General features: G+C 38.4%; 1 protein-coding gene and 1 pseudogene across 1 annotated transcript; one reads left to right on the top strand and one right to left on the bottom strand.

The window, feature by feature from the left end:
* Positions 1-34,893: 34,893 nt before the first annotated feature.
* LOC143686760 (immunoglobulin-binding protein 1-like) lies at positions 34,894-41,193 on the bottom strand (annotated as a pseudogene).
* ALKAL1 (ALK and LTK ligand 1) lies at positions 41,192-65,552 on the top strand. Its single transcript, XM_077163195.1, has 4 exons — positions 41,192-41,405; positions 62,704-62,757; positions 64,410-64,490; positions 65,488-65,552. The coding sequence occupies exons 1-4, from the start codon at positions 41,192-41,194 to the stop codon at positions 65,550-65,552; spliced, it is 414 nt and encodes a 137-aa protein (XP_077019310.1).
* Positions 65,553-72,089: the final 6,537 nt, after the last annotated feature.

Raw genomic sequence — 72,089 nt, 5'->3', positions numbered from 1 at the left:
TGTTGTGGCTTTGGGCGCTTTCTGTATCGTTTCTACTCCCCTAGTACCTGTCCTGGAGAAGAAACTAAGATCCGCGCATCTTACTAAGCCGCCATCTTCCAGGAAGTCTCTCTACTATTTCTTTTTGGTTCCTTTTGAAAATTTCTGGCACTTCTTTGGGATTCTCATATTGTTCATTTCTTTTTCTTGTGACATCTTTTAGTGTTTTCTTTGTGCTTTCCTTTCTCTCCTCGAGCATACCGAAGGTCATATTTTTAAAGTGTTTGTCAGTTTGTCCAACATCTGATATTCTTCATTGATGGTTTCTGGTTTTTTTCTTGCTCCTTTGGATTGGCCATCATTTCTTATTTCTTGGGTTGGCTTGCAATCTTTTGTGATGTACCGTATATTTTAATATTTTAAAGTGTTAACTCTGGGTTTTAATTCCTGAGCTGTTGGTTCCTTCAATCTGTGTCGAGGTAGTGATATGACAGAGATTTCCTTGAGTACTAGGAGCTTACAAATACAAACAAACCAGTGCGAAAAAAATGGTTTTCCACAGTCTTTGCAAATTGATGCTGCAGTGGCTGGTGCTCTCCTTCAGAGTTTAGCCCCCCTATGAAAATGGTCAGCTGTGGCAAATGGGAAGTGCAGGTATTTATCATCTTTTCTCAATTTGTGTCTTGTCCTCGGTCTTTGCTTGCTCCTAGCCTTAGGTATTTCCTTATTTATAGGAGTTTGACTGCTCTTTCTACTCCCTTCTTCCTCTTTATGATTTAAATCCTTTGTCCCAGGGTGCTTTGACTTAGTTGTTTCTCATAGTGCTATTGCTTTAGCTGTTTGGCAAGCTGCTTCTGCTTGCAGGGCAAGTTCTGGTAGGGCAAAGCAGAGATGCATTTCCTGATTTAATCTTTCAACTTTCTACTCTATAGAATAGCACTAACATACAAACATCCCAATAGGTACACAGGAGTTACTTTGCTCCCTGCTGAACATGGTCAGGGACACACAATGGCAGTGCAGGCTGGTTCTCCATCTCACTGGAGAAGAGTTGAGGGAGGGCCGGTAAGAGTACCATAAGCTTCTTGTACCATTTTTTTTTTGTATGCTGCATGACAGGGTCATATTTCATTATTTTTCCACATGAGTATCCCGTTATTACAGGACTATTTGTTGAATTGATTTTTGCTCATTTGTTTTTGGGGAAGTGCATGGGCTGGGAATCAAACCCAGGTCTCCTGCATGGCAGGCAAGAATTCAACCATGGAACCACCCTTCCAACCCTCTCCTACCTTTTTTTTTTTTGCATAGGCAAGCTCCAGGAATTGAACCCAGGTCTCACTGAGTCATTGTTACCAGCCCCTTCTCCTACCATTTTTAAAGCTGCATCTTCTTGATTCTGCTCTCTCCCAGTTAACTGCCATCATTTAATTGGTTTCTGTAGTTTTGAAGAAGATGATTCTGCAGTTCTTTTCTAGTTGCTCAGTGATGCTATGGAGGAATGGCACCCAACAGCATCATATGTCACCATTTTGGTCAACTGGAAACCAGTTTAATATTTTCTTGTCTTCTTCTCCTTTTTCCAGGTTTCTTCCTTCCTTCTTTCCATTCCTTCCTCTCTCCTTCTCTTGATTTCTTGCTTTCCTCTACTATATTTAATTTTTTTTGTCACTAGTTAAGCTTGGGGTTAGGGGAGTCTTATCCACCCTGCTCATCTTTATACATTTCTTCCTGGAGATAGACTTGAGTCAGCATCATAAGGCTTAGTAGTCTCAACCATGGCAATGATTGCTTTTTGTATAGAGTTTAAGGGCCTTGGGCTTAAGTTGGGTTTGAATTAACCCTTTTGCTGCACCATAGTGGTACCATTGCTGTTTTGCCCTATAATACTGAAGGTTAGAATTTTTGCTGTAGCACAAGCTTAGGCAAGAGTGACGCAGCAGAAGATTGCTGGTCAAGCAACCCAGAGGTTGATGAATGGAACTCATAATCTGTTATGAATATGCTAACCATATGCTGTTTACTATTTCCACCACACAGATTTCCTTTTTTTTTTCTTTTTAATCTGTACAAATTCCCACTGAATGTTTAAAGTCATGGTTCCCAGTTTCTGTCCATTCAATCACTTGTGCAGAACTTCTGAATGGTTGCAGGAGAATGTTTGGTAACCCAGTGATGGAGCTTTTCTTCTGGGAAGGCCATTCTCCCTGGGTGGTGGCTTATGCCGGTTTGAAAGAATTATGTACCCTAGAAAAACTATATTTTAATCTCGATCCAATCTTGTGAGGACAGCTGTTTCTTTTAATCTGGATTCAACATTGTAGGTTGAAATCTTTTTGATTAGATTATCTCCATGGAGATGTGGCAAGCCCAATTGTGAGTGTGATCTTTGATTAGATGGAGATATGATTTCACCCATTCCAGGTGGGTCTTGATTAGTTTACTGGAATTCTCTAAAAGTGGAAACATTTTGGAGATCACCAGAAATGACAGAAACAACAGGGCCAATAGAAACTTCAGAGCAGAGTTGACACAGATGCCAACACTTGGAGAACAGAGACATGAATGTTTGGAGATGCTTGGAACCCAGCAGACATTGCCATGAGATGTTAAGCAAGCCAGAACCTGGACAAGGGAAGCCAAGAAATGAAACAAGCACTGGAGAAGCAAAGTGAGGAACCCCTATAGGAACAGAGGCTGAAGGTAATGGAGCAAAGAATTGACAGATGCCAACCAGGTGATTACCCAACTGACAGAGGTTTTCCTGACCTATCACCCTTTCTTGAGTGAAGGAAACCTATTGTTGGTTCCTTAGTTTGGACAATTTTATAGGCTTAGAATTGTAAACTTGTAACTTATTAAATACACCTTTTAAAAAGCCATTCCAGTTCTGGTATATCGCATTCTGGCAGCTTGCAAACTAACATAAGGTTATAAAGCCCAGTGATTGAAAGATGAGCCCCTTGGTGTGCTGGTAAGTACCAGTGCTGAGCAAAACCTGTGCACATTTGCTAGGGGTTTTGCTCTGGGAGAGAGTTGAGTATGAAACACTCCTTTCCGTTTTATTTTCTCATCAGTGCCTGGGCCATAGGCCACCATGGGTGTGCATCTCAATACATTTGGGGTCAGGAGAGTGTGTGACAACAATTAAGGAAGCAGCAGCATAGGAGATGAATAAGATTGTTTCCCTTTCCTGAACAATTTCTCTTGGTAGGCAATTGGAGGGCCATGCTTAATTCTCCTGGCATTGGTAGTCTCCTTCCTTTCCACAAAACTCACAAAAGGTCACAAAAGCTCACAAAAGGAGCATTTCATACTCAACCAACCTAAGTCCAACTATTATTTATGCAATCACAAATAATGTCTATATGGCTTCTCCAAGTAGCCAGGGATGGTCCCCAGGCTAGATGTGGTAACCAGAGAGTTCAAATGTGATCCTTGGTAAGGGGGACTCAAGTGCCAACTGATTAAAATATGCTATTGCTGTCTTTTGCAGGCAGGAGCCTCAAAGAGTACCTACCAAACAGAGACTGAACCAGTCATTGGTGGGTCTATCCCAGGCAGTCTTTGCCATATCATGACATCAACTAGCTAAGAGCAATTAGTTAAAGCTGATCAAATGTCTTTGGTCATGGTTGGGCTATCCTGTTCATGATGCAAATTATTTTAATCACCTCCACTTTACTACATTGGTGATATTAAGTTTCCTGCCCTACAGTTCTGGGGATGGCTGAACACATGACACCTAACATTGGACAAATGAGATTGACTATAGTTTGCTAGTCACATACACTGATAGCCTGGAGAAGAGAATAATGCATGTGTCACAGAGCCACATGGGGTTGCACTCAGGAACAGAGTGAACAAAAGAGAGGCTGTGGCAGGCCAGTTCTGTAGAAACAAGCAGTTGTGGTACTCTGGTTCCTGTGACTGGCTTGTTTGAAAGTTCTGTGGGCCAGAATAAGTAGGCAGCATACCTGGTTCCCATGACAAGGAGACTTGTTTGGCTAGGAGACTTTATCTGTAAGAGCAGAGTGGACAGGAGAATTCATGGTTAGATCATTTGAGCTGGTTCTAGTTTTCCTAGATGTCAAAGCACACATAATATTGGGATTTAATTTTAGGCTTTACACCACATCTTCTCTTTGTAGCTCCTAATTCAGCCTCCACTCTTGTCTCTCGGGTCTCTGCCCTGCTGACCTGCATGACTTGTGTACTTTCTGGTTTCCAATGGGGAACAAGTGTTGGACACATGTCACAGTGTGCTGCATTTCTGGGTCCCTCCCCTTGCTCCCTTAGGCTAGAGGAAGTAACGGTACCTCCTTGTTAGTAGCCCGGGACATTGTTCTATCACTTGTAGTTTCTCTCCACTCTCTCTATAGCTTTGCAAATAGTCCAATTCTTAAACTCTCCTCAAATTATTCTCATTTTCTCAGGGCTCAATTACTACTCACATGTTTCTACTAAGACCCCAGCTATTACTCTAGTATACTGGTTCTCAAGCTAGCATGTGTCAGCACCCTATTTTGGATGTGCCAAATCCCAGGGCTTGTTAAACCACAGATGGTATTTAATAAGTCCCCAGGCTGAGGCTTGGAGAACCATTTTAAGAACCATTTCCCTAGTTTTTATATCCTCTGGGAAATAGCAACTCCTTTACTTTTCTAGGGAAGGTAATTGATGGGCACAGAATTGAAAAGAATGAAAATTTAAAACAATTGCCTCATACATCTGGAAAAATGGAGGAAAAGCAAGAACTGATAAGAGTATAAACCTTTACTATAAAAGTAATATCCAATCAAACCAGAAGGAACAGATGTCTTAAATGAAAATCCTTGGCTCTCTGCAATGAGTATACCCGGTGGATACTCCCCAAATTCCTGTTCAATGTGATAAAAAGAAGGAAGAAATTTCTTAGCAATAATATGGCAAAAGAGACTTGAAACTTTATTTTCATCCCTCTATATAGATTTAATTCCCCAAAATAAAAATTGCAGGTGAGAGAGGGGAAGTCTAAGGAAGGAATTCTTGTGTGAAATATGCAAGACGTGAGAGGCTGAAACAGAGACATGAACATGGAGGAAAGGCATCTGGCATTGGACTGCGTCTGTGGAGGGCAGCTCAGAGATGCCTCAGAATGATACTGAGCAGCTGAGAGGAAAAAGACTGTCAATAGGATAGAAAATAACTCATTACCTCATAAAGCTGTCAAAAATCCTTTTGGACCATTGGACTTAAGTCATCATATTAACCACTGTCAGGACTTTTACAAGGAGATTAGTAGATAAACAAGTTCACTTTTTATCCTTAAAGGGTGTAAGCTTGTTTTTGTTTTATATTTAAGACTGTTTAATGAGACAGAAGAGAGAAATTTAGACAAACTTTACAGTGGGCTTAACATCCTCAGCAATACGCAAGGACTGGACATTTTCTCACCGATGGCTTTTTTCAGCTCCACCACTGATCTCACTCAGAAAAAATTCATTAATTTTATTTTTTGCCTGGAGTCCATTCATAAGAAACAAACCGTCATATGAATGGTTTATTCAATGCAATAAATATTTCTATCTAGATAAATTATATCCTCAAAAGGTATTATAAATGAAAATTGTTTTTGCTGCTGAATAAAGTAAAATGCCGCGTCCTCTTTTTCCTCCCCAGTTTGACAAGGTTCCCTGGAAGGAAGGGCGGTGGCAAGGCCTTCAACGCCCCCAAAGAGGACGAGGCATAAAATGGTGTAATAGAAAAATACTGGGATTAACGACACTAATTGTGTGTTTCTTGTTGCTGGTTGTGCTCCAAGCATTATATCAAAACGAATCAGAAAGCAAAAGAATTGGAAAAAATGATACAAATTGTACAAATTGCAAAACTTTATTAATGACTGTTTGGGAAAAATTAGGTTGGGATACCCCCATTAAGCAAGTCATGCTGCAGATGCAGCAGGCAGAAGTGCTTTTAGAACAAGTCACAGAAAAGTGCCCCATAGAGAGTAAACAATTACAATTAAAAAACCCTGCATTGAGCCATCCTAGAAATTTACTTCCCACCACGCAAGGACCACCTAATGTGAAATATAAAATTGGAGACAAATGGTGGGAACCCCCTAAAGGAGCTAATGTCAATGGGGAAAGATTCCCTGACCCATTACCATACACAGGAGTTTACAATGAAGATAGCCATAGAATTGTAAATGTCAACGGTAGGCATGTTAGATTTAACTCTTTATCATTTATAGAAAAACTTAGAAGAGCAAGCCCCCCTTGGTGTCTTTTTGGGGCCTAAAACAAAACGAGATCTTTTACAACAGTTAGTAAAATCACAGTTAAAATGGAGTTTAACATGCTGCCCCTGGTTCAGGGAACCTGTCCAAAAACTTCAAGAAGAAATAAAAGAATTAGAAAAACTGATACCTATCACCACCCAATCTCCCCCACCACGGCACCGGTCCATTACTATGAAACAATAAAAAATCTAAATAAACAATGTAACCTTTTAATCAAAACAAGCTAACCTTTAACCAGATTAAAATAGGTCTTGACATATAGCCTCACCTGTAGAATAATAGAAACAGAAAGTCTAAACTCAAAAAACTGCAAACACAATGTCTGCGGTTTAAGCCAATATCTTGCTGCTATTGAAATCTTGTGTAAATGTTCCTAAGAAAATCAGAACGTGTACTTTCGCTTTGCTTCCCTGAACCTGTAACTTTACCTAAAATGTAAGCCATGACACAGCCATGATCCTGTGATACCTGTTTTCTTGCCAAGAATAAGGGTATAAAATCAGTTAAACAAAAATAAATCTAAGCAACTCTTCTCAGAAAGTTGGGGATGGAAGAGTCCAAAATCTGTAGGACAGGCAGGTTGTGGCAGCTCTGATGAAAAGTTTCGAGAAACTCCACAGGAGAGAGTGACTGGCTGAATAAGGAGTGAAAAAGTCAATCTTCTTCCTTAAACATCTTTAACTGATTGGATCAAATCCAACTGATCGGATTCTCTTGTTTGTGGAAGACACACCCTTAGTTGATCGTGGATGTAATCAGTCACAGGTGCAATCAACTGACTGATGATTTAATAAACCAGTCTTCCAGGCTCTATTTTTTAAAAAATTTATTTATTAATTAAAAAAATTAACAAACCAAATCAAACATCAACATATATAATCAGTAATTCACAATACCATCACTTAGTTGAATATTCATCATTTCTTAGAACATTTGTATTAATTCAGAAAAAGAAATAAAAAGACAATAGAAGAAGAAATAAAACGAACACAGAAAACAAAAAAATAGATTATACCTACCATACCTCTTACCCTTGCTTTCATTGATCACCAGCATTTCAAAATAAATTTATTTTAGCATTTGTTTCCCCTATTATTTATTTTTATTCCATATGTTCTACTCGTTTGCTGACAAGGTAGATAAAAGGAGCATCAGACACAAGGTTTTCACAATCACATAGTCACATTGTGAAAGCTATATCATTATTCAATCATCCTCAAGTTACTTGGCTACTGGAACACAGCTCTACATTTTCAGGCAGTTCCCTCCAGCCTCTCCATTACATCTTGAATAACAAGATGATATCTACTTAATGCATAAGAATAACCTCCAGGATAACCTCTCGACTCTGGAAACTCTCAGCCATTGACACTTTGTCTCATTTCACTCTTCCCCTTTTTGGTCAAGAAAGTTTTCTCAATCCCTTGATGCTAAGTCTCAGCTCATTCTAGGGTTTTTCTCAATCCCTTGATGCTGAGTCTCAGCTCACTCTAGGATCTCTGTCCCATGTTGCCAGGAAGGTCCACACCCCTGGGAGTCATGTCCCACGTAGACTGGGGGAGGATAGTGAGATTGCTTATGTTGGCTGGAGGCTACATCTGAGAAACAAAAGAGGCTCTCTTGGGGGTGACTCTTAGGCCTAAATCTTAAGTAGACTTCACCTATCCTTTGTGGGGTTAAGTTTCATATGAACAAACCCCAGACTGGGGACTCAACCTATAGCTTTTTTGTCCACACTACTTATGAGAATATCAAGAATTCAACTTGGGGAAGTTGAATTTCTCCCCATTCTCACCATTCCCCGAAGGGGGCTTTGCAAATACTTTTCCACTCACTGATCGAATCACTCTGGGATTCATCGGGGCATCACTCTGGACAGACTAACAAACTCTCATGTTCTACCTGAGATTCCAAGTACTTATGGTGTTCAATCAAACTATCTACATAAGTTATATTAGGAAATGCACTAGTCAAAATATAAATTTTGTAATAAACATTTTTTGCTTTAGTCTCACACATAAGGTGACATTTTAAAATATTAATTAGCATCTATTTTCAGCACCCTGGAATAATGACATTCCTTTGTTCTTCATCATGCAAAAAAAATTTTAAAATTTGTACATTTAGTCATTATTATTATACACTCTAGGCATTCCTAGATTATATGATCTCAATTTTAACATCTATGTTTCTTTCTGGTTTCATTTATGTTCCCAGCCCTCCTCCCTCTATCATTCTCACATGCAACTTCATTCAGTGTTTTAACATAATTGTATTACAGTTAGGTAGTATTGTGCTGTCCATTTCTGAGTTTTTGTATTCAGTCCTGTTGCACAGTCTGTATCCTTTCAGCTCCAATTACCCAATATCTTGCCCTATTCTGAGCTCTATTTTTTAAGAAATATTTTTAATTTTTATTTTTAATAACCTCAGACTTACAAAGAATTTGCAAAAATAGCACAAAAATTTTCATAGACTCTTCACCTAGATTCCCCAAACATTAATAATTAATCATGTTTGCTTTATCATTTGCTCTCTTCTTATATTTTTTCTTTCCTGAAGAGTTTAAGCTGAATTTTTAATAGACATGACAGGAATACCTTCAGAAGTGGTGATTCGGACATCTTCACGGTGGCAAATTCTTGTTCTAATGGGTTAATTTTATCTTTGCAAACATTTTATTGAATAGTCAGAACTTGGCTGAGCTTGCTTTTTCTGCAAATGCTGCATATTTTTCAAATATGCACTGTCAAATCTCCCTTTCGTATTTCTTTTATTTAAACAATTTTATTCACACACCATACAATCCATCCAAAGTGTACAATCAATCACTCTCTGTATAATCACAGAGTTGTGTATTCATCACACAATAAACTTAAGAACATTGTCATTGCTCCAAGAAAATCTCATGCCCCCTTTTAAATAGGGGAACTGTTATGGAAACTTATCATTGATATATTATCTAAACTACAAATTATTGAAGAATATTATTGTTCTAATTTGCTAGCTGCCAGAATGCAATATACCAGAAATGGAATGGCTTTTAAAAAGGAGAATTTAATAAGTTGCTAGTTTATCATTCTAAGGCCAAGAAAATGTCCCATTTACAACAAGTCTATAGAAATGTCCAATCTAAGGCATCCAGGGAAAGATACCTTGGTTCAAGAAAGCCGATGATGTTCAATGTTTTTCTCTCAGCTGGAAGGGCACATGGCAAACATGGTGGTGTCTGCTGGCTTTCTTGTGGCTCTACCAAAAAAGGACTCTTTCCAAAATGTTTCCTCTTTTAAAGGATTCCAGTAAGCAACACCACCTTCAATGGGTGGAGACACACCTCCATGGAAATCATCTAATCAAAAGTTACCACCCACAATTGGGTGGGTCACATCTGCATGGGAACAATCAAATGCTCCCACCCAACAATATTGAGTGAAGATTAAAGGACATGGCTTTTCTGGGGTCCACCATAGAATCAAACTGGCACAATTATATTATTACTATTAATTATAGTCCATGGTTGGCATTAATTGTATTTTTCCCATATAAAACACCCTACAATTAATACTTTGGAATAGTGACATACATTTGTTCTAGTTCATGTAAGAACTTTCTTATATTTTTACAATTAACCACAGTCATTGTCCACAACAGGGTTTACTATATTATATAATCCCTTGTCTTATCCTCTAGCTTTCCTTCTGTTAACACAAGAACCCAACCTTCCACTTTCAACCATACTCACCCCACAATGTGTCACCATTAATTATATTTACAACAATGTGCTACCATCACCTCTATCCATTTCCAAACAATTACAACCAATCTTATTAAAAATTCTGTTCAAATTAAGCATCAGCTCCCCATTCTGTACCCTCATTCTACCTCCTAGTAATCCATACTGTAGATTTTTAACTCCAAGAGTTTATTCATTATAATTAGATCATATAAGTGAGACCATACAATATTTGTCCTTTTGGGTCTAGCTTATTTCACTCAACATAATGTCCTCAGGGTTCATCCATGTGGTCACATGCATCAGGACTTCATTTCTTCTTACAGCTGAAGGATATTATATCATATATATATCAACCACATTTTATTTATACATTCATCACTTAATGGATGCTTGGGTTGTTTCCATCTTTTGGAAATTGTGAATAATGCCACTATGAACATTGACATGCAAATGTCTGTGTCCCTGCTTTCAGTTCTTCTGTGTATATATCTAGTAGTGGGGTTGACAGATCATATGGCAGTTCTACACTTAGTTTCCTGAAGAACCCCAAACTGTCTTCCACAATGGCTTGCACCATGCTACATTCCCACCAGCAGTGAATAAGTTTTCTTATTTCTCCACAGCCCCTCCAAAACTTGCAGTTTTCCTTTTTTTGTGTGGTCATTCTGGTAGGTGTGAAATGATTTCTTATTGTGGTTTTGATTTGAATTTCTTTGATAATTAGTGTTGTTGAGCATCCTTTCATGTGCTTTGTAGTCATTTGTATTTCCTCTTTGGAAAACTATCTATTCAAGTCTTTTGCCCATTTTTAAATTGGTTTTTCTGTCTTTTTATTGTCGAGTTGTAGAATTTCTTTATATATTCTGGATATTATACTCTTATTGGATATGTGGCCACTGAATAGATGGCCTTTTCACTTTCTTGACAAAGTCCTTTGATGCACAAAAGTATTTAATTTTGAGGAGGTCCTATTTATCTTTTTCTTCTTTCATTGTTTGTGATTTGGATATAAAATCTAAGAAGCAACCTCCTACCACAAACTTTGAAGATGCTTCTTTACATTTTCTTTTAGTAGTTTTATATTATTAGCTCTTATGTTTAGGTCTGTGATCCATTTTGAATTAGTTTTTACATAAGATGTGAGATAGGAGTCTTCTTTCATTCTTTTGGATATGATTATACAGTCTCCCACCCTCATTTTTTGTTTTTTTTAACTCTGAACTCTTTTTATTTTCTTTTGAGAGTCCACCTTTTCCTCCCCCAATATTTTTTAATTAAAAAAAATTTTTATTGATAAAACAACATACAAGCACATACATTCTTAACGTACAAACATTCCATACATTGTGTAAAGTCAATGCCTCACAATATCATCACATAATATATTCATCACCATGATCGTTTTTTAGAACATTTGCATCACTCCAGAAAAAGAAATGAAAAGAAGAAACTCATACATACCACCATACCCCTTACCCCTCCCTCTCATTGACCTAATTTCCATCTACCCAATATATATATTTTCTAATTTTAACATTTGTTCCCCTTATTATTTATTTATTTTTAATCCATGTATTTTACTCATCTGTCCATGCCATAGATAAAAGGAGCATCAGACACAAAGTTCTCACAATAGCACAGTCACATTATGAAAGTTATATCATTGTAAAATCATCTTCAAGAAACATAGCTGCTGGAACACAGCTCTACAATTTCAGCCATGTCCCTCTCACTTAATACACCTTAAACTAAAAAGGGGATATCTATAGAATGTGTAAGAATAACCTGCAGGATAACCTCTTGACTCTGAAATCTCTCAGTCACTAACACTTTAGTCTTATTTCTCTCTCCTCCCTTTCAGTCAAGAAGGCCTTCTCAATCCTTTGATGTTGAGTCCCAGCTCATTCTAGGACTTCTCTCCCACATTGCCAGGGAGGTTTACACCCCTGGGAATCATGTCCCACATATAGAAGGGAAGGGTGGTCCCACCCACATTTGTTGAAGAAGCTGTTCTGTTCCAGTGGAGTGGACTTGGCAGCCTTGGCAAAAATCAATTGACCATAGCAGTGAGGTCTACTTTTGAACTCTCAATTTGATTCCATTGATCCTGTACCATGCTGTTTTGATCTCTACCATTGTAACATGCTTTGAAGTCAGGACGTATGAGTCCTCCATCTTCATTCTTTCCGGAGATGCTTTTGGCTATATGGGGTCCCTTGCCTTTCCAAACAAATTTGATGATTGGTTTTTCTACTTCAAATGGCTGTTAGAGTTTTGGTTGGGATTGTATTGATTCTGTAAATCAAATTGGGTAGAATTGACATTGACAATATTTAATCTTCCAATCCATATATAGAATGTCTTTCCATTTATTTAGGTCTTCTTTAATTTCTTTAACAATGTTTTGTGCTTTTTCTGAATACAGACCCTTTACATCCTTGGTAAATTTATTCTAGATATTTGATTCTCTTATTTCCTACTGTAAATGGAACTTTTCCCTTGATTTCCTCCTCAGATTGTTCATTACTAGTATATAGAAACACTACTGATTTTTGCAGTTGATCTTGTGCCCTGCCACTTTGCTGAACTCCAGTAGCTTTACTGTAAATATTTCAGGACTTTTTATACATAGGATCATATTATCTGCAAATAGTAAAAGTTTTATTTCTCCTTTTCCAATTTGGATGAATTTTATTTGTTTTTCTTGCCTAATTGCTCTAGCTAGAACTTCTGTACCGTGTTGAATAACAATGGTGACAGTGGGTATTATTGTCTTTTTTCCGGATCTTTGGGGGAAAGCTTTCAGTTTCCTATCATTGAGTAAGACATTAGCTGTGTTTTTTCACAAATGTCATTTATTGTGTTGAGGAAATTTCCTTCTATACCTATCTTTTCAATGTGTTTTTAATTAAGAAAGGATGCTGGATTTTTTCAAATGCTTTTTATGTGTCAATTGATATGGTCATATGGTTTCTTAGCTTTTGTTCTGCTAATGTGGTATATTACATTAAATGATTTCTTATGTTGAAATACACTTGCATATCACGAGTAAAACCCACTTGATCATGGTGAATAATTCCTTTCATGTGTGTTGCATTTGATTTGCACATGCTGAAGTGTTTTGCATCTATATTCATTAAAGAAATTGGTCTGTAATTTTTTTAATAGTATCTTTATCTGGCTTTAGTATTAAAGTGATGTTGGCTTCATAGTATGAGTTGGACAGTGTTCCATTCTCTTTATTTTTATTTTTATTTTTTGCAAGAGTTTGAGCAGGTTTGATATTAATTCTTCTTGGAATGATTGGTAAAATTAACCCATGAAGCCATCTGGTCATGGTATTTTCTTTGTTGGGAGATTTTTGATGACCATTTCAATCTTTTTACATGATATTGGTTTGTTGAGGTCTTCTATTTCTTCTTGAGTCAGTGTAGGTTGTTCATGTGTTTTTAGGAAATTCTCCATTTACTTTAAGTTGCCTAATTTGATGGCATTCAGTTGTTCATAGTATCCTCTTATTATCTTTTTATTTCTGTGGGGTTGTGGTAATTCCCCCCACCCCTACTCATTTCTGATTTTATTTATTTGCAGCTCCTCTTTTTGTTTTGTCAGTTTTATTGATTTTTTTCAAAGAACCAACTTTTGGTTTTCTTGATTCTCTATTTTTTTTATTCTCAATTTCATTCATTTCTGCTCCAATTTTTGTTATTTCTTTCCTTCTGCTTGCTTTAAGATTAGTTAGCTATTCTTTTTCTTGTTTCTCTCCAGGTGTGCAGTTAAGTCTTTGATTTTAGCTTTCTTCTTTTTTTTAATGTAGGTGTTTGGGGCTATTAATTTCCCTCTCTGCACTGCCTTCTCTGCATCCCACAAGTTTTGATATGTTGTATTAACTTTTTCATTAATCATGAGATATTTACTGATTTCTCTTGTAACTTCTTCTTTGACCCACTGATTGTTTAAGAGGGTGTGTCATTTAATGTCTATATATTTGTGGAGTTTCCAGTCTCTGCCTGTTATTGATTTACAACTTCATTCCTCTGTAATCAGAGAAGATACTTTGTATAATTTCAATTTTTAAAATTTATTGAGACTTGTTTGGTGGCCCACCATCTGGCCCATCTAGAGAATGATCCATGTGCACTTGAGAAAAATAAATATCCTGCTGTTTTTGGGTGCAATGTTCTGTATACTTCTGTTAGGTCTAGTTAATTTCTTATATTATTTAAGTTCTCTGTTTCCTCATTGATTTCTATCTAGATGTTTATTTATTGGTGAAAGTGGTGTGTTGAAGTCTCCAATTAATATTATACAGGAATCTATTTCTCTCCACAGTTTTTCCAGTGTTTGACTCATATATTTTTGGGTCACTGGTGGTTTGGTGCATAAATATTTAGATTATTATTTCTTCTTGACCCTTTTATTAAAATATAGTGTACTTCTTTGTCTCTTAAAAAATCTTTTGACTTGAAGTCTACTTTGTCCAATATTGGTATAGTTACCCTAGGTCTTTTCTGGTTACTTTTTGCATGGAATATCTTTTTTCATCCTTTCACTTTCAGCCTATTGTATTTTTATGTCTAAGATGAGTCTCTTCTAAACAACATATAGTTGGATCATGCTTTTTTTTTATACACTCTGCCAATCTATGTATTTTGAATGAGGAGTTTAATACATTAACATTCAGTGTTATTACTGTAAAGGCAGTACTTACTTCAGCTATTTTGTCCTTCGGTTTTTATAGGTCATATCTTGTTTTTATCTCTATCTTCCTTTATTACAGCCTCATTTTCTGTATAGTTGATCTTCTGTGTTGTATCTGACTGATCCCATTCTCATTTCTATTTCTTTACAATACTTTCTTTGTGGTTATCCTGGTTATATTACATAATATACGTCTACAACTTACTAATTTGTAAAGATACCAACTTTGCTTCAACAGCAGAAATGTTTTCAGCTCCTATATCCATCCGTTTCCTCTCTTTATGTTAAATTTCCCCACATAACTCTTTAGGTGTTGCATAACCATTATCAGGAAATACACCTCTGTTGGTTTGAAACTGTTACATATCCCAGAAAAGACCATGTTCTTTTCATCTATTCCTATGGGTGCAGAGCTGCTATAGGTGGGACCTTTTGGTTAGGTTATTTCAATTGAGATGTGACCTATTCCATTCAAGGTGGCTCTTAATCCGTTTTTCTGAAGTCCTTTATGAGAGGAGAAAAAACAGAAAAAGCTCTTAGAGAGAAGCCCCAGAGAAGCTTAGAGACAAAGACATACTCTCAGAAGCTGAGAGAGGAAGCCATGGGAGCAAGAGGCTGAAAGCAATGAAACCTGGAAAAAAAAGAGACCAGCAGATGCCAGCCATGTGCTTCCCCATGTGACAGAGGTGTCCTGGATGCCAGTAGCCTTTCTTCAGAGATAGCATCATCCTGTTGATGCCTCAACTTGGGCATTTTTCCAATACCAGAACTGTAAATGCATAATTTAATAAGTCTCCATTGCAAAAGCCAATCCATTTCTCATATATTGCATTCTGACAGCTTCTTGCGAACTCAAACAATGCCTTTTTCTTGTTCAATTGTATTCTGACTTTTATAGGAATTAATGAGTAGAGTTATAGGAATTAAAGAGTGGAGTTGTACATTGAGGATACAGTACCATCACTATTTACCTTTTAATTGCATTTTCTGAAGATCTTCATTTTCTCACACTACTCCAAGCCACTCTCTCATGTCTTTTCCTTTTAACCTGCAGATCATCTTTTAGTAATTCTTGTAGGGTCTTTTGTTAACAAACTCTCTCAGTTCTGTTTTTCTGTGAACATTTTAAACTCTTCCTTATTTTTGAAGATAGTTTTGCCAAATAAAAAATTGGGGGCTGGTGGTTTTTCTCTTTCAGCACTTTAAATATACCACACCACTACCTTCTCACCTCCATGGTTTGATGAGAAGTTGGCACTTAATCTTTGTGAGGATACATTCTATGCAGTGGATTGCTTTTCTCTTGCTGCCCTCAGAATTCTCTTTATCTTTGGCATTTGACATTTCAATGAGTATGTTTCTTGGAATGAGTAAGTCTGTTAGGATAAAACAGATGCTCTTCTCCTCTCATAGTTGGCATCAAATATTCTCAGATCCCATTGGTGCTAACAGATCTCATTGGTGCTAAGTTCAAAAATAGTGAGCATCAGACTAATCGTACCCCTCTGCACTGCCCTTCCTGGTCCAGGTCACCACCACCTACAGAATAGGAATTTCTTACAGTAGCACACCCTTCCTTCTCTGACTCGCCCTCTGCCTCTCTCTTCTCATTGTAATCTTGGCTCTAGACACTCCAACTTGCTGGAATTTCTTAAATATGCCAGGCCCCACTTCGGAGTTAATGGTTTGCACCACTGTTCCCTCTGCATGAAACACCCAGGATGCTGGCTTCAATTTGGGGGGCTGCTGTGACAAATACCACACAATGGGTTGGCTTAACAATAAGAATTTTTTGGCTCACAATTTTAGAGTCTAAAAGTCCAAATTTAAAGTGTTTGCAAGGCCTTGCTTTCTCCCAAGTTCTGTAGCCTTCTGGTGCCGGCTTGCCATGAACCTTGGGCTTCCTTGCCTTGCATCTCTGCCTCCCATCACATGGCATCTCTCTCTCCTTGTGTCTGCTCTTCTGGTTTCCGCCAACTTCCAGCCTCTGGCTCTTCCCTATGGTTTCTCTTTATAAAGCCTCCAGGAACACAGATTGAGACCCACCCTGATTCTGTTGGCCATTCTTTAAGTAATAATAATAGTTTCAAAATATCTTATTTACAAATACATTCACACCCTCAGGAATATTGCTTATGATCAAGAATATGACCTTTGAGGGAGCACACAATTCAACCTACCACAGACACCTTCCTCACTTCCTTCCAGTATTTCTCAAATGTCACTTTTTCAAAGAGACTGTACCTGGCTACTCTATTTAGACTTTCAAATTACTCCTTTCCTCCCTTTCCATCTTACCTATACACTTGATTTCCCTTAACCTCATCTAATCTTTTCCTCCTGACCTTACAACATGCTAGCACACTAAAATATTTATTTATTATGTTTGTTACTTAACATCTGTCCTTTCTGTCTCCTTCCCACCCCCCATCTCCCAGCATCAGCTCAATGAAGATAGGAATCTTTTCTTTTTCTTTTCACTCCTATATTTCAAATGCTTACAACAATCCCTGGCATATTAAACTTGTTTAAAAATGAATTCTGCGGGGTGCAAGGGTAGTTCAGTGGTAGAATTCTCGCCTGCCATTCAGGAGACTCTGATTTAATTCCCGGGATATGAACTTTCCCCCAAACAAACAAGCAAAACAAACAATAAACAAACAAAAATTCAACAAATGGTGCTGCTATAACGGGATACTCACATGGAAAAAATAATGAAATGTCACCCTGCCATATAGCATACAAAAAAAAAAAAGAATTCTGACTTACATTTTACTTTCTGTTTAAATCAGCCTTTATGCATCTGAGATGAGGATGGGAGAAAGGAGGGAGGAACTTTGGGACCCCTGTGTGCCAGTGAGCAGGTCTCCTAATGTGCCTGATCAACCGAGGCTGGGACCTGGGCCAAGGCACAGTCCCCCTTCCTGGCCTCTTATTCAAGAATGGATACAGGTAGATGGGACCATGGAACAGAGAAGCAGATCTTACCCTGAGCAGGTAGGGAAGCTGCAGTTACTTTGGCTCCCTAAAGCCTATTAGTTTTAATTTTTCTGAATATTGTTTTAGAATACTCAAGTGTGCTGATTGTTGTATTTGGGCATGGAACAGACACACATTTTGCAGTCAAGACACGATGGTGATTTGTTAAACTTTTTGACTAACCTTTCCCTCTTTCACTTTCTCTCTCACTGCCCCCTCCCCTTCTCCACAAATACGTACATATACCTTCCTCTCTTTGGAAATTCACAGTATTTTGAAAGAAGACATGTCTTGAAAGCACTCTTTATCAGCTATATTGTTGTAAAGAAACAATCTGGTTTGGGAATATAAGGAAGTGATAGATTCCAACTGAGTAGGCTGTTGGGAGAACATATGACTTAAGCTAGCCTTGAAGAATTTGTGAAACTTCAGCAGATTCTGGGTGGGGATATGCCCAGAACAGTGGGGACACCATTGCATGGAGAAAAATGGAAAAGACTGGTGTAGTTAGAGTCTAAAGTAGGAGCAAAAATTACAAAGATTCCAGATGGTGGTAGTTTTGAAAAACAGGTTGGTTGGTTTGGGTGTGGCATTGTAAGCCATGAGAAGCCTCTAGGTCTAGAGATTTGAGCAAGGGTGTGACATGAACAGATAAGCTTTTATAAATACAATTTGGTAGAAATGCAAGAGTGTGTACTGTGGAGATAGTTAAGATAGCTCTGGCAATTGTTTGGGCAAAAGTTAATAAGAACAGTGATGAAGAATGCTGAAGGAGTTGGTGAAGGCAAAGGAAGTTAGTAGGAAATGAATTGCAGAGATAGAAGACAAAATGAGATTTTTTTTTTTGCAATTTTCCACTCTGTGTGATAATAACCTGTCCAGAAATTAAATAGCCACTGCCACCTATTGGTGAATAAGCTTCACGTTCTAATGCCTCATTACATAGAAAGAGTAGCATTTTAGAATCTGTAAGAGTGATGTGACATTTGTCTTTTGATCACCTCCTTTTCACACCATTGATGAGGAGGGTTTCCTGCCTGAGGGTTATAGGAATGGCTTAACACATGGCAGCCCACACTGGACAGATGAAATGGAGAGCAGTTCATTAGTCACATATCATACACTCACAGCCCAGGGAGAAGGACATGGCACACCACACAGGGACAGACTCTTGGGGGCTGCACGAGGGAATGGTAGAGGGCAGGCTTTGTATTAACAAAAGGGAGAGGCTGCCTTGGTGCCTGCTGGAGGATGTGATTGGTTTTTTGGAATGATTCCACAGGCGGACAGGGAAGTGAAACCTACTATTCAGGGGTAAGAGGCAGAGTGCCTGGGACTTGATCTGCAGAAGCAGGTAGCAGGGCAACTTGTAGGAATAGTCAAGCCCTTCCTAGTTTTCCCCAGATGTCAAGGCAGTACTAATATTAATTTCAGGCCATTCACTATACCTACTCTCATGCTATTATAGTTCAAAATATCTATTGAACTCTACTCAAAGTACTAATGTGAATGAAAAGGATGTTGCCCTGTCTTCAGGTTGGAGAAGTTCATGAAATTGTTACAGGGGAATTGCTAATATGTTTAGGAGAAATATGAGGATCAAGAAAGGGGAATGGGATGGAGATAATTCAGCTTGTTGCTGGCTGAAGGGTTGGTGGGATGGGGTCTACCCAGAAAGGATTTCCACAAGAGCAATGTTTAGATGTGTCTGAAAAGTAGGGGCACAGGTCCAGTGTATTTGAGGGCATTTTATGACTATGTGGTATTTCCATCAAGTAAGATTGAGAGTCACTTGTCCACGCTTTAAACTACCAGAAGGTTCCTGAGAGGTGTAAGCTGAGATGGAAACAGCAGTCTCCCCTCTTGAAGCAGACACTTCCTGGCAGATAAAAGCCCTCTAAGTCCACAGCCTCAAATTAGGAGATCCAGATCGAGTCACGTCACTTGCAGAGGACTGAGAATTGAGGACAGATATCAGAGCATGTGAAAATAGAGAATCAAATAGCTGGTCTCTGGCGGTCCTGAAATTTCTATTTTGGTACGTAAGTCTAACACCTAGAAATGGAATCTCACGAGGTAATGACCCACCTAAAGTGGGAAGTGTCGTTATTCCTGTTTTACATATGAGGAAATAGAGACTTGGAGAGATTTAAGTAACCTCCCCCAAGGTCACACAACCATTAAGTGGTAGATCTGGAATTTTAATCAAGGCAGACTGATTTTGGAGCCCACCTCCTGAATGGCCACATTCAACTACTTACTGTGCTCGACTTATGAGTTCACAGCACCTAAACATTAGTAAATTGTTGGTGCCATGGACTATGACTCATTTTTATTATTTTAAGGATAGTTAAACAGTTAAGAAAGGTATTCAAAAGCATTGTCTGTGGTACATTTTAAAGTAATTTATATGTTAGAAACATACACATTGCTTAGTTAAATATAATAATGGGTAATAATTTCACTTTGAAGTTAAAAATTTTTTCTAATATTTTCATGATGTAAATTATTTTAACAACATACTCTTATAGTTCCTTGTTCACCTGATATATGAATTGTTGAAATGTATCCCAGTGACCCTCTATTATGTAGTAACTTTTAAGATTTTATTGTATTGCCTCAGCTTAACACATCCTATCCTAACCAGGGAGATGCCTTATAGTTCTTTCTCCTACAGCATTTTACATAATCAAAGTTCATTAAATAATTTTTAATTAAATTCCAACCTCTCCCTTTTTTGAATTATCCCTAATCATTTTGGGAGTTTAATGTGCACTTAATATAGGAAATGAACGTTTTACAAATTTTTAAAGATTCAAACATTTTCCTAGGAACAATTCAATTTGTTTATTTTTAACATGCCATTTAGTTTCTGAGCCTCTCAGCCCCACAAAAAACCTATGAATTGAAAGCACTCTGCGTACTTGCTGTAAAATTATTAGTGTTATCTTTTTCCTCCCACTTCATTTAAGTATGCTGCTTAGCTGATTCTGAATTCATAAGTATGATATAAAGGCAGCTCAGCTGTGCCAGTTTGAATCTGTGGTGGACCCCAGAAAAGCCATATACTTTAATCCTTATTCAATATGGCTGGGTGGGAGCATTTTGATTTCCATGGAGGTGTGTCTCCACCCTTGAAGGTGGAGTTGCTTACTGGAATCCTTTAAAAGAGGAAACATTTTGGAGAGAGGCCCTTTGTTGCAGAGCCATGAAAAAGCTAGCAGATGCCGCCATGTTCACCATGTGCTCTTTCAGCTGAGTGAGAAACATTGAACTTCATCAGCTTTCTTGAACCAAGGTATCTTTATCTGGATGCCTTAAGTTGGACATTTCTATAGACTTGTTTTAATTGGGATGTTTTCTCAGCCTTATAACTGTAAACTAGCAACTTGTTAAATTCCCCCTTTTAAAAGCCATTCTGTTTCTGGTATATTGCATTCTGGCAGCTAGCAAACTAGAACATCAGCTCAACCATTTAAAAGAGGAAATATACAAACATTTATAAATTGAGCTTTTTTTATAATTTCAATATAATTTAGTAATATTAAAAAAAATGCACCTGTGCATTCAGGGATGCCCCTTTTCATCATGCTATTGTTGGTGGTTTTATGCACCCAAGGCTGATTTTCTATGAAGTCCCTTTTGTTGTCTCTTTGGCAGAGATCATAGGTGGAGATTCAGAAAGCACAGAGCATCTCAGGCGAGCATGTATGAGTCTCTTCTTGCCTGGCCTTGATTAAAAGGAGCAGTGAATGAAGAGTCTTGACAGAGAGAAAGCAATTTCTTATTTTCTTTGGACCTAAATATTTTCTTTATTTAGAGGCTGCACTGTAAAATGTTTTCCTAAGATGATAAATACAGATTATTTACCATCCAGCATACTAAACAAAAAGTCTTGTTGTTACCTGCATGCTCAATCCAACTCAATGATATTAAATAAGATTAATTTTGGCCAAAATGTGATATATATCATGTGTTATTGATTTTCTATTGTGCTTTTCTGACAAGTGATGTAGAGATAAAGATTTTTTTTTGCCAGTTATAATACTATGGAACATGCTTTAGGTGTTCTTTTTTAATTTTTTTAAAATTGTGAAGTGTACATAAAAAGCAGTAAATTTCCATTACTTTTTTTGTGTGTGTGTGTGTGTGCATGGTCCGGGACTTGAACCCGGGTCTCCCACACGAAAGGAAAGCATTCTACCACTGAACCACCTGTGTACCCTTCCATTACATTTTCTTTCTTTCTTTTTTTTTTTTTTTTTTGCATGGGCAGGCACCAGGAATTGAACCCGGGTCTCTGGCATAGCAGCTGAGAACTCCGCCTGCTGAGCCATTGTGGCCCACCCACCCATTACATTTTAACAGGTAGTTAGAGAACAAATTTTAAAGTTACATTTTTCATTTTTCTTCTAGCTGCTCCAAGACACTGGAGACCAACAGAAATACCATATAATGATTCAGTAGTCATACTCATTTGTTAAATTCTGTCTTCTTCATTATATTCCCCCTTCTCTTTAAATAACATGTATTCATAAAAGCAATACATTTCAAAGTACATCACAAAAATTAGTTGTAGAACATATTTCAGAGTTTGGTATGAGTTACAATTCCACAGTTTTAGGTTTTTATTTCTAGCTGTTCTAAGGTACCAGAGGCTAAAAGAAATATCAGTATAATGATTTAGCACTCATACTCATTTGAACCTGACTGTCACTATATAACTCCACCATTACCTTTGATTTTTTCCCCACACTTTGGAGGTATTTGGGATATGCCCATTCTAAAAGAAATATCAAAATAAGGATTTGTGTTGGAAGGCACTGTCAATAATTTGGAATGGGGGATGGAACTAGTTGATGTTCTGGAAAGGTTGGCCCACCCCTCTGCATTTCAGGACTTATCTGGTCCAGGGACCCATCTGCAGGTTGTAGGATTCAGAAAGTTACCTTATTGAATGGAACCTTTGTAGAATCTGATATAATGCCCTAGGCAATCATCAGGAGTTGGCAGGAATGGTTTTAGTTGGGGTTTGGCAAGTTATGATAGGTAGCAATGTCTAAAGGAAGCTTGTGTAAGAGTGACCTCCAGAGTAGCTCTCGATTTTATTTGAACTCTTTCAGCCACTGATACCTTATTTGCTTCACTTCCTTTCCCCTTTTGGTCAGGATGGTATTGTTGATTCCATGGTGCCAGGGCCAGACATTCACCCCTGGATGTCATGTCCCATGTACGGAGGAGGGCAATGATTTCACTTGCAGAGTTGGGCTTAGGGAGAGGCCATATCTGAGCAACAAAAGATGTCCTCCAAAAGTAACTCTTAAGCATACCTATAGGTAGGCTGTTTCTCACTACATACATAAGCTTCACAAGAACAAGCCTCAAGATCAGGGGCTTGTCCTATTGATTTGGGTGTCCCTAATTTTTGGCATAGTATCTGGGGTTCCTCCAATGGTGAAGTTTAATAATTCCATATTTTTTCTCACATTCCTCAAGGTACTTTGCCAATACTTTTTATTCATCTGCTTAATATGCTCTAGATTTATCCAGACATTATATTAAGATATACAGGATTAAAGACCTTTATTCTTATTCTGGGCTAACTCTGTTTGGATTGTTTAAATGAGCTATTCAGACAGGTTGAGTTAAATTATGTGGTAAGGGAAATTTAGGTTCTGGACAAAATAAACCTTTCTTCTTCTGGTCTCAAAGAATAGATGTGGTTCTGAAATACAGACAATGTCTTCCTTACCCCTGTATTCTGAATTACCTTAATCCTGACCTGATCTGCTTCATTCTTATTTCTAAATAACAGGTTATGTATATATATATATATATATATTTTGAGAGGCCGTTTTATATATATATATATATATAACAGGTTATGTATATATATATATATATATTTTGAGAAGCTGTTTTTTATATATATATAAAACAGCCTCTCAAAATACAGAAATAACAATCACTGCTGCAGACTAAATGTGACTGCTATAAGAGCTTACAATCTAGGCTACTGTTTTCTTACATGTATTTTCTAAATGAGACCATACAATATTTGCTCTTTTGTGTCTGGCTTATTTTGCCTTACCAAATGTCCCACAGGTTCATTCATAATGTTGCATGCCTCACAACTTCATTTTTTATTTGTAGCAGCACAATATTTGATCATATGTATACACCATCATTTGCCAATCTGCTTCTCAGTCAGTGCATCCTTCAGCCCCATTCATTGGGCATCATATATAAGGTCCAAAGTCAATAGTCTATCAACACTCTCAATTTCAGCACAATTTCACTGTTCCCAAAAGATAACCAATAAACACACCCTCATCAAATAGAAAATCCAAACTTCCCCTTAACACTTGTCCCTCTCCACATTGTTTACTTCTTTTGTGTGGTACTTTTGATGTTTTCTGTTAAACAGCCCATAGCATGCAATAGCAGTTTTTCCCTTATACCCCAAACATATACACTCTGTGTACAAGATTCATGCCTTTGTCATAGTTCATGCAAGAATTATTTATATTTGTGGTGTTAATCAGTAGGACACATGGGTCTATACAACCCCTTTCAATCATGTTCACTTTCAATATGATAATATTATTTATAGACCCACTAGTGAACTGCCTTTACCTCTATCTATTCCCTTACATTTAAGTTCAACCTCTTTAGCTAACTGTTTTGCCATGTCTAGCTTCTGTGTATCTTTAGGTACCCTATATTCTGCCTCTGATTTTACCATCACCATGGTCATAAAAGTGGAACCATACAATGTCTATCCTTTTGTATCCAGCTTATTTCACTCAGCATTATGTTCTCAGGGCTCATCCATCTTGTCATGTGCTTCAGGGAGTCATTTCATCTTACTGCTGCATAATATTCCATTGTATGTATATACCACACTTTATTAATACACTCACCTGTTGATGGGCACTTGAAGTGTTTCCATCTTTTGGCGATTGTGACTAATGTTGCTATGAAAATCACTACACAAATGTCTGTTTGTATCACTGCTTTAAGCTCTTCTGGGTATATACTGCATATTGGCATTGCTGGGTCACAGGGCAACTCGATATTTAGTTTCCTAAGAAACCACCAAACTATCTCCCATTGCGGCTGTACCATTATACATTCTCACCAGCAGTGTATAAGTGTCCTAATTTCTCCACATGCTCTCCAACATTTGTAGTTTCCTGTTTGTTTAATAGAAAACATTCTTATAGGTGTGAGGTATCTCATTGTAGTCTTGATCTACATTTCCCTTATAGCTAATGAAAATGAGCATCTCTTCATATGCCTTCGAGTCATCTGTATTTGCTCTTCAGAAAAATGCCTAGTCATATCTTTAGCCCATTTTATAATTGGGTTGTTTGTTCTTTTGTTGTTGAGTTGTATGATTTCTTTAGGTTGTATGATTTCTTTAGGTGTATATCCAATGTGTGATTTTCAGAATATTTTCTCCCATTGAGTTGGCTGCCTCTTCACCTTTTTGACAAAGTGTTTCAAAGCACAAAAGCATTTGATTTTGAGGAGTTCCCATTTATCTATTTTTTCTTTTGTTGCTCGTGTCTTGGGTGTAAAGTATAAGAAGCTACCTCCTGTTACTAGGTCTTGAAGATATTTCTTTACATTTTCTTCTAGAGGCTTTATGTTACTGGTTCTTATATTTAGGTGCTTGATCCAATTTGAGTTAATTTTTGTATAGAGTGTAAGGTAAAGGTCCTCTTTCATTCTTTTGGCTATTGATATCCAGTTTTCCCATGCCCATATATTGAAAAGACTATTTTGTCCCAGTTCGGTGGATTTAGGGGCCTTGTTGAAAGTCAGTTGACCATAGATTTGGTGGTCTATTTCTGCACTCTTGTGTAGGAGCCAAAGGGTTAAAATGAGACCTGCAGAATTTATTGGGAGCAGCTGGCATCCCTGTGTGGGCAAGAAACTGAGGAGATTGTTACTTGCTTTGTTTGGAACAGTCAGGGAGGAACAGAATGTTTGTTTACCCCCAAATGGTTATGTTAAGTATGAAGAAAGTTAAGTACTTTATTTCCTCAGGAAATGCAGGCATGCCTTTTGTTACCCTGCAGTATATAAGCAGGATCTAGTTCAGAATAAAGTTGTCTGTTGTTTGCTAAAGTTAAATTTCAGACCCCCTGATCCCATCTGTCTGTCTCTTTCTTTCTTTCAGTCTCTCTCTCTCTTTCTCATGATTCCTTAATATCCTTTGAGCTCCATCTCATAGGAAGCAACATCTGGCACCCGACATGGGGCTCGAAGAAGAAGACTCCAAAACAATATTAAGGAACTAAGGAAAAGTCTCCATTAGAGGGACAGGTGTCCACTCGATAGAAGAGGACTCGAGTCATATTTGTAAGTAAGCATTTTCCTTGGAGCATCAGGGTAACAGGTATCACAATAAGCAGCTGGAGGAGTATGTATGTATGTATGTTTGTGTGTTGAAAACATTGTTAAGGTACCATTCCAAAAATAAGGTTCTGATAAAGTTTAAGAGTTATATGTATTTTAAAGAAAAAGACTTTGTGGATGAAACAGAGTGGAGCCTAAAGCAGACTCCCCATAGTGAGATGGGAGACATTGAGGGAAAAGGAGTGAAGAAAGTTCTGAGCTGAAAACATTTTTCCATAACAATACAGTGAGGCCACATGGGGCAATAACAGAAGGGAGTTTAGGAAAAATAAAGAAATTAGGTTCTTGTTGTTAGGAAGAAAATAGTAAAGGGAAATAACATTTTCTTGGGCTCTTAGTCTGTTCTAATGAAAAGATATAAAATTTTTTTTCTAGATTATTAGTGTAAAAAGCAAAGAGTCTGTGTTTTATCAAAATAACTTATGTTAACTTTTACTGGGTCATTATCTGTATAAAAAATACTTATTTTCTCCTGGGTATCATTATATGGCAAAAAGCTCTTTCTTTTCTTGCCCCAAACCAGGTGGCCTAATCTATTAATTTAAGTAATATTGCTGTAAATGAGTCTATTATTGGCCAAATAATATTCAAATCATATGAATACCTAAAGTCCTTTAAGCCAAAATATCTTAATGCTTTGTCTAGTGTTTATATAAACTACATATGTATAAACTAAATTTATCCCAAAAAAACCATGGCTTATGTTGGGAGCAGATCAGATCTGAGGGCTGAATGCAAGGAAAAAATATACTTGTGGAGTCTGTTTTGTTCACCTGATGTTGCCATTACATGCAACTGATGTTGCTATCACATGACCTAGGTAAGAAACAGTTAAAATGTACACTCCAGCTGGGAGGACTGGCTATCCTCCCTGAAGGAGGTATACTTTAATAAAGATATCTAAGTCCTAGGAGGCTCCTCTTGGTCCCTAGCCAGTTCCCAGAGAACCGAACTGGGCCCGGTCATGTATGCAAATTGGAATTTGGCCACTATTGTGGGAAAATATCATAAAAACTGCATGCAATAAGTTTAAAATCACCAAAAATGCACAGCCAATTATGAAGAATCCATGTCCCTGCATTCCTTTTCAATCATTTAAAAAAATTCATTAAAAAAAATCTGGTCATTTAGTATGGGTACCCGTCACTATTGACACTGCTTTCATTTTTGCTACTTGTCACTTTAGGGATTCCTAATTATATGTTGCCAAATTTGTTTGATATTTTAATGCTTTTGCTGTTATGGGATGCCCTCAATCTATTAAAATAGAAAATGGTCCTGTTTATACAGAAAAGCAGTTTCATTGAATTAGCAAACCGGACACTAAAGTCTATGCTAATAAACTTAGTGTTTATTAGTGGGAGATGATGATCAGGAGGATGATGTTATGAAAATAAGTATACTTAAAGATCAATTAGCAAAAGCACTGTATATGTTAAATTTTTTAAACATTTATGATAATTCATCTTAGACTCCTGCAGAACAACATTTTAGTAATTTGGAAAAGAAAAATGATACAACCCAAACAGAACTGCAGCTGCAGCCAATCTATTGGAAAGACGTTAAAGATGAATTATGGAAACCAGGAATGGTAAAGGTGTGGGGAAGGGGATTCGCTCTTGTCATTGTAGATAACGGAAACTCGGTTTGGATTCCCTTGAAGAGAATAAAACCCAGATATGTCAACCCGGATGAAAATAACTAAATGGGTAATGTATATTACAGGTCATACAACTTTAATTGCTGAAGGACAGGGACATAATTATACTTATTGTATATTTCTATACAATATATTTCTAACCCACCTTTGCTGTAGGCCCTAACATGGGCAGATCCAACTTTACCAAAATATCTGAATACAAGTTTAAGATTCCCAGGTCCATTAGATTCAAGACTTCCAAAACTACTTAAAGAAGAAGAAAAATGGTATCAAATTTAACTCTTCCATTTTTAGAAAGACCTGTATGCACAACTCTATGTAATCAAATGATACTTGCCTATTAGATGGGAAAGAAAGTTGGAATGGATGGCAGTTATGTCATATGGATCAAGCAGTTATCATAATTAATGATTCCTATGGAATTGTAAGAGATGCGGCCCCTGTGGGGTCAAAGATAACTGAGACTATATGGACAGGCAAGCTAAATCAGAGTTTAATACATAGAGGATGATTTGTGCCAAATTTTTGGAATGATAAATACATTATTCAGAGAAATTTATGGAAAATTTTCCTAGGACTGGGACCAATTTTTATAGTGAATTATGGTAACTATAACTTCTGTTTAAATAGCAGCCATAAACACTATATGCATATAGGAAATCAAACTTTTAATTGTGAGAATTATTCTCTATTCACTTGTCTCCAAGCATTTATGTTGCAGGAAAATGAGACAATTTTTTGTAGCAGCAAGAAAAAGAAGAGGTATTTGGCTGCCAGGGCAGATGTCAAGATTCTGGCAATCCTCTCCAGAAACACAAGTCCTGATCCATTTGGCAAAAGAATATCTGAAAAAGACTAAGAGACTAATTGGACTCATTATTACAGCTGTTACTGGAATCATTGGAATTATCACAATGGCTGCGGTTGCTGGAACTGCATTTGTTAAGTTTGGGGCTGTTTATACTTTTTCTCTTCCTCCTCAGCTGTGTTAAACAACAAATAATCAAAGTCAGAGAGCTTGACTGGTAGCCAATGATGGGTGAGCCCCTTCCTTCAGAGCTTAAGGGCAACCTAAGACAGGCACAGTCATGAAGCAAAGCCACCCTAACGGTGTGATTCTTGCAAAAACTCTTGGCTCCCTCCTGAATCAAAGTCAGAGAGCTTGGCTGGTAGCCAATGATGGGTAAGACCCTTCCTTCAGAGCTTAAGGGCAACTTAAGACAGGCACAGTCACCTTGGCTAATAAAATAAAAAGGGGGAAATGTAGGAGCCAAAGGGTAAAACAAGACCTACAGAATTTATTGGGAGCAGCTGGCATCCCTGGGTGGGCAAGAAACTGAGGAGATTGTTACTTGCTTTGTTTGGAACAGTCTGGGAGGAACAGAAAGTTTGTTCACCCCCAAATGGCTATGTTAAGTATGAAGAAAGTTAAGTACATTGTTTCCTCAGGAAATGCAGGCATGCCTTTTGTCACCCTGCAGTATATAAGCAGGATCTGGTTCAGAATAAAGTTGTCTGTTGTTTGCTAAAGTTAAGCTTCAGACCCCCTGATTCCGTCTGTCTGTCTCTTTCTTTCTTTCAGTCTCTCTCTCTCTTTCTCATCATTCCTTAATATCCTTCGAGCTCTGTCTCATAGGAAGCAACACTCTTGATTCAATTTCGTTGGTCAATACTTCTATCTTTGTGCCAGTATCATGCTGTTTTGACTGCTGTAGCTTTATAATAAGTTTTAAAATCAGGAAGTATTAATCCTCTCATTTCATTCCTCTTCTTCTTTTTTTTTTTTTTTGGATGCTTTTAGCTATTTGGTCCTCTCTCCTTTCCAGATGAATTTGGTAATTAACTTTTCCAAGTCTTCAAAGTAGGGTGATAGAATTTTGATTGGTACTGCATTGAATCTGCAGGTCAATTTAGGTAGAATTGACACTTACAAATATTTAACCTACCTATCCATGAGCATGGAATGTCTTTTCACCTATTTAGATCTTCTTTGATTTAACATTCAAAGACAATGTTATGTAGTTCTCTCTGTACAAGTCCTTTACATCCCTAGATAAGTTCATTCCTAGACACTAGATTCTTTTAGTTGCTATTTTCAATGGAATTTTTCCCTTAATTGGCTCCTCAGTTAGGTCATTGCATGTGTATAGAAATATTACTGATTTTTGCACATTAATTTTATAATCTAACACATTTCTGAGTTTATTAGCTCAAGTAACTTTGCTGTAGATTTCTGAGAAGTTTCCAAATATAGTATCATGTCATCTGCAAATAATGAAAGTTTTACTTCTTCCTTTCCAATTTGGATGCCTTTTATTTCTCTGATAGCTCTAGCTAGGACTTCTAGTACAATGTTGAATAATAGTGGTGACAGAGGGCATCCTTATCTCATTCCCAATCTTAGGGGGAAGGCTTTCAGTCTCTCACCATTGAGTATGATGCTGGCTATGGGTTTTTCATATATGGCCTTTACCATATTGAGGAAGTTACCTTTGATTCCTACCTTTTGAAGTGTTTTTATCAGAAAAGGATGGTGAATTTTGTTGAAAGCCTTTTCAGCAGCAATCGAGATGATCATGTGATTTTTTTCTCATTTGATTTGTTAATGTGGTATATTACATTAATTGATTTTCTTGTGTTAAACCATCCTTGCATTCCTGGTATAAATGCCACATGGTCGTGGTGCCGTAGTTCTTTTAGTGTATTATTGGATTCGATTTGCTAATATTTTGTTGAGAATTTTGGCATCTATGTTCATTAGGGAGATTGACCTGTAGTTTTTCTAGCATCTTTACCTGGTTTTGACATCAAAGTGATGTTAGTTTCATAAAGTTAGTTAGGTAGTGTTCTTTTACCCTCAATTTTTTGGAAAAGTTTGAGCAGGATTACTGTTAGTTCTTTTGTGATGTTTGATAAAATTTCCCTGTGAAGCCATCTAGTCTGGAAACATTTTTTTTTCATTTTAAAATCTTTTATTTTGCAATACTTTCAAGCTCACAAAATACTTGCAAAAATAATACAAACCGGGTGGGCCACAGTGGCCCAGCAGGCAGAGTTTTCACCTTTCATGCCAGAGACCTGGGTTCATTTCCTGGTGCCTGCCCATGCAAAAATAAAATAAAATAAAATAATAATAATAATACAAACCAGGGGTCCAAGGGTAGTTCAGTGGTAGAATTCTCATCTATCATGTGAGAAACCAGGGTTTAATTCCTGGTCCATGAACTTCCAGAACCAAAACAAACAAACAAGCAAAACAATAAAAAGAACAAAAATTCAACAAATAGTGCTGAAATAATGTGTGCCAGTTTGAAGCCATGTGGACCCCAGAAAAGCTGTGTCCTTTAATCCTCATTCAATATGGCTGGCTGGGAGCATTTTGATTGTTCCCATGAAGATGTGACCCACACAATTGTGGGTGGTGACTTTTGATCAGATAGCTTCCATGGAGTTGTGACTTCACCCATTAATCCTTTAAAAGAAGAAACATTTTGGAGAGAGTCCTCTTTTTAAATCCATGAGAAAGCCACAGAAAGCCACAACAGAACTGAGCAGAGCCACAAGGCTGAGAGCCCATACCACCAGAGATATTGGAGATAAAGAAAGAAAATGCCCCTGGTGGAACTCTATGAAACAAGAAGCTGGCAGAAAAAGCTGAGAGACTTTGCTACATGGCCTTCCAGCTGAGAGAGAAACCCTGACCTTCCTCAGTCTCCTTGAACCAAGATATCTTTCCCTGGATGCCTTAAATTGGACAGGTCTATAGATTTGCTTTAATAGGGACATTTCTCAGCCTTAGAACTGTAAACTTGTAACTTATTAAATTCCTCCCCCTCTTCTTTTTTTTTTTTTTTTTTTTTACATGGGCAGGCACCAGGAATTGAACCCGGGTCCTCTGACATGGCAGGCAACACCATGGCCTGCCCTAAATTCCCCTTTTTAAAAAGTCACTCCTTTTCTGGTATACTGCATTCTGACAGCTAACAAACTAGAACATAATGGGATACTCACATGGAAAAAATAATGAAATGTGACCCTGCCATACAACATACAAAATAATAATAATAATAATGCATACATACATACATACATACATACCCCATACAGAGAACTCCAACATATCCCCACCTCCCCCAGATTTTTCCACCTTTGCCATATCATTCTACCTTTCAACTGTCTGTCTACTTTTGGAACATTTGAGAGCAATTTTCCCACATCACACTCCTTAAACACATATATTTCCATGTACATTTCCTATGAACAAGGATATTCATTTATGTAATCAGCTAAAGTGCAGTTATCAATTTCAAGAAATTTAACATTGATATGAAGCTTATAATCTATATTCCAAGTTTTTCTTATGTCCCAGTAATGTCCCTTTGAGCCTTTTCTCCTTCATTCTTAGATCCCATCCAGGAACATGTATTGCATTTAATTGTCACTATCTCTTTAGTTTATTTCTTTTTTTTAATTTTTAATTATGGAGATATATACAGCATAAATCTTCTTACCTCAAACCCCTCCCCAAGCATATCATTCACAGAGATTAATCACATTTACAGTGTTGCATTACCCTCACCACCATCCATTACTAGATCTTTCTCTTCATCCAAACAGAATACCTATACTGATTTTTCATTAATTCCTCATTCCCCTTGCTCCCTGCCCCTGGTAACCTGTACTCTAATTGCTGTCTCTGTGAGTCTGCATATTCTCTGATCTTTTATTTACCATGTTACCATGGGACTGAAATTTAACATCCTAAATCTACAACAATCTTGTTTGCTTTGATGCCAACTTCAATACTATACACGCACTGTGTTCCTACACCACTCTATTCCTCCCCACAGCTTCATGTCATTCTTGTTACAGATTTCATGTTTAAACATTATGCATCCCAAATAACTGATTTATAATTACATTTTGTGCATTTACCTTTTAGATACTGCAGGAAGGAAAAAGCAGAGTTACAAAATAAAAAGTACAATAATATTGGTACTTATATTTACCCATGTCATTATCTTTACCAGAGATCTTTATATTTTCATGTGACTTCAGTCAATTGTCACGTGTCCATTCCATTCAACCCACAGAACTCCATTTAGCATTTGTTGTAGAGCTGCTCTAATGGTGACAAACTCCCTCTGCTTTTGTTTAACTGGGAATGTCATAATTCTTCACTCATTTCTGAAATATAGTTTTGCCTGATATAGAATTCTTGGTTGGCAATTTTTTGCTCTCAGTACTTTAAATATTTCTTCCCACTGCCTCCTTGCTTCCATAATTTCCCAGGAGAAACTGCCACTTAATTTTATTGAGGATCTCCTGTATGTGACATGTTGTTTCTCTCTTGCAGCTTTCAGAATTCTTTGTTTGGAATTCAACAGTTTGATTATGTCACCACATTGGTCTATTTGGATTTATCCTCTTTGGAGTTTGTTGAGGCGTTGATGAGTATATTCATATCTTTTGTTAAATTTGGGAAGTTTACAACCATTATTTTGTTGAATATTCTCTCTGCTTCTCTCTTCTCCTTCTGGGACTCCCACAATTCACAGATTGGTATGCTTGATGGTGACCTACAATTTACTCAGGCTCTGTTCACTTTTCATTCTTTCCTTCTTCTGCTCCTCATACTGAATGATTTCAATTGTCTTATCTTCAAGTTCACTGATTCTTTCTTCTGCCACCTTTAATTTGCTGTTGAACCCCTCTAGGCAATATTTAATTTCTGTTACCATGGTCTTTAGCTCTGTTTCATTCTTTTACATAATTTCCATCTCTATTGATGTTCTCTTTGTGTTCATCTGATTTCCTTTAGTTCTTTATCCATGGTTCTTTAAACTCTTTGACCTTATATAGGACCATTTTTTAAGTCTTTGTCTATTATATCCCAGGTCTGGTCCTCCTCACTGGTGGTTTCTAACACTATAATCTTCTTTGCCTGGGTCATTGCTTCCTGTGTCTTTGTATTTTTTTTTTTTTTTTTTTTTTTTACTTTTTGTTATAAACGTGGACATTTTGATATGTAAACACATATCACTGGAATTCAGGCTCTGAGGTTTTTCTGTTCATCAAGTTTGTATCCAGTTGGTATTATGACAGAGCTTTCCTTGAATGCCAAAAGACAACAAAAAAGAAGGAAAATTTACCTTTCTCAGTCTTTGAAGACTGACCTCTGAGAATGCTTTCTTTCAGAGCTTATTTATACAATGAGTTTGGAGAATAGTTATAGGCCAAAGTGTGGGGCATCATCTTGTGCATGCATGTGTGACCTTAGGAACTCCCTTATTTCCATGAATACAAATGTCCCCCTCTTCACTAGGAATTAGTTTCCTCACAATCCTGGCCACTGCCTTGTATGTCCTATAGCCAGTCATGATTTGGCTGCTCTCCCACGGCATTCTGTTGGAGAGCTCTGTGAGCCACTGTCTACACACAGATCAAGTTCTGGGACAATGAATCCTTCAAACCACCACCAGGTAGACTGAGCCAGACATATTTGACTCAGAATGTGCATGTGGATTACTCTGCTCCCTCTGGAACAGGGACCAGGGATTCACACTGGGAGCAGTGCCAAATTGGTGAAAGGTGCTGGAGTGGCCAGTCAGGGAACCAGGAGAATCCTATGCTTTTAAGTAGCCATTTTCTTGATTGAGTACTTCTCTGTTACTGCAATCTTTTCATTGTTTTCTGGAGTTTGAGAAAGATATTTTTGCCAGTTTTTGCTGGTTGTTCAAAGTTTCTGTAAGGGAACAGAGCCCTGAAGTGTCTCACTTTGTCATCTTGATTGGGTTGGGGACTCCACAAGAGACTTTATTATTTTATAAAGAGAATTAATACAGCCATAGATTATACTAAGCCACTTCCATGCTCTTTTTTTGCCAGTTAAGAAATTAGACTATATCACAATGAAGATAACGCTGAAACAAGATTGTTGGCTCATCATCAAGGGTACAAACGCACACTTAATCATTTGACACTTTATTGAATTCGAAGGAAGATGAAGCATCTTTGCTTTCATTGTATACAACTGAAGCAGAAGCCCAGGGAGGGGAAGAATGGTACAGCTTTCCTTAAGGGGAAGATGTGAGCCACCTCTAGTCCTGGCTTATTGTGGGGAGATTAACCCATGTTCTGTTGGTTGCCATAACCCCTAGGATGGATATCTTTCCAGTCATCTCACTCCCAGGCTCTATGTAGTATTTTCTCATCAGTGTCTTCCTCCTTTTGCTCCTGATATTCCTGTTATTGAGTTGCCTTTTTGAACATTGCTTGATTAAAGTGTGACACAGAGACGTGAAGTAAGCTCGTACTGTTGGAAAAATGGTGCCAATAGACTTGTTTGATGCAAGGTTGCCACAACCTTGAATTTGTAAAATCACTATATCTGGTGTTCTTGTGGCTATTCCCTGATCTGGTAATGCTCGGTATTTCCGATGCTGATCATACCAGTCATTCACTGTCAGATTTGGATAACCCAGCACCAAACACCTTGGCTTGGGCCATGTCTGGAGCGAGAATGAAGGGTTGCACTGGAGACCTGTCATGAAGAGAGGAGAGAGAAGTTAACGCCTTATATGAGCAATCTTTTTCTCTTAGGATTTTTATCTGCTGATCAATACTCTCAATCTCTCCTAAACTGATACTAATCCATCTCTGAAGATGAAGATCATAATATTCCCGAACCACTTTCCACAGAAGATTTCAGCGTCGATAGTCTATGCTCATTTCTTTCTTCTGCTTTTATCTCTGTATCTTAGCCTGTCTTTGAGATGCCATATTAACAAGGTTAGGATGAGCCATGGAGGAGCTGGCAGGGCTATTTTTAGTAGAGGTGGTCTTGATTTTAGGCAGCTCAAATTCTGCCACATGATAGTAATGACACCAAGTTAAGTAGTTTGGAAAGTGTTCTCTAGCCTACCGCAAATGATCTAGATGCTTGGTGGGGTTGACTTTTATGGTGAGAGCTCCTTGAAATGCTGGCACCATCAGGTACTTCAGGTCAGTGGAAACAATCTCTTCCAGGTGTTCATTTAGGCTGAACAAGCCCAGCTGTGATATCACTTTGGCAACCTTCTCAAGGAGATCAACTCCCTTGAACACCTTATCTTGGACTATGCAGGAAATGGTGGGTTCAATTGCTGCTTCCATTTTTTCTAGAAGCTGCTTGCTGGTTTCGAATAACTCAGGGAGCCATGTCAGCAGTAACTTGTGCTGGTTTGAAAGGATGTATGTCTCATAGAAAAGTCATGTTTTAATCAAAATCCCATTTCATAAAGGTAGAATAATCCCTATTCAACTCTGTTTGTTTGAAACTGTAATCAGATAATCTCCCTGGATGATGTGATTTAGTCAAGAGTGGTTGTTAAACTAGATTAGGTGACAACATGTCTCCACCCATTTGGGTGGGTCTTGATAAGTTTCTGGAGTCCTATAAAAGAGGAAACATTTTTGGACAATGAAGACGATTCGGAGAGAGCAGACAATGTTGCAGCACCACAAAGCAGAGAGTTCACCAGTCAGTGACCTTTGGAAATTAAGAAGGAAAACACCTCCTGGGGAGCTTCATGAAACTGGAAGCCAGGAGAGAAAGCTAGCAGATGATGTTGTGTTCGCCATGCGCCCTTCCAGCTGAGAGAGAAGCCTTGACTGTGTTCGCTATGTGCCTTCTCACTTGAGAGAGAAACTCTGAACTTCTTTGGCCTTCTTGAACCAAGGTATCTTCCCTTGGATGGATGCCTTACATTGGACATTTCTATAGACTTGTTTTAATTGGGACATTTTCTCAGACTTGGATTGTAAACTAGCAACTTATTAAATTCCCCCTTTTAAAACCATTCCATTTCTGGTATATTGCATTGTGGCAGCTAGCAAACTAGAACACTTGTCTTCAGCTATTGCTGTCTGGGGGTGGCCTGGAAACTTTTACTGGTGCTAAAAAGCAAGGGTGCTTTCTTTGATGTCTATGCAGTGCAAAAGGGACAATCTTTAATTGGCTCCAGCTGACCAAATTGTGTTGTTTGAACATCAAAAGGAAATAATTTTGGGAAAATTATTATGGATTCTTAATGTTATTAAATAAGGAAATTATGTGATATAATAAAGGAAAAACGTGAGTTTTCAAACATATTTACAGAAAATGCTGCATATGGCTCAACACAAACTATGTGTGTATTAAATAAAGTTTAGGTCAAATCAGACAGTAAAATATATAACAACATTGCAACCTGGGCTGTGTGTGTGCAAAATTCCATTAATATAGCAGAAAAAAAATCCTTGAAAGAAAATATTTTAAAGCCTATGTAAAAGGCTATAGTAGAAAAGAAACTAGGTAGGAGTGAAATGTAATGCACCAGTAGAGACATATGGGCTTGAAGGGCTTGTTTCGATAAACTCCATAAAGGTTTAGTTATCTTGGAAGTTCTCTAAGGTTTCTGTGTTGCAGTCCTGACCCTTTCCTTAAATTCATAGCTGAATGGAGACTCTGAATTTCTAACAGATAATGCCAAATCGTTGCTGACCTGAAATGGGACTTCTACACACCTTGGTCAGGAAGATATCTAAGTTATTCAAAAATGTATAAAAATGAATGTAGAAATGATGAAAAAGTAAAAGATAAAGTTTTTATTATCAATAATTTGGGGAAGGAGTAGCAATGGGGTTTTAAATACTTGTACCTTTTAAAATTCTGTCTACTTTGTAACGTGTTTGAGAGAATCAAATATATTGAATTTGTGATTGTAACTGGAAAGTTTCATAGAGTTTGTTGATGTAGTGGTTTGGATGCCAGAAAAACGTGTTCTTAAACTTAATCCATTCCTATGCACATGAACCCATTGCATATAGGACTTTTTGATGAAGTTACTCTAGTTAAGATGCGGCCCAATTATTAATGGTGGAAGTTAATCTTGTTACTGGAGTCCTTTATAAGCAGGATGAAATTCAGACAGAGAGTAAGAAAGTCATAGAGGGATCAGCCAGAAGCTGGAAGTGAACAGAACTCAGAAGAGAAGGATGAGGCCAGGAAAGTGTACTGCCATGCGACAGAAAGGCCAAGGGCCAAGGATCGCCAGCAGCCAGCCTCAGAATGCCTGTCTTCACAAAGAAAGCATTGCCTTGATGACACTTTAATTTGTACATCTCCTCGCCTCAAAACCATAAGCCAATAAAGTGCCATTGTTTAAGACAATCCATTGCATGGTATTTGCTTTAACAATAAGGAAACTAAAACAGCTGGTGTTAGATACTTAGAACAACATAACCTGTTTATTAGTGAATTTGTAAAGAAATTAAGAAAATAAGATATAAGTTCCAAAGCCTAAAAAGTAGCTTTTAAAATACACACTTTCAATAAATTAAAAACATTTCAGATGTTAGTTTCTGTTTAAATAACGTTTTCTACACACAGATAATCTTTTCTTTATACAAAGTTCACAAGACCCCTTTTTTATAAGAAAATAATTTCATAAGTGTGCTGAGATCGTATCTATCTGAACACTTCAAGATGCCTTTGAGCTAATTAGCAAGAGGGGGGCAAGGAGCATTTAGTTGGGGCAGAAGGAGCAATCAAAAGTGAACAATGAACAAAACAAAACAAAAGAGAAAAAGCAGAAACTAACATCTATAAACTTTCTAGTTATCTATGATTAAATTACTGTGCTGGGGAACAAATTCCTGAGATTCAAAGATGGAGGGCCAGTGTTTCCCACTATACCAGCATACAGTTTGCATTTATATGATTTTGGTTGAAGGAACGAAAGTGGGTTTCCAGCACCACTACTAGTATCAGAACTCCCCGGAGCTTTAAAATGCAGAGCCACAGGTCCCTCCTCTGTGGAATTGGCATCTCTGGGACTATCGGAATCTGCATTTTTCACACACACCAAGTGTTTCTTTTACATGTCACAGTCTGAGAACCATGAAAACTCACTTTCTTCACTTTTTTTAAATGCAGTTTTATTGATATATATTCACATACCCATACAATCCATCTGAATTATACAGTCAATGGCTTACAGTATCAATCTCTTCACCTTTAAGAGATAAATTTGAGGCTAAATGACTTGCTTAAGGTCACACGGCTAATGACTAAACAAAACTTTGTGCCCAAACTGTCAGACTTCGAAAAGTTCATTAGTTACTTTAATCTCTCTTTCAGTTTGAAGAAAGCCAGTAAGTAACCCAGCATGCTGGTTTAGAGAAAAAATGTTCTTAAACTTAATCCATTCCTGTAGATGTGAACTCATTGAACATAGGCTCTTTCATGAAGTTACTTCAGTTCAGAAGTGCCCCCCACCCCTCAATCAGGATGGGTCTTAATAGGAGTCTTTTGAAACAGAATGAAAACTCAGACACAGAGAAAAAGCCTCAGGAAGCAAGAAGCTAAAATGGAACTTGAAAGAGAAGGGAGAGACAGGAGAGGCCGCCTTGGGCTTTGCCAAGCACAAAGGATCACCTACAATCCACACCAAGGATCACCTACAGTCCACTGCAGAATCCCAGTCTTGGGAAAGAACGCCTTGATGCTTTGATTTGGGGATTTCCTTAGCCTCCAAATCGTGAGCAAATAAATTCCCATTGTTGAACCCAACCCATTTCATGGTAGTTGCTTGAGCAGCCAAGAAAACTAAAATCCCAGCTTCCAGGTGTTTCTTTTCCTGATAGATGGTTGATTTGGAATCTATTTCCCAGAGTCATTTCTGTATCACATTATTTCACACTCTGCATTTTCCCATGATTTTTCATAGTAGCCCCTAAACTTATTACATTTCTTAGTAAATTTAATTTTTGGAAATGCTTGTCAGTGTCCATGGACTTCTAATGTTTTCTTATTTTACATAAGTAGAGCCACAAGAAAGACTTTGCTTCGCCTAACTGCAGTCTTCAGAGACGTTCAACCGATTTTTCTAAGACTGCTTTTCTTGTGTCCTATGCGGAAGCCATTTCTCACATGCCATTGTTTGCTTTGGAAATATCAAATTCCTGTTCTTTCCTTAATAGTTAAGTGATTTGCAGGACACTCTTCCACTATTTAACATTTTCCTCTAAAGAGTTTTATTCAAAAGGCATGATGCTGTAGGGCCACCAGAAGGCTCCCTTAGTTTCCCCAACTTCCTTGGCGCGTTGGGGATGTCCAGACTAGAAAAGTAACTGAAAGAAAGTTGGGACTATTTTTCAGAGTTTGTGCCTGACAACATCTCCTTGTAGAATAATTTAACATTGGCTAAAGCCGAATAAGTTATTGGGCCTCCGCCTGCTGGTGATTATGCCTTTACGGTAGAAATGACTGAAACCGCAGTAATTGCAGACCACAGTTTGATCACAGATAATCACTTTAAGTCAGAACCACCGGACTCAGTTTTCTTCAGTTAGCAACGCCAAAAAATTTGGGGAGGAGTTAGTTTCTTCATTTAAAAATTCTATTTGTGTTTTGGGGCGTATTGGTAAACGAGTATGGGTTCACCTGCAGAACCATTCAGACTGATGACTCCTGTGAGAAACCCCAGGGGAGGTTGGAGGGGACCAAGGCGTTGGTCACCGGCTGCAGAGACATGCCTTCATCTGTTTTCATCTTGAGCAACTGCCGGCGCCACTGCTGGGAACTCTCCCAGGAGCGCACACTGGCGAGCTCCTGCTCGGCCAGGTTGTGCCCTAGTGCCCGAGGGGTGGTGCGGGCGGGGACCGGACCCGTTAACCTTCCACCAATGCGCGGAGAGCTTCTGGTACACTTCTCGGCGCTTTTTACCTCCGCTGGGACAGGGAGTTGTTCGCACTGCTTCATCCCAGCGGACCCGAAGAAGCCCAGACAGAGAGATTCCGAAGACTGAGTGGCGATGCCGCACTCCCAGCACATCCAGCTCGAAGACGCCTCGGGCGAGTGACGCGAGGGACTGTGTTCGCGCCGTGGAGAGGGTCTAGTGGGGATCCAAGAAAACCAAGCTGGTCCGGGACTCGGGTCAGTAGTGGGAAAACCAGCAACACTTCTCTCAGAGCCCGGGCGCCCGTAGCGGGGGATTGAGGGGGCGGGGCCGCGGTGGTGCTGTGAGGGCGGGCCCGCCTTCAGGCCCGCCCCGCCCCTGCTTCTCCAGTGCAGCCTGGGGGACCACCCCACTGATGCCGTGAGCCTTGAGGTGTCGAGACCCAGAGCGCGGTGATCCCTGCCTCCTGGCGCCCGGGTCCTCGCCTCGAAGCGCGTGTGCTTAAACGCACTTAGGGCTCACCCTCAGTCGGGTTCCAACCCCGACGCCCTCGGGGACTCCAGGGCCAGAAGACGCGGGCATCCCAAGGCTTCCTACCCGCAGGTGTGCTCAGAACTCGGTGCGTTCCCACCCTCCTCCCTCCCGAGTCTCCGGTCCTTCCTGCACCCAGGCCAGCTCTGAGACGACCTTCCGAAGTCAGTTCGCTCCTGCAGGTGCTGACCATGCGGCTCGCCAGGGCGTGTCCTCCGCTGTCCGCGCTCCTCTTGCTGGCGCTGGCTTTGTCCCCGCACGGAACCCAGGGACGACCGAGGGGCCGCCGGGGAGCAGCTGCCTGGGCCAAGGAGCCCGAGCGGTTGCTCTTCCTTCCTGCGCGCCGGGCCGCATCCCCCGTCCACGCCGCAGCTTTCTCGGCGCTGGGCCCCCCCAGGAGCGCAGGTAAGCCTGGTGCAGCGATCCTTTTGCTCCACGCGGGTGTAGTCGTGGGCGATTCTAGGGGTCTGAAAGGCGCACACGCCGAAGAAACTCTTAATTGTACAGAGATAAAAAAAAAAAAAAAAGCATCTCTGAGGGTCCTGGCTTTCAGGAAAAGAGCTGATGGCTTTATTAGACTCACCACTAGTGTCTAATAAAGACAACAGAAACCTTTGTATACCTTCCCACGTGGACGTGGGCTGGGAGAGCAGTGCAAAGTGGGCGCAGGGACTGGGGCAAGTGACACTTCTCCCCGGTCTCCTTTCTGTGTCTCTCCAGGGTTATGAGAATCAAATAAAAGTACTGACATCAAACAAGCTGGCCCCTCTGGGTCAGCTTTCCGCGAACTTCCCTGGGGCGAGTCTGCATCGACAGAAACACTCTCAGTGGCCCCCATATCGGTCCTGGTCGTGCGTCTCCTGGCATTGAGATGCCCCAGGGCAGGAGAGGAAAGGTAGCCAGTGCGAGGGTCCCGAGGCAGCCCAAGAAGGAGCAGTTGAGTGAGGGACGAGCACACGCGCTACCGAGCAAACGGAGGTCGGAGGGTGCAGCGGACGGCTGGCTGGAGGGTGTGGGGCTGACCGGTAAAGGGAAGGCAGTTAGGAGGGAGAAGCTCCCGGTCCCCGCCGTCCATCCTCCCAGGTCCCTGGCCTTCCTGCCCCGCTGGGTTCCCGGCTCGCAGACCCCAGGTTTCCTGGGTCCCCGGCTCCCCATCCCGGTACCGTTGAACGCACCCAGACCAAGAGGCGGTCCCGCTACCTAGTGGGCTCCAACTTGCAGTTATCGCAGGCCTCTTCGGGCCACTTCTGCCTCGTCTTCCACTTTTAAGGAAACACTGAGCGAATTTTAGTGCCGAGTGCCACCCACGGCCCCGTGGTGCTGCTGAAGGGCCGAGGACAGCAGGGAGAAGCACACAGCGCGGGGGCTGTGCTCGCGGCGCGCATTACAGGGGTTGAGGGTGCGGATGGAGGACCTGCGTTGGGTAGGGCGGGAGGCTGGTAAACACCAGCGCAGAAGACAATCTCTTAGTGACGGGGCTAAGCACAGGGGTGACAAGTACAGCCCTTTTAGATTAGGCGCAGGGCCAATGAACCAGGTTGCCAGAGCCTGACAACCAGTGAGCGGGAAGAGTAAGAGTTCCATGACACGTTCCAGATTTATCCTTGGCTCTCCTTCTTCCCCACAGCCCATGATGATTCATTCATTCATTCATTCATTCATTCATTCATCCATTCATATATCTAGCCGTTTCACCACACATTCCAGGAGACTCTGTAAGGGATGCTAAATTATCCTTGAGCCTTGTCCTGGAGGACACAAGCTGTCGGTTTAGTTAAAAGCTCCTTCTGGTGTGCCTTGCCTGATTCTTTCGTTTTTGTTTCCCCCCATCACTCTAATTCAAGCTCTCATTGCAATGGCCTCTAGACTGACTACCTCCACTATCTATGCAGATCTATGTCACTAGGTTAAGAATTAGAAAGTTTGTGTTTTAATAGCCCTCACACCCTCCTTCTAATTCACTTTTCCTCTTGCACTGTCTCTGGGCCTCACACTAGCAGAATGGAGCAAACAAAGAATCTGACCTGAAATTGTGCCATTTTAAAAGTGAGGCTGGCTTACCCACCCACTGAAGTAAAGACAAGAGGCAGAAGGTCTGAGAAGCCGGAAGACAGAAGAGGTTTTGGAGGAGTTTGAGACTGTAGAGAAATTGGTGTGAAATGTGGGGAGACAGACGTATAAAGGGAGCTTTCTGCGGGAAAGTTTTGATGTTAGTTTCCCGGATGCTAAAAAGTAAATCATGCAACAGGAATTTATTGGCTCACAGTTTCAGAGGCTAGAAGGCTTACTTCTTCCTGGGGTGGGTATCCTCTGGCTGGCTGGCCACCTTAAGAATTTCTTTTCTGTCATATAGCAGTGAGGTGCCTTCTCCTGTCTCTCTGACTTCTGTTGACTTCCAGCTTCTTACTGCTCCCCATGGCTTTTCTCTCTTGTATCCAATTTCTTTTGCTTATAAGGACCTCAGCCATTTTGGACTAAGGCCCATGCTCATGCAGTTTGGGCAACCCTTAACTAAAAACATCTTCAAAGGAACTCTTTACAAATGGGTTCACACTCATTGGACCAGGGCTGGGACCTGAACATGCCTTCTGTAGTAGTCATAATTCATGATATATATATATATCATGATATATATATATATACACACACACACACACACACACACACATATGTATATATATACACACATGTGTGTATATATATATATAATAAAGTCCCCTTTGCTATTTCTGCCTTTTCAAGAGACATCAGTAAATATAAACATGATTTATGAACTTTCTGGAATCAGATTTGTGGTTCTTTTGCATGTAAAACCTTGCTGATATGGGGCTTAAGGTGGGAGTATGAAGGTCATTCTGCAAGGTTATTCTGAACAATTGCACGGGATTATTCACAGTAAGCAGTGCTGGGCGCGATGGCCTGATCTACCCCACTCACAGATCTGCCGTGGCTTCTCCTGCTTTTCCAAGAATGTCCAAACTTCTCCTGAATGCAGTGCTTTAAATCTCTTTGTGATTGTCCCCACCTTCCTTTCCCTGGTTCTCTTAGGCAGCACGGAAATGTCCCCTGTGCTTATACACATATAGCATCAGTGCTTGTTCTTTGCAGAGCCCATTTTGCTATCCTGCCATCTTCTGGAATGTGGTGCCCTCATTTTGCCTTTTGTAATTCTGTCCTTCAAGGCCCTCTCCCTTCGTGATGTCTTTGCAGCTACTTCTCTGTTCAAAAAACTCTAAACCCTAACTTCGTATAGCAAATACTCCCACAGTTCTGAGGAAACTTTTTAAAACCCTGACATGAGTAAATATTGCTGCAACTTATGTAATAATGGAATTTTATTTGCACAACCCAAATTCTTCCTATGGAAAGCCTTCTACTATTATTCTGCCCGTTTAGCCGGTATATGTAGTGAGTAATAATTTCTTACACATTATTTTAGTTTCCTAGGCTCCTCAGAGCAGATACAATGGGAATTTATTAGCTCATGATTTGAGGCCGGAAAATGTCCAAATTAAGGCATCCTCAGGCAATGCTTTCTTCCTGAAAACTGGCTGCCTTTGATGCTTGGCTCCATTGTCACATGGCAAGCCTTCTGGCAGTGTCTTCTGGTCTCTCCCTTCTCTTCTGGGTTTCATTGATTTCAGCTTCTTGCTTCCATGGCTTTCTCTGGCTATCTCCCTGTATTCATTCTGCTCATAAAGGATTCCAGTAATAAGACCCATCCTGAATGAGGTGTGACACATCTTAACTGAAGTAGCCTCATCAAAATATCCTATTTACCCTGGGTTCTGACCCACAGGAAGGGGATTAGATTTAAGAACATGGTTTTGGGGTACATGCAGCTTCAAACCGCAACACACATGAACAAAGAAAACAATTTTCTGCTGCTTTGCATAACAGAAGGAGGGAGGGGAACAGACTAGCACTTTTTAATGATTTATTTGCAGTTCCCTGAAGTATCTTTTTTTCCTTAGTATTTTTATCTTCACACACGTATATTCCATACATGGCATATAATCAGTGGCTCACAATATCATCACATATTCATTACTGTAATCATTTTTTAGAACATCTGCATCACTTCAGAATAAGAAATAAAAAGAAAAAACTCATACGTACCATATCCCTTACTCCCCCACCCATTGACCACTAGTATTTCCATCTTCTCAATTTATTTTACCCCTTATCCCCCCATTACTTATTTATTTCTATCTATTTTTTACTATCTGTCTACATTCTGGATAAAAGGAGCATCAGACACAAAGTTTTCACAATCACACAGTCACATTGTAAAAGTTGTATCTTTGTACAATTCTTTTTAAGAATCAAGGCTACTGGAACATACCTTAACAGTTTCAGGTACTTACCTCCAGCCATTCCAATATACCATAAACTAAGAAGGGATATCTATATGATGTGTAAGAATAACCTCCAGGATAACCTCTTGACTCTGAAATCTCTCAACCACTGAAAATTTTCTTTGTCTCATTTCTCTCTTCCCTCTTTTGGCCAGAAGGCTTTCTCAATCCTTGATGCCAGGCCCTGGCTCATCCTGGGAGTTCTGTCCTACATTGACAGGGAGATTTACACCCTTGGGGGAAGGCAGTGAGTTCACCTGTCAGATTGACTTAGACAGAGGGGCCACAACTGAGCAATAAAAGAGGTTCTCTGAGGGTGACTCTTAGGCCTAATTTTAGATAGGTTTATCATATCCTTTGCAGGAATAAGTTTCACTGGGGAAAATCCCCAAATTGAGGGCTCAGCCTATTGATTTAGTTGTCTCCACTGTTTGCAAGAATATCAGAAATTCTCCAAATATTGGGAAGTTGAATATTTCCTCCATTCTCCCCAGTCTCCCAAGGGGACTTTGCAAATACTTTATTTACTGCCCCCAGTTACTCTGGGACATATTGGGGCATCACACTAACCTGGACAAACCAGTAAGATCTCATGTCTTATTCAAGAGTCTATGTACTTATGGTGTTCAACTAAACTAACCATACAAGTTAATTTAGGAAATTCACTACCCAAAATATAAACTTTGCACCAAAAAAAAAAAATCTCTCCCTTTGATCTCATACAGAAGTTGAAGTTTTAAAATATGGACCACATCATCCTTTACCCTGTATTCTAATTAGCCTTAGTCCTATCCAGATCAGTTTCATTCATGTCTCTAGCTGAAGTCTGATTCCTTTTTCTACTTTTTAAATAGTTCCTGTTTGGGGTACTGTTGGATGTCACTTGTTTCACAGAAAACCATTAGCATGGGAAGATATCAGATGGAAAATGTTTCAGTTTGCTAAAGCTGCTGGTATGCAATATACCGGAAATGAATTGGCTTTTACAAAGGGAATTTATTAAGTTACAAGTTTACAGTTCTAAGGCCATAAAAATGTCCAAATTAAGGCATCGACAATAGGACGCTTTCACTTCACTTCACTTCAGGAAAGGCTGATTACATCCAGGGTTTCTCTTTCAGTGGAAAGGCATGTGGCTGGCATCTCTTGGTCCTTTGCTCCCAAGCTGCATTGTTTTCAGCCTCTGATTCCATTGGCTTTCTATGTTGGCTCTCCAAGCTACTCCAAAGCTTGTGCCTGGTTTCATCCCTCTGCTCTTTGTTAGTTCTTTTAAGGACTCCAGTAAATTAACTAAGACCCAAATTGAATGGGCAGAACCACACTTCCACAGAAATAATTCAATTGAAAGGTCCCACCCAAACAATAGATCTGCTCCCCATGAGATTGGATTAGGATTAAAAGAATATGGGTTTTAGGGGGTACAGAACAGTTTCAAACCAAGACAAACAGATTATGTATGATTTTGTTGCTATATTATTTGGTTATCGCCAAACAAGTACAATCATCCAAAATCTGTTGGGCATAGTAGTTACTTGTTATGATCACAAACGCTGAGTAGCCAGAGCTAACTTTTTACCCATTCAGTATTCCTTGGTAGTAATTGCTACCAAGGAATTGGTACCAATTCCAATGGAATTGGATGGGCAATTACTACCCATCCATCTAGCTGCTAAGCAGAGAAATTTTATCCAGAAAGTTGACAGAATTATGCATTGTTGGTTGCTCTCTTCTCTCTCTGCAGTGGCACAATCCCAGAAGACATATTGACGTATTGTCAATCACATATTGGCTATGAAAATTTTTTCTTTGGCCTTCAGTTTCATTGCTGGAAATGATTTCTGAAACATTTCTGAACAAATTTGTAAGATCTTTGTTACAGTGAGAAGAATTATTGTTAGCCTCTTTGATTAGATTATCTTCTTCAGTAATGCTTTATTTGTCATTTGAACACTTTTCCCTTCTCCTTTAGCATTCGTCATATTATAACTTGTATAGGTTGATATTATATTTGTCTGAATTTGAATATTTCGATGAATTACTCAGTTTCCAATACTCTATAGCTTGCCAAAGTTACTGCGCAGAGTTCACGTTTAGGAAGGATTTTTCAAAACTGAATTTTAGATAAAGAAAATTTGAGGGTGCTTTAAACTTTTACTTCAAAAGTAAAAGAATTTGGATTTGCATTTGTCCCCAAAGTTAAACCAGACCTATCATCCTGCCACTCAGTCTCTCCCATTCTGAGTCATAGCTAGTTTCTTAGCATTTGGTTATGTGGGTGGAGCATGTCAATCTGCATTGAGTTTTCAGCTGGGGAGGAGAAAGGCAGCATGTCAGAATCTCCTAGAAAGCTTCTGTGAAATAGAGACCATTGCTGACCACCCTTTCCAACCCCAACCAAGCTTCTATTTTGGTGGCTCTCTGTCCATTCGCTCCCCATTTCTACAGGTACCTCACATTTGAGGCCCACAGCTCTGAAACCCCATTTTCCAGAGGACTTTAAAAAAAAGATTCCTTGGTCGCCTCTGTTTGGGAAAGTGGTCCACATAACCCCTTCCTAGAGAATCTTAGACAGGTACTGTAAAGTCCTGCAGTAAAGAAAACTATGTGAACCAGCATCGTTCACTTTTCTTCTTCTTTTTGCATGGGCAGGCACCCGGAATCGAACTCAGCACAGCAGGCAAGAACTCTACCTGCTGAACCACTGTGGCCCGCCCTGCTTCATTCACTTTCAACAATTTTTTTTTCATTCAAACTTTTAAGAAAATCTAGCATCTATTTACATCTCATGGAACCATGTGTTTGAAGGGATCATTGTTTGGGAAACATTGTTTTAACAAGTGCATGTAGCCTGGTGCTACCTCAACCAAGAGGCATGCAGGGAAGCAAAGGCCCAGTCTGAGTGAACTTATGGAGAAAAGGTGGTAAGAGGAAGATGAGCAGGGGGTGGGAGTGCAGGGAGGGGGAGCTTCCAAGAAATGGTGACACACCAGCCTCCTAACCGTTCAAGAAGCGGAACTCCAATAAAGTCATACTACTGTTCACTGCAAAAAATAAACACTGAGAGATAAATTTAGCAAGTGATGTTATTCAGCTAGAATGTAACTGATGTTCCTGAAGAGCGTGCCAACTGTGAACATTTTGTACTATTATTAATAGTTGCTTTTTTTTAAACATACGTTTATTCAGCTTTGCAGAATCCATAATTACTATCCACTTGTCATTCTACACGTCTACTTCAACTCTTGGAAGAATGCATTTCTTCTATGGATATATGATAAATTATGCGAGCCTACTGTTAAAGAAGATACCCTATCGTCTTTATCAAGCAGTTGTCACTTGTAAAAAAACCACAAAAACACTAAAAAATTATAAAGTTTAAAAGGTCCGTATTTCCTGCTGGTAGATATGGAGAAAGGTTATCAGTAGTGGAAAATCAGCCACTGATCATTTTCACAATAAAGGTCTTAGGTAATAGCAGCAAGCCGCAGGGACAGAAAGCACTGGGTTTCAGGCTTTGCTTTGCCATGGAGTTGTGGGACCTGGGAGAGATCGTATTTCTGAGTTTCTCAGGTGTCTCATCTGTACAGTGGGGACAGATGCCTATCAGCAGGGTTTTGGTGAAGATGGAACAGGACGATGTATGTGAAGCACCTCGTGTGTTCCCAGCCTCGCCACATGAGTGTGCCGGCTTTGGGCTCTCCCAAAGCACCACAAGTGGATCAGGACAAGGGAGAACTTGAAAAGATGGACAACATTCACCCCAGTTCAGAACTTGGTTGTGGTTTTTTCCCCCCACCATGGGCAGGCACTGGGAATCGAACCCGGGTCTCTGGCATGGCAGGTAAGAACTCTGCCACTGAGCCACCATTGCACCACCCTTTGGTTGTGTTTTGAAGGCACCCTCATTGCCTGATGAGGTGCCTGTTCCTCAGAAAGAAGAAATACAACCCAAATTGGGTTTGGAAATTTATCGAACTGGTGACACTCTTTCCCACGACTGTCTTTTTTATGGAACCTAGTAGATTTGAAAACAGAGTCTTGTTTGAAAAAGTGTAGGTTTTATAGTTTGAATTTTAAGTCAAGAGACTATTAATTAATTGCTCATATGATTGATGAAATAGTCACCCCTTGGAAGAAGCTTCATAGGTCACAGTGAAATCAAAATATACTTCACTTTCAGAAAAAAGAAACGAGTGAAAGTATATGTGCCAGGGAATGTGGACAACTAGTAAACCTGCTTATCCCATATTTTGACCAATTTGGGCTCAGTTGTTTGAAGTATGTGACCTTCTGCCATCCAGTTTTCCAAGCCCACATGTATTTCATTCTTAGGACAAATTTTTTCTGTGCATGCTTATTCTATTTTAATATATAATTAAGTATTTTAAATTAGTTTGGTAAAAATTTTAATATATATTAATTAAGCAGTAATTATACATTTCAAAAATGTTCACTGTAGAATATTCTGAAATACACTGGAAAGCTCTTACTGTGCAAAGAATTCTTTTGCCTCATGTTGTAAGCAATATATTTAGAAAAAGTTAGGTTAAAATTGTTATAGAAGATTACAAGGAGGGATACAAGCTTTTTTTTTCGCATGGGCAGGCACTGGGAATCGAACCCAGGTCTCTGACATGGCAGGCGAGAACTCTGCCTGCTGAACCACTGTGGCCTGCCCAATACAAGCTTTCTTGTAACTGTTTTTGCATTGCTGCCAGATAATATAAAGCAATACAATGGTACACCATTTATTCCAGTATCTATTATCAGTACTGTAGTGCTTTTGGTATTACAATGAATCCTATGTTTCCAGGATTATTCTCACTTTGTTCTCCTCTGACACCTCTTTCTCTCTCTCAACACCTCTTCTTCAGCTGCCCTTTAAACATTTGCACTCCCTGGGTCCATTCTTGATCTCTGTGTCTGTTGCATGATCCTATGCACTTCACTAATTTTAACTGTTGCCTCTGTGCTACTGTCTTGGTTTGTCAGAGTTGCTGTGACGAACACCACACAATGGTTGGCTCAAGCAATAGAAATTTATTGTCTCACCATTTTGGAGGCTTAAAGTCCAAGTTGAAGTCATCAACCAGACCATGCTTTCACCCCCAAGTCTGTAGTGTTTTGGTGCTGGCTTGCTGCCATCCCTGGGGTTCCTTGGCTTGAGTTTCGGTGTCCCCTAACATGGCATCTCTTTCTCCTTGTGTCTCCTCTTTTGGGTTCCACTGCTTCTGGCTTCTTCCTATGTGTCTTCTCTGACTCCCAGTGTCTGAATTTCTTCTGGATATATAGGACACTAGTAATGTGGGCTAGGGCCATCCTGCTTATAGGCCATGCTCATAACAAAAAGACCTTCTTCAAAAGGTCCTACTTACAAAAATTCACACCCACAGACATGCAGATTAAGTTGTTGGCATACCTAATTCAACCTACTAAAACTAGTGATAATGAGATGCTTACAATGAGATGCTTTTCTCCTGCCCTTTTCTCTTCCTTCTTTCTCAAACTCACATCTCTACTCTCAGTGAATATTTCCACCCCAGGAATCTCAGATTTCACCTTTCCCTGACTGATCCTGTGCCTCTGCCTTCAATCTGATGTTCGTCTTCATTTTCAGTCTCAGTAAAGATCAGTTTTTGCCTCTTGGGGTCTGTGCTTCCAGGGTGGTGTGAGCTACTACTGGGATAGCAGGTCCTTGGGGGTTTCCACTGGCTCAGTTTGTTGCTGCCTAATCTGGAAAGAACATCGAAAAGACTGGCTCTAAGCATAGAATGCTGAATACTATGTTTTTGAAATGTTTTCTGCTAACATTTTCATTGAAAATACTATTTGTCTTGTTTAATGTTTGTGAAAATGATCATTTTAAATATGGGAGGGGAATCTAGATTAAACTAAGTAAACAATTTTGGGGAGATCAGTCTTCAAATGGAATGGCAAAAGGTTAAATTACACCTGAATTGAGCTGTGTTTTAAAACCAGAAAGAAATCTATTTTGCAACACGAATTTTGCATTTTTTTTCAAGTTCTCTGGAATCAGTTAATAATTTCATCTTTGGGTAAACATCAGTATAATGTTAGATTTTTAAATAATATTTCATAACATAGGATGTGGAAAGGAGTGTAGAGATTATTTTGCTTGTCTGCATTAATTTGTAAAAAAAAAATTGAAAAGAAAAAGAAACTCAGAAGCCTGTTTGGAGGGGTTTGGTTTGATACAGAACTTACTTTGGTCGAGAAGGCCAAGTATGCCTGCTGATTTCAGGAGGGACTGAAGCATTTGGCCGAGGATAGAGTCTGATTCAGAATGGCTATATTTGAACTCAGATAACATAATTGTATGTGACCTCTGTAATATCAGCAGTGAAGTATTAAAGATAAAACTGTACATTCCAAAAATAAATTCTACCAAGCTACCATACTATTTTAGAATTCAGACACTGAGTATATTATAAATCATGGCACACACACACACACACACACACACACACACACACACACACACACATGCATTTTCTTGCTCTGTTAGCTAGGAGGGCCCAGAAGCAACAACACAGCGGCAGCCAGCACGTCTAGCATGCAGATCTTGTTTCTACAATTATTATCCAATAAAGGAAACATTTATTCTTGGAAAGAAAATGTTTGATTCTAGGATTAGACAGGAAAGAGGGAAGAGGTATCTGGAGCATCTTGTAGTACTAAAAGTAAGGAATGCTAAAAAAAAAATATTAAAACCAACAAACCGCATAGGGATAAGGCATGCCAAAAGGGACTCAGGAACCAATTAAAAACACTCACAATGGCCAAAACCAGAACAATTAGAACAACAATTGTGTTGTATAATCTAACAAGTGTTAGATTATAAACCAAAGTGAAAGGTAAATATCCATGAGTCCATGTTGGTATAAATAAATAATTGAATAAATGAATGAATAGGAGAGAAGAGACAAATCTCCCATGCAGAAGAATTCCAAATGATTTGTGAGGTATTGCACCTTCCAGAAAGTGGAGGATAGCTCTCCACTCCTGCAGCATGGGCTGTGCAGATTAACTTTCCTCCAAGGAATACAAAACAGGAAAGGGGGCGGGGGGAGCAACTTTACAGTGGTGAAACCTGACTGTGGTGGTTTGGAGCTGTATATACCCTAGAAAAACATGGGTTTAAGCTTAATCTATTTCTGTGGGTGTGAACCCGTTTTAAGTAGGATCCTTTGATTGAGGTTCCCTCAACTAAGATGTGGCCCAGCCCAATCAGGATGGGTCTCCATCCTGTTACTGGAGTCCTTTACACATGGAGTGAAATTCAGACAGAATGAAGGAAAGCCATAGGGAACAGGCAGAGGCTGAAGTTCAGTGGAACTGAAGAGAATGGAGAGGCCAGGAGAGGGCACCACGTTCAGTGCCATGTGACAGAGCAGTCCAGGACCAAGGATTGCAGGCAGCCGGCCCTGGAGAGCCACCGTCTTTGGGAATAAGGGTTGCCTTGATTTGGACATTTTCCCAAACTGAAACTTGTGGGCTAATAAATTTCCATTGTTTAAACCAAACCATTTCATGGTATTTGCTTGAAAAGCCCAGCTAACGAAAACATCCCCTGAGCCAAATGACCAGAGTCAATAGTGAAGATCTTGTTGCTAGTAGGTGTTCTAGTTTGCTGGCTGCCGGAATGCAATATACCAGAAACAGAATGGCTTTTAAAAAGGGGAATTTAATGAGTTGCTAGTTTACAGTTCTAAGGCCGAGAAAATGTCCCAATTACACAAGTCTATAAAAATGTCCAATCTAAGGCATCCAGGGAAAGATACCTTGGTTCAAGAAGGCCGATGAAGTCCAGGGTTTCTCTCTCAAGTGAGAAGGCACATGGTGAATACAGTCAGAGTTTCTCTCTCATCTGGAAAGGCACATGGCGAACACAGTCAGAGTTTCTCTCTCATCTGGAAAGACACATGGTGAACACAGTCAGGGTTCCTCTCTCAGCTGGAAGGGCCCATGGCAAACACGGCGTCATCTGCTAGCTTCTTCTCCTGGCTTCCTGTTTCATGAAGTTCACGGGGAGCCATTTTCCTTCTTCATCTCCAAAGCGCTGACTGATGGACTCTCTGCTTCATGGTGCTGAAACATTCTCTGCTCTCTCCAAATCTCCTATGCTCCAAAATGTTTCCTCTTTTATAGGACTACAGTAAACCAATCAAGACACAAATGGGTGGAGACATGTCATCACCTAATCCAGTTTAACAACCACTCTTGACTAAATCACATCATCCAGGGAGACGATCCAATCACAGTTTCAAACATACAGTATTGAACAGGGATTATTCTAATTTTATGAAATGGGATTTTGATTAAAATATGGCTTTTCTGGGGGGCATACATCCCTTCAAACCAGCACAATAGGTATCCTTGATAGGATGTCGTAAAATGGCCCCTTACCTCTGTGGTCTTCCTCCCCCAGCCCATACCTCCATTCTAATCATAAGAAAACACCAGAAAATCCCAACTGAGACACATCCGATAAAATACCTGATCAGTACTCCTCAAAACTGCCAAGGTCAGTATATTAGTTTCCTGGCTGCTAAAACAAATATCATACATTGACTGACTTAAGTATCATGAATTTATTGGCTTACATTTTGGTTTTCTTTTTAATTAAATTTTTGTATTAGAGAAGTATATAGGTTTACAGAAAAACCATGCATAAGATACAGAGTTCCCACTAACCACTCTATTATTAATACCTTGTATTAGTGTGGTACATTTGTTGCAATTAATGAAAGAACATTTTTATAATTGTACCATTAACTAGAGTCCATAGTTTAACTTACAGCTCACTATTTGTGTTATACAGTCCTTTTGATGTTTTTTTAAATTTTTATTCTACTAGCATAACTTAAAATTCCCCATTCTAACCATGTTCAAATTTATATTTCAGGACTGTTAATTACCTTCACAATGCTGTGCTACCATCACTGCCCTCCATTACCAACACATTTCTGTCCTCCCAAATACGAACTCTGTACAATTTAAGCATAACTCCCCACTCTCTACCCAACCTGCTCCCATCTCCTGGTAACCTATATTCTAAATTATGACTCTATGAGTTGGTTTATTCCAGTTATTTCATATCAGTAAGATCATACAATATATGTTCTTTTGTGTCTGGGTTATTTCACTCAACATGATACCTTCAGGGTTCATCCATGTTGTGGTATGTATCAGAACTTCATTCTTTTTTGCAGCTGAATAATATTCCATTGTATGTATATACCACATTTTGTTTATGCATTAATTGGTTGATAGACAGTTGGGTTGCTTCCGTCTTTTGGCAATTGTGAATAATGCTACTATGAACATCAATGTGCAAAATCTGTTCAAGTCCCTGCTTTAAATTCTTTTGGGTCTATACGTAGAAGTGAGATTGCCAGGATACATGGCAATTTTATATTTAACTTTTTGAGGAACTCCCAACTGTCCTCTACAGTGGCTTCACCATTTTACATTCTAACTAACATCGAATGAGTGTTCCTATTTCTACACATCCTCTCCAACATTTGTAATTTTCAAATTTGAATGATAACTATTCTAGTGAGTGTGAAATGGTATCTCATTGTGGTTTTGTTTTTGCATTATCCTAATGGTTAATGATGTTAAACATCTTTTAATGTACATTTGGTTTTTTGTGTATGTTTTTTTTTTTTGGAAAAATCTCTTCAAGCCTTTTGCCTATTTTGTTGTTGAATTATAGGATTTCTCTATATATTCTGGATATTAAATCCTTAGCAGAATTCTGGTTTCTAGATATTTTCTCCCATTGCGTAGGTTGCCATTTAACTTTCATTGTAAATTCCTTTGATGCAAAAAGCTTTTAACTTTGATGAGATCTCATTTATCTATTTTTTCTGTTGTGGCTTTTGTTTTGGGTGTAAAGTCTAAGAAACATTTCCTAATGTTTCTTAGGAGGCCCTAAAGGTGCTTCCCTATATATTCTTCTAGAACTTTTATAGTTCTGGTTCTTATATTCATGTCTTTGATTCGTTTCAAGATGAGTTTTGTATATGGTTTGAGATAAGGGTCCACATTCATTCTTTTGCATATAGACATCCAGTTTTACCTGCACCATTTGTTGAAGAGGACTCAATTAAGTGGACTTGGCACCCTTGTTAAAAATCAGCTGTCCATAAATATGAGGGTTGATTCCTGAACTCTTAATATGATTCTGTTGGTCTGTATCTGTCCAGGCTCATGGTTTTGAAGCTAGAAGATGTTCAACATCAAGGCATTAGGAAGGTGATATTCTTTCTTCAAAGACTGTGCTGTTTTGGGGCTGACTGCTTGTGATCCTTGGTTCTTGACTTTTCGGTCACATGGCGGTGCACATGATGGTGTCATCTTTTTCTTCTGGGTTCTGTGGACTTCCAGCTTCTTGCTCTTCTGTGGCTTCTCTCTCAGTGTCTGGCTTTCCCTTTGATTTTAAAGAACTCTAGTAATCAGGATTAAAGCCCAACTCATTCAGTTGGGCCACACATCAACTAAAAGTAACATCTTCAAACAGTTCCATTTATAATGTGTTTATATCTACAAAAATGGATTAAGGTTAAGAACATTTTTTTCTGGGGTACATAATTCACTCTCTAATACTCACCCCAAACAAGGGAAATTTGAGAGATTTACAGCCGAGAGGAGCCTAAGGAAGCTTGACTAACATATGTAATGTGGCGTTCTGAATGGGATTCTGAAACAGAAAATGGACATAAGGTTAAAGCTGAGTATAGAATCTAGTTGCTTATATGTGTCAATGTGGATTCATTAATTGCAACAAATGTACCTAATGTAAGATAATAATAGGGGAAACTGAGTGTGGAGTATATGGGAGCTCTCTATGCTATCTTCACAATTTTTCTGTACTTCTAAGACTGCTCTAAAATAAAAAATATATTTAAAAGACATCAGGCACTTGAGAGCAGTGGTGATCTTCTAAAACATTTGATTTTTATTTTCGGACTGTGAAGTATTTATTTTGAAGCAATTTGTAAAGGAGAGAATAATTAATTAAACAATAATTTTTAACAACAGTCTTTTTTTTTTCCAAAAGCTATTTGGATTAGCAAAAAAAATGTGACTAAAATAATGACAACAGGCAATCCAAATAACCTAGAGTGACCAAGTATGAAAACAGTTATATTTTGAGAACTTTTGTAATGGAAATATTCCTTGTGAGTCTTTACCACTTGTATTGGGCAAATTGACTACTTGATTTCTTTTGCAAGGTGTTCTAATTGAAACTCACATTACAGGATACATTTTCTTATGTAAAAGTTATGCATACATTGAAATTTGTAAATAGGTCATATTTGAAATATTCTTAGGCAACTCATTTAAAATAATTTTGGATAAATTATTGTGAAAAATAATGAACATTTATGTTGCAAATAATCATTTCCAGTTTATTTGTTTACTTTATTGAGAGTTCCATAAGGCAGAACATTTACAAAAGAAAACTTAGGATTGGATTTGGTTCAGGGGCTGTAGTTTGACAACCTCTGCACAGACCAGAGCTATCCACCAGCAATATGATTGCTTCTCTGTAAACCAACCTTGCCAATATAACCTTCACACTCAGTACCTCAAGCCCCATGTCAGGAGGTTTTACCTTCAAAAGAAACACATACCTGCCTCCAGAAAGTCTACAAAAGAGCCATGATATAAAACAAATACATACCAATGTATACTGGTACAGATGCCATAGACCCACATAAGGAAGAAAAAAGTACACATTTTATGACTGTTCATTTTTAAATACTTTAGAAAACTATCATTTCAATTTGATTAAAAGTCACCAGCTTTTTTTCCCAACTTTTTCATGAATTTGAAAATTTTTCCAAACACATTCTCTAACAGTAGTTCTCTTAGCACTGATATAATAAAGCTACCTGCTTTTATTATTTAAAAAAGGAACTGTTCTCATAATATTGAAAAAGAAAACAGTAGTGTTCTAGTTTGCTAGCTGCCAGAATGCAATATACCAGAAACAGAATGGCTTTTAAAAAGGAGAATTTAATGAATTGCTAGTTTACAGTTCTAAGGCTGAGAAAATGTCCCAATTAAAATAAGTCTATAAAGGGGCGGGCCGCGGTGGCTCAGCGGGCAAAGTGCTTGCCTGCTATGCCGGAGGACCTCGGTTCGATTCCCGGCCCCAGCCCATGTAACAAAAACGGAGAAACAGAATACAATAAAACAAGAAAATGTTTAAAAATGTTTCCCTTTCTTCCTTCCTTCCTTCCTTCTCTCTGTCTTTAAAAAAAAAAAAAAAAAAAAAAAAAAAATAAGTCTATAAAAATGTCCAATCTAAGACATTCAGGGGGCCGATGAAGTTCAGGGTTTCTCTCTCAAGTGGAAAGACGCATGGCAAATGCGGTCAGGGTTTCTCTCTCGGCTGGAAGGGCACATGGCGAACACAGCGTCATCTATTAGTTTTCTCTCCAGCTTCCCAGGAGGTGCTTTCCTTTTTGTCTCCAAAAGTCACTGGCTAATGGACTCTGCTTCACGGTTCTGTGGTGTTCTCTGTTGTGGCTTTCTCGTGACTCTGTCATTCTTTTCTGCTCTCTCTGAATTTCTCTCTTATAGGATTTCAATAAAGTAACCAAGACCCACCAAGAATGCGTGGAAACATGTCTCCACCTAATCCAGTTTAACAACCACTTTTGATTGAGTCATATCTCCAGGGAGATTATCTAATTAAGATTTCAAATGTGCAGTACTGAATAGGAATTAGAAGAAATGGCTGCCTTTACAAAATGGGATTAGTATTAAAACATGGCTTTTCTAGGGTACATACATCCTTTCAAACCAGCACAAGTAGTACCGTCTCTTTCACTAGAAGAAATAACTACTCAAGAATCTTTATAGCAAGCGTTTCAATTACAGTAAAACTAGATTAAGTAAAAAATAAAATGATGTCCCAGAGAACCTCCCAAGGGACTGAGGTTCAATTAATATGGCTTTGTAATAAAAAAATCATGTAAGGCCAAATTACATTTATGGTAAGATGTTAAGCTACATGCCATTAAAAACAAGCAATAAATAGGTTCTATTATTTTGTTTTGTAGTTGTTCTGCTATATTGTTTTGGATAATTTTATGTGATATCTGCTCATCTTTTTTAAAGAACAAGCTAAGAACAACAGGCATTCCTGCCAGTTTAACACATTCCAGATATGATTCAGTGTATATGTGTATTTGGATATTTGTATATACACACATATGTGCAAATGTATTCCTTTTAAAATACATTGCAAAATTAAAATTGATGAGGGTGTGTTCTAGTTTGCTAGCTGCCCAAATGCAATATACCAGAAACGGAATGTCTTTTAAACAGGGAATTTAATAAATTGCTAGTTTACAGTTCTAAGGCTGAGAAAAGTCTATAGAAATGTCCAATCTAAGGCACCCAGGGAGAGATATTTTGGTTCAAGAAGGCCAATGAAGTTCAGGGTTTCTCTCTCAAGTGAGAAGGCACATAATGAACACAGTCAGATTCCTCTCTCATCTGGAAGGGCACATGGCAGACATGGCATCGTCTGCTAGCTGCTTCTCCTGGCTTCCTGTTTCATGAAGCTCCCCGGGAGACATTTTCCTTCATCTCCAAAGGTTGCTAGCTGGTGGGCTCTGCTTCTCGTGGCTATATCATATTGCTCTGCTGTCTCTGAATCGCTTTCATTCTTCAAAATGTTTCCCCTTTTATAGGACTTCAGAAACTAATCAAGACCCACTCAAATGGTGGAGACATGTCGTCACCTAATCCAGTTTAACAACCACTCTTGATTAAATCACACCCCCAAGGAGATGATTTAATTACAGTTTCAAACATGCAGTATTGAACAGGGATTATTCTGCCTTTATGAAATGGGATTTTGATTAAAACATGGCTTTTCAAGGGGACATGCATCCTTTCAAACCAGCACTGGCATAAGGCAACTATTTTATAAATAAAAACTAGAAATGTTCACAAATTGGGTGAATGAGATAGTAGTCCATTTAGGTTGTTCCAGGATAACTACCATGCATGGTGTAGAAATCCTTCTGTTTTGAATCATCAAGTCAATACCTACAATATTTTACTCAATTGTAGTTGGATACCAGGGAAGGAAGGGTGCATTTTAGACCTGCACTGGCTACTGAACACTTGAAATGTGGCTACTCTGAAATGAGATGTGCTGTAAGTATAAAATACATGCTGAATTTTGAAGATTTTGTATAAAAACAGGTGAAATAATTTCAAAATGTTGATTGCATGTTGAAATGATGATATTTTAACATATTGGGTTAAATACAACAAATGATTAGTTTAGTCTCACCTGATTCTTTTTACTTTTTAAAATGTGGCTATGGGAACATTTAAGACTATGCATGTGGCTCACATTTATCTAATGGACAGTGCTTTTTTCAGACTGTTTTTCATCAGAGATAAATCAAATTTGGGGTGGGGGTGGGGGATAGTTCTCTGATATTCAGTTGTTTAATTTTTGTTCATCAAAAACTATCATGATTACATTTAATCACCAAATACAAATTAATCTTCAGTCTACTACTTTTTCTAATTGAAAAATTAATAGAGATACATGTTCAAAAATTAAAATTCATTTTAATGTTAGAATTATGGAAAGAGAAAAATATGTCTTTCTCTCACAATCTGAATCTATTCCCTCATGCCTGACTGAACACATTACCATTTTTGTGCCATGAGAATCCTTCCAGAAATAGCCCATATTTATGTGTGTGCATACTTCTCCTTGTTTTAAATTAAATAGGAGTACACTATAGACCAGAAATTGGCAAAATTTTTATATAAAGGGACACATAGTAGCTGTTTTAGACTTTGAGGGCCAGACCATCTCTGCAATGACTACTCAACTCTGCCATTGTAGTACGAAAGCAGTCGTAGGAAATGTGAATAAATGGGCATGTCTGTATTCCAATAAAACTTTATTTATAAACAGCCACAAGGCTGGATTTGGTACAAGGGCCATGATTTGCCAGTCTCTGCAATAGGACAATGCTAGTCAATAGAAATCAAATTATTCCTCTGTAAATCTCTTGTCTCTGTAGCAGTTCTTGACCCTCCATACATTCGGCAGGATGTCCATCAGTGCATGCAGTCTCATCTCCCCCACTCTCTCCCTCACCAGCCATCCTGGAAATTCCTCAAGTACTTGAACGTATTGCTGTTCTTTCCCCTTCAGGAGTGAATTTTTCTATGTTGTTGTTTTTTGGTCAAACCTGCCAAGGGACTGAGGATCAATTTATATGGCTTTGTAATAAATACACTCTGTCAGGCCAAATGATCTTTATGGTAAGATGCTAAGCTATATGTTGTTAAAAACAAGCAATGAATGCCTGCTTACCCAGGCATCTCCCATCATTTTAGCTGTCAGCTTAAATATCAGTTCATTTTCTATGTTGAACAAGCTGTTAAATATTCCACTATTCCTACATGATGTTTGTTCTTTGAAATTAAAATCAAATGCATTCAATATGGTTTTCTTGAGTGGCCTATATCGAGTCCAAGTAAGACATTGATTATTTCCATTTTATTCCTCATTGACCTATGTGAGAAGTCAGCCTCTCAGATTTCAATCCCGGAACATCTGCCAGATGCCCACTGTGAGCAGAGTCCAACTGAGACACTTTGCAGGTGATAACAGATTAACAAGTCAGCAACTCTTCGCTCAAGATGCCTGCGATACTGTAGTGGAAACACACCAGTATGCACAATGTGATAACTGCTCTTTTAGAAATTACAAAATGGGGTGTAGAATGGGGAGTGATTTATTTAAAATATACGGTTCATTACAGATCTGAGTGTTAGTATTATGCCAGTTCTACAGATTAAAATGAGATCTACCATGCTTTGGGAAATGGATTGACTTACAGAATCTTTGGGTATGTGCTAACCGTAAGCCTTCTGCTGCCCTCATCTGGCTCACCATTCAGAAAGGTGCAGCTGCCTGGCCAGGAGCCACGTGGAGTATTGATCCCACATCAGCCAAGGTGCCATGCTTGGTTTTAGAGAGTGGTTGTGGCTGCTCTCCACTTGTAGGGGAAAGACCCATGTGCATGCTGGAGTATTATTGAAGAGAACACTAAAATGAAGAAATACTTTCATTTTCACTGCTTGCTGTACTTTTCTGGATTAGGTTTACTTGTTTGTAAAGTTCAGGTGTTCGTTGTCACATGGAAGGGGATTGTAGACCAATTTGTCCTCTTTCTGCCTCTCATGATGGTAACGTTGGCCAGGGGCGGGTGGGTGCCTCTGCAGGGGAAAGGGTCTCCTGCATCCCTCACTGACTCCCAGGATGTGGACGGCCATCTGAATTCCCATTGCCTCATTCCCCCCGATTTTTATCCCAAGAATGTCATGTAAGTCAAGGTGGCAGTTGAAACTACCTTAGGAGAGGTGATACAAATATTCCCTTCCCCTTTATGTCCATATTGCTTTTGACACACACAGAAGTCAATCTGTGAAAAAAACATTTTAAGTTCCATTGTTGAAAGGGTTATGGATTCTGCCAGCAAACCTCAAGGCTCAAATGTTTTATTAAAATTTGAGTTTTCCTTCCCTCTAAAAGAGTTGTATATGTTCTCAAATTGCTTTTATAAATGTCATTTTTTGGGTGGCATATTTTTAGTGAGTACAAAGTGAAGTTTGAGATGCAGTTAGGTTTTTTTTTTATTGTATGTTATGCACAAAGCCGTTTAATTGGGAGAGGATCTTGATCTGAAGTACACTAAAAAATTTTATTTTTCTCCGGCTGTAGGGAAAAGGATTATAGGGAGGAGAAAACCTTTTAGGAGGTTGTTAAGAAAAAAAAAAAACAGTGAAAAGAAGTTGAAGACTTTGACTACATTTGTCGTCATATAAGGAGACAGAGCTGAATGTGTCTGGGTAATTTACTAGTGGATTGGATGGGTGGTGAGGGAAAGAGGCAAGTCAAGTACAAGTTCCTTGATTTTTGGCTTGAGTGAGGGGTAGAGATTGATGACATTTTTTGAGAAGGGGGAACAGGCAGAGAAATAGGTTTGGAGCAGGGAGAATTCCGAAGTTCAGTTCAGGCCAGGCGATATTTGAGAGGGCAGCAAAGTGTCCTGGAGAAGGAGAGAGCAAGCACATAGTTTGACCAGCACTCTGGAGCCTGCAGGGATGGTCAGGGCTGCAGCTATGGAGTTGGGAGTCAGCTTCAGACTGCCACAAATCCATGTGTTTAGTGCTTGTAATTATAGAAAATTTTAAGGATTTTTTAAGTGATGGGAATGCATGCAAGAAATTCTAAAGATTTTTTCCCCTTTTCTTTCCAGAAGTGTCCCTAAGAGATTTGAACTTGAAGGACAAATTCATAAAGCATTTCACAGGTAAGCACACAATTTTGCAGTAATTCAACTAAATAAAAAGATCATATGCAAATTACTGTGTCTGGTGCTGGGGATGTGAAGATAAATGTCGGCAAGAGGGCGGGCCACGGTGGCTCAGCAGGTAAGAGTGCTTGCCTGCCATGCCTGAGGACCCGGGTTCAATTCCCGGTGCCTGCCTAGGTAAAAAAAAAAAAAAATGTCGGCAAGAGGCTCATAGTCCAGCCCACAGACCAATGTCTACACTCCAAGGAGATGGACAAAGGCTACTAATCCATATTAACTGCAGTGTCGTCCAGATCTTGACACTTAATGGAAGTATAAGCAAAGCTTTAGGGAATGGGGGAAGTGAATCATCTTGCCAAGAACTATCAGGAAAGGCTTGCAGAGGACACGGTATTTAAGAAACAGGGATTAGGTTACAAATGGGGACTCGAGGGTTGGGAGAGGTATTCTCATCAGAGGGAATCCTTCAAGCAGGACATGCACATGGTGTGGTTTGGGGAAGGACATGGTGGCATGTGATTGGAGTTTGGTGTCAGATAAGTAGAGGTGGGCAGGGCTTGGGAGAAATATACTGCTGGAAAGGTAGGACGAGCCATCCTGTGAACTATCTTCAGGAATATCATAAGGAATTTCTACTGTGTCCACCCCCCACCAAGGAAGATGACACAATTACTTTAAACAGTGGCGATAGACATTCCTGTACTACACAGTAAGCACAGATGAAATACTCCCTTATGACACTCTTCTGTTCTTTTATCAATATTGTGAGTCATTTACAAATCATTCTGTGCCCCAAGTTCTATGCAATCACTCAATTACTTTTAACCCTGAGCCCCACATGTACTATTGCTATCACCTCTCTGTTCCTAATCATACAGGAATATTTTATTCAGATATTTGTATCTTAAGCCTATAATCTGGAAAGATGTGTGGGTTTCCCATTTAATAAAGGCCAGGGGTCTCATTTGTTAGTTAACTTAAAAGCTATGCTTGGTGGGAGGATGGTCACAGTGAGTTCCTCCTGTGGCATGGACTCGGAAAGAGTTCCCCAATGCGGGTTGTTGCTAGATGGTCTGTTAGCAGCCTGGCTGTGGAATCTCTCACTTCTACCACTTCTTTAAAAAGCAGAGTTCAGGTGCGAGGGGAAAGTTTAGGTAGAGACTACTTTGGAGTTTTAGGGATAGAAAAGGAAAGTCTTAAACATCCCTTCCACTCTACTAATAAGACATGCATTACTGTAATTGGAAAATGGAATAAATGTCTGGGCATATCAGCACTAATTTCTATGAAATAAAAACTGGGCAACAGAAAGTAGAAACCAAAATAAATATATTAAGTTTTTTTTAATTCTTCGTATTCATTTGCTTTGCTCACTATAGATACTTTTTTAGATCTTTTTTTCTTTTAATTATACTTATGGATTCTCCTGAAATTGAAGTTTCCATTATGTGAGAGGTTGAGAATGTGGGATGAATTTAGATTATTTTTTACAGATCACAATTCACTACCTCCCACAGCGTCTGGGTTAGAACAGCTCACAGTTTAGTTCTTTTAAGGGCATGGAACAGGATAAACTACAGTTATAGTTTCTACATCCATAAATTGCTAGAAAATTTGTTTGGAAAACACATTCTTTTCCTGTCCAACAGGGCCAGTCACATTTTCAGCTGAATGTAGCAAACATTTCCATCGGCTGTACCACAACACCAGGGATTGCTCAACACCAGCTTGTAAGTAGTGCAGGGTGATTTTTTTAAAACCCTTTATCCAACCATAAATGCATGCAATTTTAAACTTCAGCTCTGTGTGGGTGGCGATTAATAGACTAAACATTGTGTGAGGTGTTATTTGTAATACTGACAGTGCTTAAGGTTTGTATGTACTGTTGAAACTATAAGGAATCCAACCACATTCTAATTGGGAATACATCCAAATCTGAAAATTATTTGGAAAAATATAGCACTGTGGTAATGCTAGTCAGGATTTAAACCTTTTATAATTTTTCAGATTCCTTGGTGGAAATAAACTACTCTCTTTAAATGAAAAATAATAGAAGATGACTTTGAAGTATAAGTAAAAATTTTCTCGTTATTTTAAAGTAAATATTTTTATATCACATCTTTTATACAAAGGTGCTAGATTTTTCTGAATAATAATAGCATGTGTTTTAAAGGAAACACCAATGACTTCTTCTGAATATATGTTACTAAAGTTAACAGTAATTCCAAACATGATATTTAAATGCTGCCATTTAAAATCATTATAATGTATGGTGATTCAGTTAGGTTAGAAATTATTTTCTAAACCTAAAATTTCCTTTTAATTACAATACATTTTTTTTTGCTAGATTGGTTATCATGAGAAAAATTAAGTTTTTACAGAAGGTGAAGCCAGATTTGTTATACTTTTTCTAAAACAACTTGAGTTTGAAGAGTAGGGAACTGAATCACATTGAAATGAAGGCAAAATGGTTAAATCAGTAACATAGCACTGTGTAGAAAGTGCAGGCTTTGGAAGCAAACTGGCCAAATGTGTTGAGACTATGTTTTTATTTCTAAAAATGAAGATAACAATCACCTCCCTCATTTTGTTATTGGGAGAATTAATGAGAAAATCTGTGTTTATTATTTGATATATCAGGTGCTTATTAAGTTAGAGCTATTGTTATTATGAACCAATGATGATAATTAACACGATACATAATTTATTCTTTAATTTTTCCCTTAGATTATAAAAGATGTGCTAGATTGCTAACAAGATTAGCAGTGAGTCCACTGTGCACACAGAGCTAGGAAATTTAACTTGTGAGTATATGTATTTAATTTTTCCTCTCATTCTGTTTAATATCCTCACTTCCTTTAGAAACTTTGGATAGTATTAAAAGTCAGAAAGCTGATCTTCATAACACTTAGTGAGCTTAATCTGTGGATTTTCCACTTAGTGTTGAAGTTTGACCTCAGTGCACAGACTGGTTTTATGGAATTAATTTAAAATGCCCCAATAGTGATTGAATTAAGGAAGATTTGGCATTTTACTAATCTGAGTGATTATGTTTTAACTCTTTCAACATTTGGTTTCATTTTATTGTTCTGCAGACACATTATGCAGAGCGAAATTAGATGAACAAAAATATTTACAGATCTATTCTTAACTGGTATAAAAGTGAAACCAGGTTTTGAAATGTTGGCATATATAATGAAGGTTAGGAGGAGAGAGAAAGTAATAGCAAAGTAGAGGGAAAAGCAAAGAATGGAAAAAATAGTGAATATGCAATCATCGTTTGCTCTTAGCCATTATTTTGCCTGTGAATTTTCTGTTTAAATAACTCTAGGAACCCCAGAGCAGTGAAGCATTTGTACAATCCTAAATATACTTACCATGTGCATAACATATATTTGCAAAAATAGAATCTATACAAAAGGATGAAAGATAGTTGTATATTCATGAAGACTTTTCTAACCAGGAATCCTTTGCCAGTATAGTGCAAAGTCAACATTTTTGGTCAGAATTTCAGTACCAAGGATAGGTCCCTTTAAAGAAACTATGCTTCCTGGAATGATTAGGGTGGAAATGAAATTGTGGAAAAACTGTTGTCTACAAGTATTCATGAATATCTCAAGTTGGCCAAAATAGCATAATCTATCCTAAATTACTAACTTCATGGAGATTTACTCATTCCGTCTTCCAAGCTTGTGAAAAGTAGTGAGGTAATCCTGACCTATTTTTGTATTCTTATTTTAAAAGCTATTATTACAAATTAATAATAGTAACCAGCATGATTAAATTTAATTCTTATGGTGGCTAAATTTTAAAAAGTCCACTTTATTTTAGACTAAAGAAAATAAGATAGATTATTTCACTGTTCATTACATTAATTTTCATCCTATCAAAGCTTTTTGAATAGTGCAATAGATGAATAAATCAAGAAAATTTATTTGGAAATTGAAATGACCTATATCAAACCATATTTTAAAATAAAAGTACACACTTTTCAAGCAATTGCTTCATTTGATCATCATAAAAGATCTCCAACTTAGTCATTGTGTTTTTAATTTATCCGTTTCTTTGTTTTAACATATTTTATGTAAACCAATAAATGTACATAAGCATCCCCAAACAGCATAATAGGAAAAGCCACTTCCAAGTACTGTTTTATAATTTAAAATACTGTACTCAAACTTCCATTCACCTGGTACTAGATCCATAGAAGACAGAGCTGATAAATATGACTGTTTAAAATTTTAGAACAGAGAATTTTGGTGATTTCTTCTGTAGGAATTATCTGAAATAATATGTTTAAAATTTCTAATTAATTATTTAGAAATTCATTACAATTACTATATTTCATAGTAATACATTTTAGTGATTTTTTAAATATTTAGGTGACATTAAGTTTGTTTCTTCCATACATCTGGGTATCACAAAACTAAAGGTATAATCATCATTTATAGTCCTTAAAAATACTGACACTCACTTATACCTCCCACATACATTGGTCTACAATCTCAGAATTAGACTGCAGATTAAGAGTTGACAGATTCCTTAAGCAAAAAAAATTAAAATGTAATTATATAATGACTTTACATATATTAAAAAGATTAAAAAGCTAGTCATAAATTAAAATTTTCCTTCTTTTCCCTCCACAGGTATTTCCCAAGAATGTTATTCTAATCTGAAGAAAAAGTGCCTGGAATTATATTAAATGGAAAAAGAAATGAAACTTTTAATATACGGTGTAGTAAAATAGGAAACTTCCTAGAAATAACTGATTAACTGTGTCTTGTCATAGAATGGAGTTGTTCCCGGTCTATCTTTGTGTATACAGTAATTTATAATTTTTGAGAAAGATATTTGAGTCAATAGGTTGCAAATAGAGTAAAAAAATTATGCTGTTCTACATTATTTTTGCTAGCTATACATTATTTTCTTGTAATTAACATTCTATTTATGAATTAAATATTTAGTTATGTAACTTATGTCTAATGTGCCTATGAAAAGTGATTTTTTTTTGTATAGGATTTTTGTTATGATGCTTGTCAAGAAATCATTCAGGAAGTCTGCTTTTATAATTCCTACTTAATGTTATTTTTTTTTTCATGGGCAGGCATCGGAAATCGAACCCGGGTCCTTGGGCATGGCAGGCAAGCACTCTTACCTGCTGAGCCACCGTAACCCGCCCTTTAATGTTATTTTTTAACAAATTCAGTATTTTATTGTCATTTGCAATAATTAGAAATGTGAGTTATCTTAAAACTGAAATATGAAAAATTCATCTTTGAATTGAAGATATTTTATCCCAGAGGCAATAATATTGAAATATTATCACTGTACCTTAATATTTATAAAAAGAAAACATTTCCTGAGCTGATATCTAGGGTCCACTGACAATTTATGTCCTTTTGAAGTTATAATACATAGTAGTGCTGTCTTAAATAAAAATAATGGTAATTGCTCTTGGATTGGAGGGTGTGTGCCATGGGGAAGAACGTATGGGTTGACCAGATGCTCTGTTAAGATTTAGCAAAACACCTGGACGACTTTTAGTTTCATTCAAAAGCAAGAATGAAAGAATAAGAAATGTGTAGCAAAAAAAAAGAAAATGCCGTTCTTTTAAGAAGTAGCTGAATCATGAGTTGTTTCCCAAGGCGTGGACCGTGCAATCGATGACCTTTCCCCCTTTTTAACTGTTTGTATGTGTCATGAAGATGTGTGTTGTACTAGTGATCACTTCCATTTCACCACCTTTTGTCTCCTCCACAGTTGAGTGTGGGTGGCTATATGTGTTTGTAAACACACACACACACACTCATCTGTCCACCAGGAAACAAGCTAAAAATGCTCTTCAGCTTCAGGAATATTGTAAAACTACATTCTCAATTTTCCATTTTATTTACTTTAGTATATAGGTAAATATTTACAAATAAATTATGTTTATGAAAACCAGGGAAGAAAGCAGAACTTTGTAAAAATGCAACATAAAAAAAAGAATGGAAAGAATACTTTTTTGAGTTTGTTTCAATTAACATAGTAAAACTGTAATATTTATTACATCTGAAAAAATGGCATAGTTTGTGTTAATAGCTGTCAAGAGAGCTGGTGGCCCTTTGTATAAACTGAAGATACTTTTTTTTTTTTTTTTTTTTTAAAGGAAAGACAGAGAGAAGGAAGGAAGGATAGAAGGAAGGAAGAGAGGAAGAAAGGGAAACATCTTTTAAGCATTTTCTTGTTTTATTGTATTTTGTTTCTCCGTTTTCGTTACATGGGCTGGGGCCGGGAATCGAACCGAGGTCCTCCGGCATAGCAGGCAAGCACTTTGCCCGCTGAGCCACCGCGGCCCGCCCTGAAGATACTTTTGAATAATGATGACTAAAAATTTATTGGTGAGATGTATTTGACTAAAACACAGAAGAAAGCCTAAAGGGTTGTGCTAGGGTTCTCTGGAGAAACAGAACCAACAGGAGAGAGCTGTACATATGAGATTTATAAAGGAATCTCACACAACCATGGAAATGGAAGAGTCCAAAATCTGAGGGCAGGCTGTGAAGCTGGCGGCTCCCATGAAGGATCTGGATGAACTCCACAGGAGAAGCTCATTGGCTGAAGGAACAGTGAGAGAGTCTCTTTTTTCCTTAAAAACTTTCAACTGATTGGATTATCTCATTGTGGGAGACATGCCTTAGTTGATAGCAGATGTAATCAGTCACAGATGCAATCAACTGACTGATGATTTAATACATCAGCCTTCCAGTTTATCAACCAGCCACAAAATATCCTTGCAGCAATGGTCAGGCCAGTGCTTGCCTGGCCAGACAACTGGGCATACTCATTTGGCCAAGTTGATCCCAGAACCTAACCATCAAAAGGGGCATCATAATTAGTATGGTTTCAGTGAGGTTAATTATTTCAGTTGGAATTATAAGATATTAGATTTTAAATGTTCTTATAGGTGTTTAATGGTGCCTCATAAATGTATTCCTTGCTGTATATTTCTTAAAAATTTGCAAACATCTCAAAAATGAAAGTGATGTTTATTTACTACATGATGTTTATTTTTTCATAGAGAGGTTGTGAGGGCAATGAATAAAATGGTGTTTTAATCTACCTTTGTGGAGAAAATTTTATCACATGTGAAAATAAGTGATTGAAAGTTGAGTAGAGCAAAATTTTTATGGTTAATTAGCAAAGTGAGTTATATTCATACATCAGAAAAAAATAATCACATTGTTTTAGCAACAAGACAGGAAATTAACAATTGTTTACTCCAGGATTTAGAGCTAGATTAACTAAATTGACTCTTCTCAACTAGTCACCTAAAGGATTTAGGCAAACAATCCCGTTAAATCCTGAACTATCTTGGCAATTCCAGTTCCAGTACTCCACTTCACTTTCTGTTATGCACTCTGCTCTTGAAGGTGTGCTGGGTTGAAAGGATTTATGTACCCTAGAAAAGCCATGCTTTAATCCTGATCCAATCTTGTGGAGGCAGCTTCTTTTAATCCCTATTCAGTGCTTGGACTGAAAACTTGATTAGACCATCTTCATGCAGATGTGACCTGATTGAGGGTATTAACCTTGCATTAGAGGAAGATGTGACTCTACCCATACCAGGTAGATCTTGATTAGTTTACTGGAATCATATAAAAGAGGAAGAATTTTGGAAAAGGCTTGAGTTTCCAAGAGAGCAGAGCCATGAGGCCAAAAGCCCACACAGCCAGAGACCTTTGGAGATGAAGAAGAAAAATGCCCCCAGTGGAGCTTCCTGAAACAAGAAGCCAGGAGAGAAAGCTAGCAGACATTGCTATGCGCCTTTCCAGTTGAGAGAGAAACCCTGAACTTCATAGGCCTTTCTTGAGTGAAGGTAACCTCTTGCTAGTGCTTTAATTTGGACACTTCTACAGACTTTCTTGAATTTGCACATTTTCATGGCCTTAGAACTGTAAACTAGTAACTTAATAAGTTTCTCCTTTTAAAAGCCAATCTGTTTCTGGTATATCACATTCCAGCAGCTAGCAAACTAGAACACAAGGCAAGATCAGTTGTTAAAGCTAGAAAGCCTTGAAAGCTCTTAGAAGCTAGGAATCATACCTTAATTATTTGCAAGGGGAGAGGGGAGGTAGGGAATATGTGTTTCATGACCTTCCATATGTAAAAAAAAAATGGATAATTGACTAGAAAGTCTAAGTTTATCTTATGTAGCCTTCCTCCACATTCATTTGCTTAAATTGCTTCGTCACTTACTGCTTTATGTAATAATTGAATTTGCTTCTTTTGTATATATCCATAGTAAATATGGTCTATGAGAGGAGAAACTATCTTTGGAAATATTTATATGGCCTAGAACAGTACCTGATATAGTAGGTGCTTGGTGTTACAGAATAAACAATTGCCTTGTTATCCAATGAGCATGATATTAAAGAACATATTTTCACCCATCATAAAAAGCAGACAACTACTTAAGGAACTATTGAACATTTGTATAGCTAGATACTGTATTATTATAATTATACTACTAACCATAGTCCATGGTTTACCTTGGGGTTCACTGTGCTGTATAGTCCTACGGTTTTTAAAACAATTATCCTAGTAATATGCATATGAACTAAGATAATCCCTTTTAATCACATTCAAATATATAATTCGATGGTGTTAATTACATTCACATTGTTGTGCTACCATCAACATCATCCATTCCTGAAACTTTTTCCTCACCCCACACAGAAACAATTATGCATTAACTACCTATTTTCTACCCTCACCCCTGCCCCTGGTAACTTGTGTTCTAGTTTCTGACTCTATGAGTTTGCATATTCCATTTATTTCATATCAGTGAGACCATACAATAGTTGTCCTTTTGTGTTTGGCTTATTTCACTCAACCTGTCTTCAAGGTTCATCAATGTTGTCATATGTGTCAGAACTTCATTCCTTTTCACACTGATTAGTTTTCTACATTGGTCGATGAACAGATGTGACTTGCTTCCATCTTTTAGCAATTACGACTAATACCATTATGGACATCAGTGAGCAAATATCTAGTTGAATCCCTGTTTTCAATAGTTTTACAGATATACCTAGAAGTGGGATTGCTGGGTTATATGGTAATTCTATACTTAACTTTCTGAGGAACTGCCAAACAGTTTTCCATAGTGGCTGCATCAATTTCTTTCATTGCCACCAGCAACAAACAAGTGTTACTATTTCTCTATATCCTTTTTTTTTTTTTTGCAGGGGTTTGGCGGTGCTGGTCCAGAAATCAAACCTGGGTCTCTTGCATGGAAGAGGCACCAGCAAGAGGTTACCTTCACTCAAGAAAGGCCCATGAAGTTCAGG

This window comes from Tamandua tetradactyla, chromosome 6, assembly GCF_023851605.1.
Source record: "Tamandua tetradactyla isolate mTamTet1 chromosome 6, mTamTet1.pri, whole genome shotgun sequence".
Classification (NCBI taxonomy): domain Eukaryota; kingdom Metazoa; phylum Chordata; class Mammalia; order Pilosa; family Myrmecophagidae; genus Tamandua; species Tamandua tetradactyla.
Note: the sequence above shows the minus strand (reverse complement) of the source record. Positions and strands in the feature narration are given on the sequence as shown.

Bases quoted from the DNA above. Each gene is read 5' to 3' on its own strand.
- ALKAL1 (XM_077163195.1), top strand. From the start codon at position 41,192: ATGCGGCTCGCCAGGGCGTGTCCTCCGCTGTCCGCGCTCCTCTTGCTG. The intron at 41,406-62,703 runs GTAAGCCTGGTG...TTTTCTTTCCAG, and splicing joins GGGCCCCCCCAGGAGCGCAG to AAGTGTCCCTAAGAGATTTG. The intron at 64,491-65,487 runs GTAAGTAGTGCA...TTTTTCCCTTAG, and splicing joins GGATTGCTCAACACCAGCTT to ATTATAAAAGATGTGCTAGA.